At 48.5% G+C, this 71,558-nt stretch overlaps 3 protein-coding genes across 3 annotated transcripts; 2 read left to right on the forward strand and 1 right to left on the reverse strand.

The window, feature by feature from the left end:
* The first annotated feature begins 17,837 nt into the window (after positions 1-17,837).
* On the forward strand, positions 17,838-19,853 carry LOC119317277 (plasmodesmata-located protein 8-like). The gene is made up of 3 exons (XM_037591704.1): positions 17,838-18,647; positions 19,406-19,507; positions 19,596-19,853. The coding sequence occupies exons 1-3, from the start codon at positions 17,906-17,908 to the stop codon at positions 19,598-19,600; spliced, it is 849 nt and encodes a 282-aa protein (XP_037447601.1). The 5' UTR covers positions 17,838-17,905; the 3' UTR covers positions 19,601-19,853.
* Positions 19,854-19,890: 37 nt separating this feature from the next.
* Positions 19,891-25,091, reverse strand: LOC119317276 (vacuolar-processing enzyme beta-isozyme 1-like). The gene is made up of 9 exons (XM_037591703.1): positions 24,665-25,091; positions 23,624-23,788; positions 21,939-22,095; positions 21,774-21,859; positions 21,501-21,700; positions 21,157-21,205; positions 20,875-21,081; positions 20,343-20,549; positions 19,891-20,256 (listed from the first exon to the last, which is right to left on the reverse strand). Exons 1-9 carry the CDS (start codon positions 24,887-24,889, stop codon positions 20,074-20,076), a joined length of 1,479 nt encoding a protein of 492 aa, XP_037447600.1. The 5' UTR covers positions 24,890-25,091; the 3' UTR covers positions 19,891-20,073.
* Positions 25,092-25,380: 289 nt separating this feature from the next.
* LOC119317274 (hsp70-Hsp90 organizing protein) lies at positions 25,381-31,409 on the forward strand. The gene is made up of 7 exons (XM_037591702.1): positions 25,381-26,414; positions 29,406-29,694; positions 29,834-29,919; positions 30,356-30,579; positions 30,674-30,740; positions 30,827-30,886; positions 30,970-31,409. Exons 1-7 carry the CDS (start codon positions 25,509-25,511, stop codon positions 31,081-31,083), a joined length of 1,746 nt encoding a protein of 581 aa, XP_037447599.1. The 5' UTR covers positions 25,381-25,508; the 3' UTR covers positions 31,084-31,409.
* Positions 31,410-71,558: the final 40,149 nt, after the last annotated feature.

Genomic DNA, 71,558 nt, shown 5'->3' on the forward strand with positions numbered 1-71,558 from the left:
ACTGCAAAGGGACTGGTCACTGGAAGCGGAATTGCCCCAAGTATTTGGCGGATAAGAAGGATGGCAAAGTAAACAAAGGTATATTTGATATACGTAGCAACCCCTTGGTATTTGATACTGGTTCAGTTTCTAAGAGTAGTAACTCGAAACGGGAGTTGCAGAATGAATAGAGACTAGTTAAGGGCGAAGTGACGATGTGTGTTGGAAGTGGTTCCAAGATTGATATAATCATCATCGCACACTCCCTATACTTTCGGGATTAGTGTTGAACCTAAATAAGTGTTATTTGGTGTTTGCGTTGAGCATGAATATGATTTGATCATATTTATTGCAATACGGTTATTCATTTAAGTAAGGGAATAAATTGTTGTTCTGTTTCCATGAATAAAACCTTATATGGTTACACACCCAATGAAAATGGTTCGTTGGATCTCGATCGTAGTGATACACATATTCATAATATTGAAACCAAAAGATGCAAAGTTAATAATGATAGTGCAACTTATTTGTGGCACTGCCGTTTAGGTTATATTGGTGTAAAGCGCATGAAGAAACTCCATGCTGATGGACTTTTGGAATCACTTGATTATGAATCATTTGATGCTTGCGAACCATGCCTCATGGGCAAGATGACTAAGACTCCGTTCTCCGGAACAATGGAGCGAGCAACTGACTTATTGGAAATACATACTGATGTATACGGTCCGATGAGTGTTAAGGCTCACGGCAAGTATCGTTATTTTCTGACCTTCATAGATGATTTGAGTAGATATGGGTATATCTGCTTAATGAAACACAAGTCTGAAACATTTGAAAAGTTCAAAGAATTTCAGAGTGAAGTGGAGAATCATCGTAACAAGAAAATAAAAGTTTCTACGATATGATCGCAGAGGTAAAATATTTTAGTTAAGAGTTTGGCCTTCAGTTAAAACAATGTGAAATAGTTTCACTACTCACGCCACCTGGAACACCATAGTGTAATGGTGTGTCCGACCGTCATAACCGTACTTTATTAGACATGGTGCGATCTATGATGTCTCTTACCGATCTACCACTATCGTTTTGGGGTTATGCATTAGAGACAACTGCATTCACGTTAAATAGGGCACCATCTAAATCTGTTGAGACGACACCGTATGAACTATGGTTTGGCAAGAAACCTAAGCTGTCATTTCTTAAAGTTTGAGGTTGCAATGCTTATGCGAAAAAGTTTCAACCTGATAAGCTCAAACCCAAATCGGAGAAGTGCGTCTTCATAGGATACCCAAAAGAAAATGTTGGGTACACCTTCTATCACAGATCCGAAGGCAAGATGTTTGTTGCTGAGAATGGATCCTTTCTAGAGAAGGAGTTTCTCTCGAAAGAAGTGAGTGGGAGGAAAGTAGAACTTGATGAGGTAACTGTACCTGCTCCCTTATTGGAAAGTAGTTCATCACAGAAATATGTTCCTGTGACTACTACACCAATTAGTGAGGAAGCTAATGATGATGATCATGTAACTTCAGATCAAGTTGCTACCGAACCTCGTAGGTAAACCAGAGTGAGATCCGCACCAGAGTGGTACAGTAATCCTGTTCTGGAGGTCATGTTATTGACCATGACGAGCCTACGAACTATGAGGAAGCGATGATGAGCCCAGATTCCACGAAATGGCTTGAGGCCATGAAATCTGAGATGAGATCCATGTATGAGAACAAAGTATGGACTTTGATTGACATGCCCATTGATCGGCGAGCCATTGAGATTAAATGGATCTTCAAGAGGAAGACGGACGCTGATAGTAGTGTTACTATCTACAAAGCTAGAATTGTCAAAAAAGGTTTTCAACAAGTTCAAGGTGTTGACTACGATGAGAGTTTCTCACTCGTATCTATGCTTAAGTCTGTCCGAATCATGTTAGCAATTGCCGCATTTTATGAAATCTGGCAAATGGATAAACAAAACTGCATTCCTTAATGGATTTATTAAAGAAGAGTTGTATATTATGCAACCAGAAGGTTTTATCAATCCTAAAGGTACTAACAAAATATGCAAGCTCCAGCGATCCATCTTTGGACTGGTGCAAGCATCTCGGAGTTGGAATATACGCTTTGATAAGTTGATCAAAGCATATAGTTTTATACAGACTTGCGGTGAAGCCTGTATTTACAAGAAAGTTAGTGGGAGCACTACAACATTTCTGATAAGTATATGTGAATGACATATTGTTGATCGGAGATAATGTAGAATTATTCTGCAAAGCATAAAGGAATATTTGAAAGGAGTTTTTCAAAGAAAGACCTCGGTGAAGCTGCTTACATATTGAGCATCAAGATCTATAGAGATAGATCAAGATGCTTGATAAGTTTTTCAATGAGTACATACCTTGACAAGATTTTGAAGTAGTTCAAAATGGAACAGTCAAAGAAGAAGTTCTTGCCTGTGTTACAAGGTGTGAAGTTGAGTAAGACTCAAAACCCGACCACGGCAGAAGATAGAGAGAGAATGAAAGTCATTCCCTATGCCTTAGCCATAGGTTCTATAAAGTATGCCATGCTGTGTACCAGACCTATTGTATACCGTGCCCTGAGTTTGGCAAGGGAGTACAATAGTGATCTAGGAGTAGATCACTGGACATTGGTCAAAATTATCCTTAGTGGAATAAGGATATGTTTCTCGATTATGGAGGTGACAAAAGGTTCGTTGTAAAGGGTTACGTCGATGCAAGTTTTTACACTGATCTAGATGACTCTAAATCTCAATCTGGATACAAATTGAAAGTGGGAGCAATTAGCTGGAGTAGCTCCATGCAGAGCATTGTTGACATAGAAATTTGCAAAATGCTTACGGATCTGAATGTGGCAGACCCGTTGACTAAACTTCTCTCACAAGCAAAACATGATCACACCTTAGTACTCTTTGGGTGTTAATCACATAGCGGTGTGAACTAGATTATTGACTCTAGTAAACCCTTTGGGTGTTGGTCACATGACAATGTGAACTATGAGTGTTAATCACATGGTGATGTAAACTATTGGTGTTAAATCACATGGCAATGTGAACTAGATTATTGACTCTAGTGCAAGTGGGAGACTGAAGGAAATATGCCCTAGAGGCAATAATAAAGTTATTATTTATTTCCTTATATCATGATAAATGTTTATTATTCATGCTAGAATTGTATTAACCGGAAACATAATACATGTGTGAATACATAGACAAACAGAGTGTCACTAGTATGCCTCTACTTGACTAGCTCGTTGATCAAAGATGGTTATGTTTCCTAACCATAGACATGAGTTGTCATTTGATTAACGGTATCACATCATTAGGAGAATGATGTGATTGACTTGACCCATTCCGTTAGCTTAGCACTTGATCGTTTAGTTTGTTGCTATTGCTTTCTTCATGACTTATACATGTTCCTATGACTATGAGATTATGCAACTCCCGTTTACCAGAGGAACACTTTGTGTGCTACCAAACTTCACAACGTAACTGGGTGATTATAAAGGTGCTCTACAGGTGTCTCCGAAGGTACTTGTTGGGTTGGCGTATTTCAAGATTAGGATTTGTCACTCCGATTGTCGGAGAGGTATCTCTGGGCCCACTCGGTAATGCACATCACTATAAGCCTTGCAAGCATTGCAACTAATGAGTTAGTTGCGGGATGATGTGTTACAGAACAAGTAAAGAGACTTGCCGGTAACGAGATTGAACTAGGTATTGAGATACCGACGATCGAATCTCGGGCAAGTAACATACCCATGACAAAGGGAACAACGTATGTTGTTATGCGGTTTGACCAATAAAGATCTTCGTAGAATATGTAGGAGCCAATATGAGCATCCAGGTTCCGCTATTGGTTATTGACCGGAGACGTGTCTCGGTCATGGTCTACATAGTTCTCAAACCCGTCGGGTCCGCACGCTTAAAGTTCGATGTCGGTTATATTATGGGTTTATGTGTTTTGATGTAAAGAAGGAGTTCAGAGTCCCGGATGAGATCGTGGACATGACGAGGAGTCTCGAAATGGTCGAGACATAAAGATCGATATATTGGACGACTATATTCGGACATCAGAAAGGTTCCGAGTGATTCGGGTATTTTCGGGAGTACCGGGGAGTTACGGGAATTCATATTGGGCCTTAATGGGCCATACGGGAAAGGAGAGAAAGGCCTCAAAGGGTGGCCGCACCCCTCCCCATGGGCTGGTCCGAATTGGACTAGGGAGGGGGGCGCCCCCTTCCTTCCTTCTCCTTTTCCCTTCCCTTTCCTTCCCTCCTACTCCTACTACTTGGAAGGGCTCCTAGTTCTACTAGGAAAGGGGGAATCCTAGTCCCGGTGGGAGTAGGACTCCCCTAGGGCGCGCCATAGAGAGGGCCGGCCCTCCCCCTCCTCCACTCCTTTATATACGGGGGCAGGGGCACCCCAAAGACACAACAATTGATCTCTTGATCTCTTAGCCGTGTGCGGTGCCCCCCCTCCACCATAATCCACCTCGATCATATCGTACGATGCTTAGGCGAAGCCCTGCGTCGGTAGAACATCATCATCGTCACCACGCCGTCGTGCTGACGAAACTCTCCCTCAACACTCGGCTGGATCGGAGTTCGAGGAACGTCATCAAGTTGAACGTGTGCAGAACTCGGAGGTGCCGTGCGTTCGTACTTGATCGGTCGGATCGTGAAGACGTACGACTACATCAACCGCGTTGTGCTAACACTTCCGCTTTCGGTCTACGAGGGTACGTGGACAACACTCTCCCCTCTTGTTGCTATGCATCACCATGATCTTGCGTGTGCGTAGGAATTTTTTTGAAATTACTACGTTCCCCAACAGGTATTTGGGTCAATGAACCCAATGCCATAGCGTCTAGTTTTTTTCATTTCATACATCTTCATCCTACATAATACCATAAAAAAGAATATAGTGAGGATAGTTACAGGTAATGATCGATCAATGAGCACTACAGCTAGCTTGAGACTTAAATTACAGAAAGAAATCACTTACAGACAATAGCAACTGACGATAGATTTGTCGAGTGCATCTTGATTGAATAGCTGAAATAGTTCTGAATACTCAACAGAGATAGCTAGCCCATGAAAGTAATGCTCCTCCTTGACTTTCACCATGAGGGACTCTCGATTGGAACTCTTGGTAATTTTCATGTACCAATCATGCAATTCATACATTCTCCTTGGGAGTTTCTTGACCTCCTCAGGCTCGACCAAAGGTTCGCCGTGGATATCTTTCCGTTTTATGTCCTCCTCTCTAAGCGGAGACATGGGTTCAATCTCAAGGAGTTGTCCAACAGTGATACCAAGCATTTTAGCCTGGCTTCTATACTCATCGGTTATTACCAGCTGATTGCCCAGCTGGGGAACGGTTTGCCCACATGGGGCGCCGGTACTCTCATGTGTTGGCACAACAAGCGGGGGGATCGATTGCGCCGCCTGTTCTCCCAGTTGGGGAACGATTTTCCCGCATTTTCTGCCAGCTGCTTGGCTCGAGCTCGAGCTCGACTACTTCTGTAGTCATGCTCAACGTGCCTTCCTGATTTGGCGCTCATAGTCCGAGTCAACAAGCTTGGGAGCTGGTGGTTAGCCATACGAATAAAGTGGTCAAACTTTTTCTCTGGCACTTTCTCCCTTGGCGGCGGTGCCGGTTTCAGTCCAAAATGGACGTCCACTTGGGCCTTCACTATGGCTATGTTTTGCTCCTCGGTCATGTCGTAATGCCTCAGAGGAAGAGGAGTGAGGCTTGGACCATATTGAAATCGCTTGCCTCCGCCTGTACCTCCTGTACTACCTCGACTCGTACCGCTACGCACCATAGCTGCGGCGGCTCTCTTCCGCGATTGCCGAGGCTCTAGAGACGGATGACGTGGCCGAGTTGGAGTAGGAGGAGTGGCATGATGTTGTGCTGGACTTGAAGCATGAGGAGTGGCCTGACGCGGTGTCAAACTTGAAGCAGGAGGAGTGCCCTGACGTTGTGCCAGACTTGAAGCAGGAGGAGTGGCCTGATGCTGTGCCGGACTTGGAGGAGGAGGAGTGGCCTGATGCGTTGGTGGACTTGGAGGAGCGGGAGTCTGCTGACGCGGTGGCGGACTTCGAGGAGGAGTCGGCTGATGCGGTGTCGGTGGCCTTGGAAAGATGATGCAGTCCTTTCTCCATAGGATGATACGATGTTTGGCCTCTCCCAGTGTGTGCTCCTCATCACATCCAGGAATGTCAAGCTCTAGCCCCAAATATTGGTCCACCACTTCATCAACCTAGACACGAGCATAGCCAGCTGGAATCGGGTTGCAATGGAAGGTTTCTTCGGGGGAACTTGTATAAGCAATGGCGTCCGCCACCTTCATGGGTATGTTCTTCATTTTGAAGTGTAGCTCATGGTTAGTGTTCTCCATGATGTCATCCACAGGGTATCTATCGAGCAGTGCGTCGTCCGGGGCGGAACCCACACTGCTTCTCGGCATGGATGGGACGGTGCTATCCAGTGCTGGATTATCCGCTAGCTCCTGCCGCTGCTGAGACCCCTTTCCTGGCTAAGTGAGTCGATCTGCTGCTGCTGCCGCTGGAATTTGAGTGCCAAGTCCGCGTGCGCTGATTCTAGGCCTTAAAGGCTTCTGCTTCCTGCTTCCTCTGCTCTTCCTCCAACTTCCTCTGCTCCTCCTCCAGCTTCCTCTTCTTCTCCTCCTCCATCTTCCTTCTCGCACGACTTCTGTAGTCGGCGTTCCAGTCCGAAAAGCCCTCATACCACGGAACAACGCCCTTGCCTCATGTTCTTCCCGGGTGTTCAGGATTTCCCAGGGCTTGCGTAAGCTCGTCGTTCTCTCTGCTGGGCGTGAACACCCCTTTCGAGCATCTTCTATTGCATCAAGTAACTTATCTTTGGCTCCTTTAAGACATGCCTTCTTCGAAACCTGGCCTGTATTCGGGTCCAACGCCCCCCCCCATGCGCATAGAACTAAGTTCTGCACCTGGGGGCCCAGCTCAATGTAACTGGAGTGACCTATGCAGCCTGCATCTCTTGCTCATACTTATCCCACTTAGGCATTGCCACCGCGTAGACACCTGGCCACAACCTATGGAACTACTTTTTTTGCGGCATTGGTCTTGTTTTTTCTCGACCGTTCCTTAGATAATTATGATTCCTTGAATTTCACGAAAGCGGGCCAGTGTTATCTTTGCTTCTCCAGTGTTCCCTTGAATTCTGTAGTCTTCTTTCCTCCTTCGACGTACTTGGTCCATATTTTTTTCTTGTGGGTGTTGATTGCAATTGCCATCTTCCTAAGAGCAGCATCCTTGACTTTCTGCACATCTACATCAGTGAAATGATCTAGTAGGGTGAAATGTTCCATGAGAGATTCCCAAAGCATTGATTTTGCTCTGTCGTCGACCCAAGTAAGATCTGGATGTTTCTTTGTTGGCTCTTTCCATTCTTGAATGGAGATCGGGAGTTGGTCCCTCATAAGAACTCCGCACTGACGAATGAACTTGTTCGCAAAGTTCTTAGGCGCGCTAGGTTCGGCATTAGCTTTGATGGCATTGATGTTGTACTTTATGCCATCCTCAGCTTTTTGCCCGGGCCTCGCATTGTCCTGCTGCCTGTAGAAGATTTGCTCGATCCGGAGGGCTGAAAGAAGAAAGATCGATTCGTTAATATATCTTCAAATCATTAAAAACATGTGATGATCACAAGGTGCCTGCATATATAAATATACCTCGCCGGTCTCTGTTATTTCCAGATCATCATTTTCAGCGTCATCATAATCATTTTCGGCGTCATCATCATCATGGTTCATGACTTCATCAATTCGGTCATCGCAACCGAATATCATATCATCACCCTCCCCGGTATTGTTCAGATATTGGGAGCTGTCATCATCTTCATTCTGATCATCTGGCCCGCGAGGGGAGTGTATGATCTCGAACAAGACCTCTTCTTCCTCTCTGCCGATATTGTCCGCCATAGCTTTTATTTAACTAATCAAGAAGAAATATAAAACAACTTAGTATTCAAATTACAATGCATGCATGCAATCAATAAGTAAAAAGTGAATCATAGTACATAATCTCGAATACATCGTCTTGAATAATATATATAATCTCGAATACATTGTCTTGAATAATATATATCAAATACATCACTAGCTAGCTAGCTAATAAAGATTGAATACTACAGAAGAATCTAGGCCACTCACGGTTCCTGAGGCGCGGGCGGTGGACACCCAAAGAGAAGGAACCATCACAGGATCATAGCTCCGGTCATCTCCCCAAAGAACATGCCAGGTATTAGAGAACCTGGCGTCCATAGCAGCCATGTAGCGACGGACGTGCTTGTCCTCCTCCCTAACACGGCGATGCACCACCTCCGACGGGGCCAGCTGAGGGAGTCCTGGACTAAGGGGTCCTCGGATGTCCGGCCTGTTAGCCATGGGCCGGACTGATGGGCTGTGAAGATACGAAGACCGAAGACTGTACCCGTGTCCGGATAGGACTCTCCTTGGCGTGGAAGACAAGCTTGGCGACCAGATATGTAGATTCCTTTCTTTGTAGCCGACCTTGTGTAACCTGATACGTCCATTTTGCATCATGCTTTTATATTGATATTTATTGCATTATGGGATGTTATTACACATTATGTCACAATACTTATGCCCATTCTCTCTTGTTTTACAAGGTTTACATAAAGAGGGAGAATGCCGGCAGCTGGGATTCTGGGCTGGAAAAGGAGCAAATATTAGAGACCTATTCTGCACAGCTCCAAAAGTCCTGAAACTCCACGGAAGACGTTTTCAGAATATATAAAAAATACTGAGTGCAAGAAGTTCACAAGGGGGGCCACACCCTGCCCACAAGGGTGGGGGCGCGCCCTACCCCCCTGGGCGCGCCCCCTACCTCGTGGGCCCCTTGGTGGCCCTCCAATGTCCATCTTCTGCTATATGAAGTCTTTCAATGAGGAAAAAATCATAAGCCATCTCCTCGGACGAAATTCCGCCGCCACGAGGCGGAACCTTGGCGGAACCAATCTAGGGCTCTGGCGGAGCTGTTCTGCCGGGGAAACTTCCCTCCGGGAGGGGGAAATCATCGCCATCGTCATCACCAACGCTCCTCACATCGGGAGAGGGCAATCTCCATCAACATCTTCAACAGCAACATCTTGTATCCAATTCTTGTCTCCAAGTCCGGGATTGGTACCTGTGGGTTGCTAGTAGTGTTAATTACTCCTTGTAGTTGATGCTAGTTGGTTTATTTGGTGGAAGATCATATGTTCAGATCCTATATGCATATTAATACCCCTCTGATTATGAACATGATTATGCTTTGTGAGTAGTTACGTTTGTTCCCGAGGACATGGGAGAAGTCTTGCTATTAGTAGTCATGTGAATTTGGTATTCGTTTGATATTTTGATGAGATATATGTTGTCTCTCCTCTAGTGGTGTTATGTGAACGTCAACTACATAACACTTCACCATTATTTGGGCCTAGAGGAAGGCATTGGGAAGTAATAAGTAGATGATGGGTTGCTAGAGTGACAGAAGCTTAAACCCTAGTTTATGCGTTGCTTCGTAAGGGGCTGATTTGGATCCATATGTTTCATGCTATGGTTAGGTTTACCTTAATACTTTTGTTGTAGTTGCTGATGCTTGTAATAGAGGTTAATCATAAGTGGGATGCTTGTCCAGGTAAGGACAGTACCCAAGCACCGGTCCACCCACATATTAGATTATCAAAATACCAAACGCGAATCATATGAACGTGATGAAAACTAGCTTGATGATATTCCCATGTGTCCTCGGGAGCGCTTTTCTCTATATATGAGTTTGTCCAGGCTTGTCCTTTGCTACAAAAAGGATTGGGCCACCTTGCTGCACTTTATTTACTTTTGTTACTTGTTGCTCGTTATAAATTATCCTATCACAAAACTATCTGTTACCACTTATTTCAGTACTTGCAGAGAATACCTTGCTGGAAACCGCTTATCATTTCCTTCTGCTCCTCATTGGGTTCGACACTCTTACTTATCAAAAGGACTACGTTAGATCCCCTATACTTGTGGGTCATCATAACCCTAGATCCTCCCGGTGCTTATATAAACTGGAGGACTTAGTCTGGAGGAAGAGATTCATTATCATAGCCACACAAGCTAGACCTCTAGGGTTTAGCCATTACTATCTCGAGGTAAATCAACTCTTGTAATAGGCGTATTCATCAATATCAATCAAGCAGGACGTAGGGTATTACCTCCATAGAGAGGGCCCGAACTTGGGTAAACATCGTGTCCCTTATCTCCTGTTACCATCGACCTTAGACGCACAGTTCGGGACCCCCTACCCGAGATCCGCCGGTTTTGACACCGACACCGGCTCCCTCTGCACCGTACGTGGCCCACGCGAACGCTACCAAAGGAGCTCAGGGTCGACAATGGGACGCGGGGCCGGGTTCCTCACCAAGTGGCGAGCCCTTGAAGGTAGCACCTCCCAGTGCTAGCCCGGGGGAGCCCAATCCCGGACATGGGTCCTCTGAACCAGGATGTCGTCGCGAACGGGTCGACGGCGAGGATGCGGGCCGGGCATCGTTGACGTCGATAACAAATTCTTATGAAAAAAATTCCTATATATGCAATGTCATTTCATTAGGAAATTTTGAGCAACTTTTTCCTATGCAACTTCTCCTAGTCCTTTGTCTAACAAATATATATATGGTCAACTTTTTCCTATGCAACTTTTTTATATGCAATTTTTTTCCATACTAGGATATGCAACAGAAACACTAAGTAAGCATCTACCACTAAAAACAGAGAAAGCAACTTCTATACACCCATTAAAAAATATAAAAACAACATTATATACAAAAAATCCATACTAATTAAACACTAATTATATCCATCTAACATGCATTCATACATATATACTAGTGAAAAAATAATAATCTAAAACATCTAAACTAATTAAACATACAAAAATACATATATACTAATTAACTTAAGAAAATGTGTGTGTGTGTGTGTGTGTCCATCATGCATGTGTGTGTGTGTGTGTGGGCTCGGGGAGGGGCGGCCATGGTGGCCGGGGGCGAGGGAGAGGGGGGAGAGGGGGGAGAGCTCACAGCGGGGCGACAGCGACGGCGAGGCGAGACGACGGGGGCGGCGACGCGGGGACGGGCCGGGGGTGGCGATGGATACGGGGGCAGCGATGGGGACGGGGGCGCCGACGACAACGGCGCGCGACGGGGACGGCGACGGCGTCGATCGAGCGGGGCAGGCGATGCGTCGTCGATGAAGAAACATAGGAAGAAACAAAGGGAGAATGAAATCTTTTCAAGTGTTGTTTATATAGGAGGGACCTTTAGTACCGGTTGTAGCCACCAACCGGTACTAAAGGTCAAATTTGGCCAGGCCAAGCGGCGGGAACGACACCCCTTTAGTATCGGGTCGTGGCTTCAACCGGTACTAAAGACCCCCCCCTTTAGTACCGGTTGGAGCCACCACCCGGTACTAAAGGTGGTGCGCTGCCAGGTGAGGGGCGTAGAAGTTTAGTCCCACCTCGCTAGCCGAGGGGCGCCCGCACCTGCTTATAAGCCTCGCCACCGCTGCTGTCTCGAGCTCCTCTCTAAAGTAGGCCTTCTGGGCCTACCTCTGCTGTGATGCCCTGGTGGGCCTACTGGGCTAGCGGGCCTGCATCCTGGCCCAACTAGAGGTTGGGTTTCTAGTCGTATGCAGGCCGCTGTGGCCCAGTAGGTGGGCTTTTTTAATTTAGTTTTTTCTTTTTCTTTTTCTTTTCTGCTTTATTTATTTTCTTTAATTTATTTCTGAGTTGTTTTTTGCTGTATTTAGAGTTTCTTTGTGAATATCTTTGCTTTAGGTACAAAAAATTACAAACTATCTGTTAGTGCCGGTAGTTTTCAAATTTAAATAGTTTAAATTTGAATTTTTTGAAATTTGTGTGGATCACTAGTTTGTGAATAACTTAACCTTAGAAATAGATTTTCAGTGATTCTTTTTTCTTATGTTTAATATTAGTGTGTTTTATCATTATATTCAATTTGGTAATACTTAGATTATTTAAAAAATAAAATGCCTTTGTAACAGATGAGTTTTTGTCCGAAACCCTGATACTTCAAAAAAGATTGTCCATTTTGTATACGAAGTGCATCCAATTTTTGCCGTAACCCTCTCTACTTTTTTGCACATGCTATGTGGGTGAAATTATGATACCATGCCAGCTTTCAACCTTTTCAGAGTTCATTTGAAGTGTTTTTCAATTTGAGGATCATTTAGCTGAAAAAATCAGTAAATGCATGAAAGAATTTGTTTGCACATAAAATTTCTTCGCGTTTCAAATGCCAAAACACATAAGTACCCTAACTATTACAAAGATTCCCTCCGGTTTGTTCGAATCGGGACTTTCCATATATATAAGTCTAGAAACTCACTAGAGAAGAAAGTGATGACAGTGAGAAGCTGATCACATCCCAGAGTGGGATCTTTGGGCCATGTGAAACTTTTTCTTCGCGTGTGTCCCTTTGCGCCGTAACCATGGACAATCTTCATTATCTAACTGGATGCTCGGGTCAATATTCATGGTAAATGGAGCAATTTCATGAAACTTTTCATAATCTTCTGGCATGTCTGTTTTGTCATCCACTCGCACATGTTTCTTTTTCTAGAAAGAACTATGTGGCGCTTTGGCTCATCGTATGATGCATTCGCTACTTTATCTTTTCTTTTTCTCGGTTTGGTGGACATGTCCTTCACATAGAAAATCTGTGCCACATCATTGGCTAAGACGAATGGTTCGTCTTCATACGCAAGATTGTTGAGATCCACTATTGTCATTCCGTACTGCAGGTCTTCCGTTACCTCGCCTCGTGTCATATTCACCCATTTCCACCGAAACAAAGGGACCTTCAAACCACGTCCATAGTCAAGTTCCCATATGTCCTCTATGTAACCATAATATGTTTCCTTTCCCGTCTTGGTTGCTGCATCAAAGCGGACACCACTATTTTGGTTGGTGCTCTTCTTATCTTGGGCGATCGTGTAAAATGTATTCTCATTTATCTCGTACCCTTTGAACGTCATTACATTCAAAGATGGTAACTGGGACAACAAGTACATGTCATATTCAATAGCGCGTCATGCATGGCACGTGTCTGCAACCAGCCGGCGAAAGTCCCCGTTTGTTCACGTGTAATCCAGTCATCAGACTGCTCCGGGTGTTTGGAGCGTAGAAAATTCTTGTGTTCGTCCATATACGAAGCCACCAAGGCGGAATTCTGTAGAACTATGTAGTGTGCTTGAGTGAGAGAATGCCCGTCCATACATATTATTTGATCCCCTCCTAGCGTGCCTTTTCCATCCAGTCTGCCCTTATGCCCCGATTTAGGAACATCAATCGGCTTAAGGTCAGGAATAAAGTCAATACAAAACTCAATGACCTCCTCATTTTCATGGCCCTTGGAGATGCTTCCTTCTGGCCTAGCACGGTTATGAACATATTTCTCTAAGACTTCGATGAACCTCTCAAAGGGGAACATATTGTGTAGAAATACATGACCAAGAACGTTAATCTCTTTGCATAGGTGAACTAGGACGTGCGTCATGATATTGAAGAAGGATGATGGAAACACCAACTCTAAACTGACAAAACAATGCACCAAATCATTCTCTAACCTTGGTATAATTTCTGGATCGATTACCTTATGAGAGATTGCATTGAGGAATGCACATAGCTTCACAATGGCTAATCGAACGTTTTCCGGTAGAAGCCCCCTCAATACAACCGGAAGTAGTTGCGTCATAATCATATGGCAGTCATGAGACTTAAGGTTCTGGAACTTTTTCTCTGTCATATTTATTATTCTCTTTATATTCGACGAGAAGCCAGACGGTACCTTCATACTGAGCAGGCATTCAAAAAAGATTTCCTTCTCTTCGTTGGTAAGAGCGTAGCTGGCATGACCTTGATGTATGCCGTCTTTTCCGTGCATACATTGCTGGTCCTCCCGTGCCTCCTGTGTATCTTTTGTCTTCCCATACACACCTAAGAAGCCAAGCAGGGTCACACAAAGATTCTTCGTCAAGTGAATCACGTCGATTGCGGAGCGGACCTTTAGGTCTTTCCAATACGGCAGGTCCCAAAATATAGATTTCTTCTTCCACATGGGTGCGCGTCCGTCAGCGTCATTCGGAACAGGTTATCTGCCAAGACCCTTTCCAAAGACTACCTTCAAATCCTTGACCATATCATGTATATCACCACCAGTACGGTGGCGAGGCTTCGTCCGGTGATCCGCCTCACCTTTGAAATGCTTGCCTTTCTTTCTTACGGGATGCCTGCTCGGAAGAAATCAACGATGTCCCAGGTACACATTCTTCCTACAATTATCCAAATATATACTATCGGTATCATCCAAGCAGTGCGTGCATGCGCGGTATCCCTTATTTGTCTGTCCTGAAAGGTTAATGAGAGCAGGCCAATGTTGATGGTCACGAACAGCAACACCTTTATGTCAAATTCTTCCCCATGTGCTCATCCCACACACGTACACTTGTTTCATTCCATAGCTGTAAGGGTTCTTTAACTAATGGCCTGAGGTACACATCAATGTCGTTGCCGGGTTGCTTAAGGCCTTGGATGAGCACTGGCATCATAATGAACTTTCGCTTCATGCACAACCAAGGAGGAAGGTTATACATACATAGAGTCATAGGCCAGGTGCTATGGTTGCTACTCTGCTCCGCAAAAGGATTAATGCCATCTGCGCTTAGACCAAACCATACGTTCCTTGCGTCACCTGCAAACTCCTTCCTGTACTTTCTCTCGATTTTTCTTCACTGCGACCCGTCAGCGGGTACTCTCAACTTTCCGTATTTCTTACGGTATTCTCTGTGCCACGCATAGCCTTGGCTGCTCTTTGTTTAGGAACAACCATTTCAACCGTGGTATTATAGGAGCATACAACATCACCTTGGCAGGAATCTTCTTCCTGGGGCGCTCGCCCTCGACATCATTAGGGTCATCGCGACTGATCTTATAGCGCAATGCATCGCATACTGGGCACGCGTTCAAATCCGCGTACTCACCGCGGTAAAGGATGTAGTCATTAGGGCATGCATGTATCTTCTACACCTCTAACCCTAGAGGGCAGACAACCTTCTTTGCTTCATACGTACTCTCGGGCAATTCGTTGTTCTTTGGAAGCATCTTCTTTAACTTTACCAGTAACTTTCCAAATGCCTTGTTAGATACATCATTATCTGCCTTCCATTACAGTAATTTCAGTGTGGTGCCCAGCTTTTTATTGTCAGTTTCGCAATTCGGGCACAACAATTTCTTGTGATTCCTCTAACATGCGCTGCAACTTCTTCTTCTCCTTTGCACTTGCACAGTTCTCTCTGCATCAGCAATGGCCCAACCTAGATCATCAGTTGGCTCATCTGATGCCTCTTGTTCAGCTTCTTCCGGCATTGCCGGCTCAACTTCTCCCCCATTGTTGTATCATCGTATTCAAGGAACCCATGGCCAAGATAGCTATCGTCGTCCTCTTCTTCTTCATTTTCTTCCATCATAACCCCTCTTTCTCTGTGCTTGGTCCAAACAATATAGTGGGGCATGAAACCGGACTCAAACAGGTGTATGTGAATGGTTCTTGCGTTAGAATAATTGTGATCATTCTTACAGCCAGCACATGGACAAGGCATAAAACCATCCACCCGCTTGTTTGCCTGAGCCGTAATCAGAAAAGTATGCACACCCTCAACGAACTGGAGAGAGCATCGGTCATCGTACATCCATTCCCGGCTCATCTTCATTACACAACACCGAATAGACCAAATTAATACAAGTTCATACATAAAGTTCATACAATACTTATTCTCATAAAGCAAACATATAAATAGCTCTCTAGCCAAAGAATTTAAATGCAACAACAAATGCGATCAAGATCGCAACTAAGGTAACAATTGATCCAACAACACAATGATACCAAGCCTCACTATGAATGGCATATTTCCTAATCTTTCTAATCTTCAAGTGCATTTTCTCCATCTTGATCTTGTGATCATCGACAACATCAGCAACATGCAACTCCAATTCCATCTTCTTCCCCTAAATTCTTTTTAATTTTTCTTTCAAATACTCGTTTTCTCTTTCAACTAAATTTAACCTCTCGACAATAGGGTCGGTTGGAATTTCCGGTTCACATACCTCCTAGATAAAAATATCTATATCAATTTGATGGGCATAATTTGTCATAAACACGAAATGCAACAAAATAGTTATAAAAGAAAATATACCACATCCGAATCATAACCCGGACGAGGACCGACGGGGACGGATATCAAAACCATGGCATACGGGTAAGATAATTATACAAGTAACTATATATCTAAATCACACAAACATGATTCTTTTTATATAAAAAAGATAAGAACAAGAGGGCTTACCCCACAAGGTGGTGCCGGCCACAAGATGGTGCGGACGATCGACGGTGGTTAGGACGAAGACGGGAAGGCACTAAGTAAACCACACCTACATATGCAAACTAAGAGTTATTTTAAGCTCAAATTGCATATAAATCAAATAAACTACCACATATAATTCCTCCCAAATTACTAAAACCCACAAATTAATGACTATATAAAGCATTGCAAAAGCTAATCTAGCAACGAGAGATGAAAGGACAAAGTTGCTTACCTTTGTGATCACTTGAATGGATGGGGGCCTTCAAATCTTGACAAAATTTGGGCAAAATGTGAGATGAGCTCAAGGTAGAGGGGGAAGAACAGAGAGGAAGGAAAAATGGGAAAAACAAAGAGAGCTCGCTCGCGGTGGACGAAGGGTTTATATAGGACGACCTTTAGCACCAGTTCGTGCCACGAACCGATACTAAAGATGTTGAAGGAGCCCCAGACTGACAACATACTGTCAGCACTCTCTTTAGTACCGGCTCGTGGCACGAACCGATGCTAAAGATTCGCCACGAACCGGTACTAATGGTAGTGGCCCAGCTAGCCGTTGAAACCAGCACTAATGATCATATTAGTGCCGGCTCAATTACAAACCGGGACTAATGAGCTGAACATTTGACCCTTTTTCTACTAGTGGTGATGCCCTTTGGTTGGCCAGGCGGATGTACAGACTCCCACAAAGCTCCCCACGTTTGTTTCCAATTTGCGAAAGAAATCGTGTTCCGACCGTTCCGTGGACCGATACAAGACCGTTTTGAATAGCTTCCTCGATTCGGATAGCGCAGTCTGAATGGTTGCGGGAGGTTTGCAGGTCCCGCATTGGAGATGCCCTTAGTCCCTCGTTTCATAATTTTCTTCATGTTTTGAAGTAAAACCACGACAAAAATAATTATGAAACGAAAGGAGTAAGTGTTAAGAAAAGAAATGGCAGGAAAGTACTCCCTCCGTTTCAAAAAGATGACTCTACTTTGTACTAATTTTAGTATAAAGTTAATATAAAGTTGGGTCATCTATTTTGGGACGGAGGGAGTAGTACTCCGTTCGAAAATAATTGTGAGAGAAATGGAGTCTCTGATACGAGCGGCACCACACCGACCGTTTCAGCCGGACATATTGTTATAGTTTTGCTAAAGCATATCTAGATGTGTCATAAGTATTGCACATCTAAGTCATATGTCATTGATCTTATAATAAGATTCGTGTGAATATTTTATTTCCCTTTTTTCTTTTTCTTTTTATCCTTAATTTACTCACTTAGATGTGCAATAACTAAAGCACATCTAAATACGCCCTAAAGACACCCATATTGTCATACCTCGAACGTATATGCATCTCTTGCCAACAATCACAAGGCCATCCACGGCACGCGCGCCCAGCTGCAAATCCAAAGCTAGCTCGTGCGCGTGTGCATGCCCTGTTACTGTCCAGGCCACTTCCTCACCAATGCCTCAGCTCGGCACCCTCGTCGCCATCACGCTACTCCTCCACCTCCACGCCGCGCCGACGGGCCTCGCGCAGGCCGCGACGGGCGCGTTCATCTACGCCGGGTGCTCGCCGTCCAAGTACGAGCGCGACACCGCCTTCGAGAGCAACCTCGGCTCCCTCCTCGCCTCCATCGCCTCCACCGCCTCCTCCGGCGCCGCCTACAACAGCTTCACCGCCGGCGGCGGCGTCGGCCAGGCGGAGGCGACCCGCACGGCCGCGTACGGCCTGTACCAGTGCCGCGGCGACCTCGGCCGCGGCGAGTGCGTGGCGTGCGTGCGGGAGGCGGTGGCGCGCCTGGGCGCCGTGTGCGCCAACTCGTACGCCGCGTCGCTGCAGGTGGACGGCTGCTACGTGCGGTACGACGCCAGCGACTTCGTCGGCCGGGCCGACAACACCGTCGCGTACCGCAAGTGCAGCTCCGGCAGCAGCGAGGACGCCGGGTTCCTCAAGAGCCGCGACGCCGTGCTCAGGGAGCTGCAGGCGCGGGCCGCGACGGGGTACAAGCTGACCGGCTCCGGCACGGTGCAGGGCGTGGCGCAGTGCCTCGGCGACATCGCGGCGCCGGACTGCGCCGCGTGCCTGGCGCAGGCGGTGGTGCAGCTCAAGGGCACGTGCGGCTCCGCGCTGGCCGCCGACGTCTACCTGGAGCAGTGCTACGTCAAGTACTGGCAAAACGGACACGACTTCCGCTCTTCACAGGGTACGTATTATTTTCTTAGGAATACGTCTGCGTGGTACAATGCCAACTATGTTAAGCATCGCCGTAGGAGTAAAACCATCTTCTTCTTCTCTTTTCTTTTTGCGGGGGAGGAGTAAAACCATCTTCAGCTTCAACAGATCACAACAAGTCCTCACTTTCCTTGACAAGTTATTTTTAGCCAAAAAAACGATTTTCTTCAGAAGTCCTAACGTTTAACATTGTTTTATCAATGAAGTTTGAGACAAACACATGAATTCAAATCTGTGAGATTAGACAACGGTGAAAAATGTATAGAGAACTTGCATACCGTGGCCCCACCGGATGCGCGAATTAGACGTCAATTGCAACTGGAGACCACTATATAGAACTATTATTAGTGATGATCAGTCAAAAGGTGATATGGAGGGCATGGGGCAATGGCAACGAGCATATATTCCGAACTGGTAAACTTCCAATCAAAAGTTGATAAAGAGGAGGACAAGCGGAATATATTCCAAACTAGCGTTTTGTTAGATGTGAGAGGTAATGGTGGGGTTCGAAACACGATTAGATGTGATTACTGGTATAAACATGGTTGTGGGGGGTGACTTTCATATCATGGCGCTTTACACACACCGACGTGTTCCGTACAAATTTACTGATCATATGATAGAAGCTACGCCTACTGATTATATTCCTTGTGAACAAAGGAGACACTTTTCTGCGAGTGCTGCACTTGTTTCGAATGGACTTATTAATCTGCTTGGCTTTGGTGACAGACTATTCGGGAGACGAATTTGGGAGGACCGTGGCTATAATAATTGGCATCTTGGCCGGGCTAGCACTCCTGGTGGTGTTCATCTCTTTCCTCAGCAAAGCATGTAAGTCCTCTAGATTATGTCAGCCCAAACTTCAGTTTATTTATTTAATTTTACCAAACTTTTAAACCATTTTTCCAATGCAATGCAGGCTAGAAGCCCACACGGCCCAGGTTACCTCCAGCTACAGCATTAGAGACTAGAGGACAGGACGACATGGCATCAGGAGTCCAAGGAAAAACCCAGCAAAAGGACTCCTACTGGCTGGACACTCGCACTTGCATAGGTCGACTGATCTTCAAGTTGTCTCAGAAGTATCGCCTCGGTTTTTCCTACAGTATTTTACTTTGAGGGGGAAAACTGCTCTTGAATAATTAAGACAAGAAAGAAAGGCCTGCTTGTGAACGCATTACTTGATTGTTCATCATACCACACACCATGCAGGATTAATACTAGTACGTACAATATACATCACACAGCTAAAGCAACGGACATGGCCACATTCTTATATAGTCGGCCTCAAGGTTATTTAGATGATACACTACTAATAATAGCCCCATACAATACTACATATTCACATAAGCCGACGACAAGTAACATACTAGCATGCACCTCAGCCGGTTGGTTGATCAAGCGCTGTACCCTTGGATCAAGCTGCTCCATCTCGCGGAGTTCTGAACGCCGCAAGCCCCGATGCTTGCTTCCTTCATCGTTGTGCCAGAAATCCCATTGTTGCATATATTTGCGAAAGCTCGCATGTGCTTCATACCGTACTGAGTGAGCGATCCGCAATGAGACTCAAAGATCCGCACCTGAAGAAGGCGCTCAAGATTCAAAACATTAGAAGGACTGAGCTGAAACTATGCAGGTGTACACAACACAAGAGTCTCCTACTCACCATCCTCTTCAGGCAATCCCAGTCGTCCACTAGAGGCTTCCCAGAAGGTCTGACAGCTTGAAGCACCGAAGGTCCATTCTCGTAGCCAAATAGAAGCTTCCCAATAAAATCGATGCTGCTGTCAAGATGCTTCCTGTGGGTGACTGTCTCACTGATCTCCCTCAGAACGTTCGTCTTCTCTTTCGACTTTTCATGTAGCAGCTCATACTGAAACCAAACCAAGAACCTTCAGCTAACATAGGCATAAGGCAGAGGCCAATACTAAACACAAATACTAATCAGTCGCAGACACAGTGCTGTAGGTTCCGATGAAAGTAACTCGGTAGCAAGTACAACTAAAATGGAGAATTTCCTGTGAACAAGAAATAGCAACTGATATATCAAGGGAAAATGCAACAAAAAGCTCTAAATCAATAGACAGTAGACTGCTCAGTTCAGGTAAATCATCCTTCTGAAACAGAAGTCTATTACTGCAATTAGTGTTGAAGAGGTTAGCAAACCAACTGAAAGACTACATAACACTAAAACATACCCTCCTCCACAAGAAAAGAAGATCTGCGTCTCTTTGGTTGATTGCAGCCTTTGGGGCTTGCAAAAATAGCTTGTTTGTAATGTTGGTGTTTGCAGGATTGAAACCTTGATAAAGGTAAAGCTTCTCATCCTTGAAGGTCTTGTCGCCATACTCCATAACATGCGAACCGGCACTATATCTGTTCATGTCTGAGGTTCGCTTCTTTACCTGCACATGAAACTTTCAGTACCAGGATCTTTACAATTACAAATGAAAATGGTAAAAAGGCAAATAAATCCGCACCACTTCGTACTGCTTCTTGATTGTCTCCTCCTTCAGATTATTAGTCTCACTGTGAAATAGCATGCAGATAACCAAACACGTCATTAAGTGAATGCTTAATATACAAACAGATTCTTCAGCAAGCTTGTGTAATCCGGATTTGCAGGTTCTATGTCATGTACTTAGGAACTAAAGGAAGGAATGGACATGACTTGTTACAAAATCCTCCTTGAGGTACTACGCAGTGCAAAGTAATGCAACCAAATATAACTCATCAGCTGCTGGTCATTGTAACATATTCTGCTAAACACTGGTACTCTGTAAATTAATCCTATCATTGTGAATTTAGGTTACAAGTTACATACCTGTCTTCCATCCAAGAAATACTGTAGAGATCACCTAAGCAGGTAATATATTCAGAAGGAGGCGATGGTTCCATTCCTGGGCAGTATGTACCCCAGCTGCTTTCTTCTGCATTTGATGCTGTTGTGACATAAATATTGAGGTCTGCAGGCATCAAACCCTCAAAAATACTGCCACTTTCACAAGCTTCCACATATATAACCTGCCAATTATAGCACTGATTTCGGTCAAACAGGAAACGGTTAGCACAAACAAGTAACCATGGGCAGCCTTACCATTTTTGCATAGGTATTGGATGCATGTTTTTCTTGCAAGACCTTGATAAAATCAGCAGCATACAGATATGGCAGGTTGGGCATACCTGAAACTTGCAAAGGTCAATACACAAGATGAACAAAACTAACTAATACAACAAAGCAGCGGATACAACTTCCACACACCAAGGACTCCAGGACCCCCGTGATCTGAGTAGTAGATAAATATATGGTCATTTGGTTTGCTGTCTATGACCTTCTTACTCCCTCCAGTGACCGCAGTTTTATTGCCCAAGAGAACTGCATAGAAGTTCTTAGCAGTAACTGCCTCTCCAGTGTAGTCCTGAAATTATAATGATGCTATCTTCATCAAACTTGAGAGAAGGGCAATAGATATCTTCATCAAACTTGAGAGAAGGGCAATAGATATGTTCTGTACTTCTACTATACACAATTATTGAGCCATATGAAGCTCGAAAAGAACATACCGATATTGAACTACTTTTTTGTGTCTTGATGCAGTGATAGTTAAATTTATGTAGAGCAGTCGTACAAGTACACCGAAACACACACAGCCCCCACAACCAGGGGTATAGCCAGGCCCCAGGCTGCCCAGGCCGCGGCCTGGGGCGTGGCGGTCGAATCCTTAGTATACTGTAGCTACTGCAGCTCTAAGGGCTGGCCCAGGGCATAGGCTGAGGCGCTGAGGCTGGCTAAGCAACTGCCCAAAACACATGCCATTCACCTAAGCACCGCGCTCCACTGAAAGTGTGGCCTGAAGACCGTCTCCCTGGCTTAGACCACAATCCCATCACTGCACGGATAGTGCCAAACAACATTGCAGTGTCGAGTCTAACTCCGTCGAAGACGGCAGCATTCCGCTGTTTCCAAATCCAGCATAACTTGAGCATTATCAATGAAGATAAGTCTTTCGTTAGCGATAGTGGAGTGGAACCAGCTGATTATTGCCACCAGCACACAAGCAATAGAGAACTCCATAGCGCATAGTGATAATATAAGATAGCAGCAGGACGCAACTTGCTGCGCTTTTCCCCTTTGAAACTCTATTTACAAATCATAGGACTACACAAATGTTTGATTCAAAATGACCTATGTTAGGATGATCAGTTTGTAGGCAGGATGTCGCAGTAAAGTACTTCAGATTCGAATGAGCAAGGAGGTAGTGTTGAGTAGGTAATAATCAAGGCAACTCAAATCATATATCTTGGTAATAAAAATCATTAAATTACTTGGAAATAAAGGTAAATATTGAGTTGAAGTAAAATACGTGCTGTAAAAGGTACTAATTGACAAAGCCAAACAACTTAATTAGCGAAACCAATAGACTACAAGGGAACAACCTACATATTGAAGTATTTGCCTAACAACACGCCTGTTTATTCCCCAAGAATATATTAGTGATTCCCATCAGGATTCAGGAGACAAAAATAATGGTAAGACCGTCATCATGTAAGTAGCTATAAGCTACTCGCAATGTTGAGGCTGAGTTATATGGACGCACACAACAGCATACATTAGCCCACATGCAATGCTATTTTGGAGATTTCTACATTGCAATTTTAAATTTCTCCTAGATATAAGCCTATTAGAGAATCCAATATGGACTACATACGGAGCAAAACAAGTGAATCTACACTCTAAAATATGTCTATATACATCCGTATGTAGTTTGTATTGAAATCTCTAAAAGGGCTTATATTTAGAAACGGAGGGATTACTTAATTTAATAATTTTGAATATACTACGTGATTAAATTTAATATAATATCATACAAACTAGCTCATGGAAATGCGTTGGTTGATGACTAGTGATCCTAACGTTCAACTCCAAGTTAAGCTACCAAGTCATACCTTTGGAACGCCAGCATATACATCTTCGCCCTCTGGGTGGTTGATGATAACCCCTGGCCTCGGGTTGAGAGGGTTGTTGGCAATGTCATCATACATAAAAACCACGATGTTCTCCTCCTTTACGCCCCCTTTTCTCAATATCTGGTAGGCATGGCATATATCGGCCTGCAACAGCAACACACCACGAATAAATCAAGAGTTCAACAAATGGTCCAGGAAACATAGCTGCTTGCTGGTATCTCCTAGTTTCAAACCAAAGCAAGATGTAAGCACACATTATTGTATCCACAGGCAAAATGTTTCAATCACACTTTCAGGGCTGCACCAAAATTCCAGTGTGCACTAGTGATCTGATCAAAAGTGCAAGTATCCACATAATGAATATCTAGCTCTTATTTCTTTTGTCATCTAAATTCTGTCCAGCATCACCATTATTTTTCAGTGGCAAAATTTATCTCGTTTCTACCCAAACACTAAAAATCAGAAACCCTTTTCCCATTATGAATGAAGCTGCTACCAATACTGAATCTCTCCTGAAAACAGCTAGCAGTAGTATACAAGATCAAGAGAAGAAACAGAACAAAACATCACTGTCTGGAGCACAGACAGCTGCAGTTGGGGATAGCAGGATACTATTTGGAGATTCTTGTGATTCTTAAGTAGTAGTTATCTAGGAAAACCTTGGAGTTGTCAAGTTCTGCACCTGCCGCCGAGTACCAACAACTGTGTTGATTTCACAACTTGGGGAAAAAATAGAGTTAAGCTTTGAGCTTCCGGATCACCGATCAACCCATGACCCCCAAAATTGAGATTGAACGTGCAAAACTCCAAATCTGCGAACTCCAACATCTGAACACGGATAATATCGGCAATATTCAGAACTGCACACTGATTGCCGCAAAAGAACTTCCACAAACCGCCAATCCTTCAGCTGTCACGCTCATCTCGTTTCCAGCCAAATTGAACTACGTACGCAACAACAACGCTCGCAAACGCACGCATCACCACGCCGATGATCTCCGACTGCGGTCAGCTGCTCACCTGGTGCCTGTAGTTTCCGTAGCCGGAGGATCCGGCGACGAGCACCGCCCACCTCGTCCCGACGCCGTCCTCCTCCTCGGAACTCTCGTCGCCCGTGGCGGGCTCCTCCTCCCCCGGCATCCGGATCACCGGGTCCCACTTCCCCTTCGAGGCGTCGGCCCCCGCCCGCGCCCTGGCCGCCGCACACAGCAGCAGGAGCAACGCGAAGCACCACCGCGGCGCCATCCGTCTGCGCAGGCGAGGTCGCAGTAGCACTACTGCCTAAGAGCACCGCGCGGGGGAGCCGGAACGTACGGGCGAGAAGAGCGGCGCAGGGTGCGGGGTAAAGTAGGCGCCAGCGCCGCCATGCAGGGAGGTCGAGCAGCCTGGAGAGCGGACGCGTGTGGCGCGAGGTGCCAGGTGGTGGTGCGGCTCGTCGGCTTTCGGCGGCGGCGTCGTCTCCCTACTACTCCCCCCTGGTCAACAAGCCCAAGCGAAACAATGGACCAGAGCCCAACTTAATCTCAAAACATGGGCCGGGCCGGCCCAATAAGCAAGGCTTCGTGATGGACCGATGAGAAGAGAAGGGGGCAGACGGAGTCGTTACATGCTATACGCTTTCTAAATGAGCAAAACGTAAACAGGGAGTGCGTGACGGGAGTCCACGACGCATCGGCTCGTCGGGTCGCTGGAGTGGCCGTGGGAAGGTTCCGGAACCCTTGAGCGAGCTCGCTCGGCCCGGCCTGCTGCTCCGCCTTAATCCCCATCTAACCCCAGGATTTGTCCTCCTCCACCCAGCCGCCAAACCTTCTCGAAGCTTCCCCACCCCGACCCCGCCCCGATCCGATCGGACCGCCCGCCCGCCATGGCCGACGAGGCGAAGGCCAAAGGTAATGCGGCCTTCTCGGCAGGCCGCTTCGAGGAGGCGGCGGGGCACTTCTCCGACGCCATCGCGCTCGCCCCCGCCAACCACGTTCTCTACTCCAACCGCTCGGCGGCGCTCGCCTCGATCCACCGCTACTCCGACGCGCTCGCCGACGCCGAGAAGACCGTCGAGCTCAAGCCCGACTGGGCCAAGGGCTACTCGCGCCTCGGCGCCGCCCACCTCGGCCTCGGCGACGCCGCCAGCGCCGCCGCCGCCTACGAGAAGGGCCTCGCCCTCGATCCCAGCAACGAGGGCCTCAAGGCCGGCCTCGCTGACGCCAAGAAGGCTGCCGGCGCCCCGCCGCGCCGCGCGCCGTCTGGCGGCGCCGACGCCATCGGCCAGATGTTCCAGGGCCCCGAGCTCTGGACCAAGATCGCCTCCGACGCCGCTACGCGCGCCTATCTCGACCAGCCCGACTTCATGCAGATGCTGCGGGAGGTGCAGCGGAATCCCAGCAGCCTCAACACGTACCTGTCCGACCCGCGCATGATGCAGGTGCTCAGCCTCATGCTTAACATCAAGATCCAGACGCCCCAGGACTCCGATTTTTCGCAGTCTTCCTCGCCGTCGCAGCCGCCACCGCAGCAGCAGAAGCAACAGCCTGAGACAAAGGCGAGGGAGATGGAGCCTGAGCCACAACCGGAGCCGATGGAGGTGTCTGATGAGGAGAAGGAGCGGAAGGAGAGGAAAGCTGCTGCTCTGAAGGAGAAGGAGGCAGGGAATGCATCCTACAAGAAGAAGGACTTTGAGACGGCGATCCAGCATTACACAAAGGCCTTGGAACTTGATGACGAGGACATCTCCTACCTCACTAACCGAGCAGCGGTGTACATCGAAATGGGCAAGGTGAGGTTTATTATTGTACAGATTCCATGCCTTAAAGTGAAGGATCTGATCTTCAGTTCACCCCTACTGTTTGTATATGATTGGTTGCTGCACTGTAAGCATTGGTAGTACTAGTAGTTTTGACTATCGGGCAATTAGGTCATGCTACGTGCTGCATATATATAGTGACTAGCAGTTGAGAGGATTAGCGGTTTGGTTGATGTGCTAAACTGATGAACATCAAGGTAAGATGGTCTGGGTTCTAGGTACAAGAGGTCTTGGGGACTAATAGGACAACTGAAAGAGGCCTAAAACTAACCATAAGTTATTGATACTGTTAGTGTTAGGAAAATAATGTGAATTGAATTTTGTCTGCTTGGTCTCTCCTGGGTTGCGAATAATTGACGGTCTGCAGTTCTTTTTGACCGACGCTTTGCTAATTACTTCTATTGCAATTGCAATTTACAACCTTAGATATCTCAGAAGTGCACCGCTTGATACTGTCTTGTTAACCAAGCGAAGCTGCCAAGTCTTACCACACTTTTCTTGCCACGCTTGATACTGTCTTGTTAAGCAAGCGAAGCTGCTAAGTTTTCCCACACTTTTCTTGCCACACTTCTAGCAAAGTCTGTGAAGAATATGAGGGCCTGTTTTGTTAAAATTATTCACCACAACCATGTTTAGGCAAAGTGTGGCTTGCAGAATGAGCACCACACTTGTGGCAACATGTAACGGAGAATCTGAGTCTACGACTTTTGGATCATGTGTATAATTAAGGGTGTAAAGCCGCAACTGTGGCGTGCCTAACCTAGAGCAACTATAGCAGATGCGCTATATTCCTGTCCCGCAGAATCGTTTTACGGTTCCCCCTAAAATTTTTTTGTGTGAACTGATTCGCCCCGGGGGAACAGATCCGCTATCTCTGCAAATTTAAAAACATAGATCATACATATTTCCCGCTACGAAGTTCATCACAACACACCGAAGTTCATGTATGGGTAAACTTAGATCTAATAGATAGGGAGGCGGTGCTCAGTTGTCGACGCCGAGGAAGAACGCCTCTGCCGACCTACGGCAAGCGTAGGCGTAGGCGTGCTCCTCCTTTGCCGCGGGAGCCTATTAGCGGCCCCTTCTTCTCTGGCCTTGACAATGTGCTTCACGGCGAGAGCTCCGCATCCGCCTTGCAGCATGACACGGTGTGCGGCTAGAGCTCTTTGTGGAGGCGATGGAAGTTGACCCAAGGGGACCGCTCGTCTTTGTGGGAGAGCCAGCCGCACTTGCTTGGACCGCCAGGTTTTGACGGGTGGCTAGCTGGAGCGTCTTTGCGTGAGATAGTGTGCAGCGGCGACCCGCCAAGGCCACGGCCACAACACCTGCATGCGGATCCTCCCATCGCTCGCCAAGAAAAAAGATCTATGTCGGGTGGATTTGCTCGCTTTAGATAGTAAGGGAGGCGGTGGATTGCGGCGGAGGAAATGCGAGGCCTGAACCCTAAAACGCTGGTGTCAACTAGATATAGAGGCGGAAGGATTGTTTCGCGGGCCACTTGTATAATTTTTACGGGCCAGGCTAGATATAACGGATCTATTTGGGCCGCAAAAAACGCAAATACGCTATGTCGGCCGGAATTATACGGGTCGATGAGGTTATAGCGCATCTGCTAGAGTTGCTCTTACTCTAGGAACCAAATAGATCCGGTGGATAGAGCGTTTTTGCGTGTTTTTTGGCCTGAACAGGTCCGCTATATTTAGCCCTGCCCGTAAAAATTATACGAGTGGCCTGCAAAATTGCACTTCGGCCGCTATATCTACCAGACGACATGCATTTTAGGGCTCCCGTCTTGCATTTCCTCCTTCGCTAGCCGCTGCCTACCTCTCTCTCTCGGGAGAGCGATTCCACCCGGACCCGGTACAAAGCTTTTTTCCAGCGAGTGATAGGGGGATCCGCAGGCGTGGTGGTTGTGGCGGGTCGCCGCCGTGCAAGATCTTCCACGACGACGTGGAGGCCGGCAGCTCCTTCCTTCCCCTGTCGAGGCTTGGCAGTTGCAGCAAGCCACTTGGGCCCACTTGAACCGCCTCCACGAGGAGCTCTACCCACACACTGATGCGGAGAAGGGGCCGCTGACAGGCTCGCCGCAGTGAAGGAGGAGCACGCCCATGCTTGCCGCCAGTCGGCGGAGGCGTTCTCTTCTTCCTCGGTGTCAACCACCGAGCCACCGCCGCTCCTGCAGCTAGATCTCGTTTTATCTATGTATATGATGAATTCCTGTGTGATGAACTTTGTAGCGGGAACTATGTTTTTAAATTTGCAGTAAGCTTTTGTGGGATCTGTTCTGCCGGGGCGCATCACTTCCCGCAAAATTGCTTTAGGGGGAATGGTAAAACGATTTTGCAGCAGGAATACAGCGCATCTGCTAGAGTAGCTCTTACAGGTAGCCCTGTACTAATTTACAGACTGCTATATTGGCTTAGGAGATCACCGACCCCTGCGTTGGAGCTGTGCATGTAATACAAATTAACATTATACAGGTGCCATACTAATAGAAATGTTCTGTTTCCATTTTGATTTGAATATAATGACACACCCTTGCGCTTTGAATTTGGGTAGATAAGGAGGTGTGGCATGCCACAATTATGGCAGCAAACCATACAGTTGCCACATCTTTTGCAGTTTATGGCTATTGTGTATCCATAAAGGTTTCAGAGTGAACACCAAATATAGATATGACCCTAGAGGGAAAAGCTGCATTTTCTTAATATCAATCCGTGAAGGTTTTCTACAATATACTTATGGAAAAGATTCTTAGAAGCGCCTGTGTGCTCTTGGATGTGTGTTGCCTTAACATGCCACTTTTGTTTACTTCGAGTAAGAAGAGTGTAGTGTTATGATTACAGATTTGCGACCGTCCATAGAGCTGATTACTGTCCCTCTCCTTATTTTCTGCAACTAAATATATCCTGGTAATATATGTTATTTCTTGTTTATTGTAGTCTTATCATTTCCTTTCTGCAGTACGATGAGTGCATTGAGGACTGTGATAAGGCTGTGGAGAGGGGAAGAGAACTTCGTGCTGATTTCAAGATGGTTGCAAGGGCACTAACAAGAAAAGGAACTGCTCTGGCCAAACTTGCTAAGAACTCGAAGGACTATGATATTGCCATTGAGACTTTCCAGAAGGCTCTAACTGAGCATCGGAATCCAGACACTCTTAAAAGGTTAAATGAGGCTGAGAAGGCAAAGAAAGACTTAGAGCAACAAGAGTATTATGACCCAAAGTTAGCTGATGAGGAGAGGGAGAAAGGTAAGAGTGGCATTGCGTTGTCATCATTAGTCTTCCACACTCCTTTTATCTTCTTCTGGTAGCATCTGTTTGTTGCAGATTTATCTTCAGTGTTGCTTTTTATGCTCGTGGCAGTCTTGCTTATCTGATGGTTTTGTAGGTAATGAGATGTTCAAGCAGCAGAAGTATCCAGAAGCAATAAAGCATTACAATGAGGCTATCAGGAGGAACCCGAAGGATGCTAGGGTAAACTTTTTTAGTCCCTGTTGGTTATTTTTCTTTGAAGTAGCTTAAGTATATATGTGACGGAAAAGTTTGTTTCATTGTTCCAATATATGGAACCTCTGGGACAATGTGATGATAGAAAAATCTTGGTGGTTGCAAGTTTTGCAACTCTACAACATATGGAACTCAGCAGATTGTAGACCACTGAAATATGTATGTTTGCTTTAAAGTGTCCTGTTTTTCGGAACACTTGGCACTTTGATCATATGCCTTTAACAATTTTGAAATTGCACCTGAACTCCATCCTTCAATCAACTCTCAACTGCTGCCCCCTTTTCCTTTTGTTGTCATGTATGTCTGTTTATTGCATTTGTTGACTGCAGTTGTGTATTGTCTATCATTTTACATATGTTTGTTACAGCTTTAACTGTTTTATGGTTTACCACTTCACCTACAGGTGTACAGTAATAGGGCTGCATGTTACACCAAGTTGGGAGCCATGCCTGAAGGTCTTAAAGACGCAGAGAAGTGTATTGAGCTAGACCCAACCTTCACCAAAGGGTATACAAGAAAAGGTGCAGTTCAGTTTTTCATGAAGGAATACGAAAAGGCAATGGAAACTTACCAGGCTGGGTTGAAACTTGACCCAAATAACCAGGAACTGCTTGATGGTATAAGGAGGTAATGAAGTTAGGCCATACAACCATTTAGTCTACTCACATAATCTCTTGAAAATATGCATAAACAAACTTTTAACTGCTGTTGGCTTTTGCAGGTGTGTTGAGCAGATCAACAAGGCTAACAGGGGTGACATAAGTCAGGAGGATTTGCAGGAGAAACAGGTAAGCCTCTTGATGCACTTCAGGGATTCTTTATGTTGGCTGTTCCACAAACTCAATATCACTAACCCTTTTTGTTATTTTTGTAGAGTAAAGCTATGCAGGACCCAGAAATCCAGAACATCCTTACCGATCCCATCATGCGACAGGTATCATCGAATCTCAGTTCGTTGTGAGAGTAATGCCATTCGGTCTATTTGTTCATACAAACGATGCTGGAAATGTTTTGCAGGTGTTGATGGATTTCCAGGAGAACCCTAGGGCTGCTCAGGATCATCTGAAGGACCCTGGAGTAGCACAGAAGATCCAAAAGCTCATAAACGCTGGAATAGTCCAAACGAGATGATCAAGCAAAGCTAGAACGAAGCCAGGGGCGTTTGTATTGAGATTGTGCTCGGTTGTGTCACCATTGTACACTGCTTCTCTGCCCAGCGTGAACGAACTTCTATTGTATGCCATGGGGCTTTTCTGTTGGATTCGTGAGTACAGCCTGCCACAACGTTATTCCTGTTTACGGCTATATTATGTTATTACAGTTTTATGTGGGCAATGCCCCATATTATTAGTTGTAGCCGTTTTTGCCTTCACAGTGGACAGACAACAGTAGAATGTTATTGTATTTTATTTCTTGCTCTAGGGAAATGCTGTCAATGGAGAAAATTCATTGCCGCCTCTGGTCTGGATGATATTTTATTTTGATGCGGAGCTAAGAAGGAAACAAATGTGGATTTCTTTCCTGAAAAGGCTTCGTAACTGGCGCCAAGCACTAATTATTCCGACTGATTCCTTCTCTATTATACAATCACGAGGTTGAACTCTGCTCAAGAAGGAAGTCTGAAGCATTGGCTTTGAAACAATCAAATAAGGCCCTGTTCGATAATCGGAGCGGGGAAAATTGCAACTCCACCATTTTGAATTGTAGCTCCGCCAACTCTGCTCAGGAGTTGTGGAGCGGAGCAATACTTGCCGTAGCCAACAGTAGCTGTATTGCATAGCCTTCTCAACTCAGTCTGGCTATGCAAATGCAGTCTTAAATGCACCATTTGCCTGATGTTTGGTTGTCTGTAGTTAGTGGACAAATCCAAAAGATGGTGTTTGGTTGTAGGCAACATCTGGAGTGTGGTAACTTTTTTGGCTAGTTGGTGAGGTTACTAGCACACTTCGGCACAACCATGTAGCACACATCATAAGAAGAGCAGAGTATAAATAGAGGATCAACTACTTCAGAGTATATTTCAGATAAGCAGTACCACACTTCATAACAGTTTTACGCATAAACCATAAACATAAAACAGTTCAAAGCAGACTCGATAGTACTTAGGGAGGCCCCGGCCCTACTCCTTGGTGGCGAAGGCTTCGTCGTGCTTTCCGCACTTGTTGACGACCTCAATGTCATTGTTGTCGAAGATGATGACCTTGAGGGTGTCGGGAGGAGCTTGAACGTCACCATGTAGCCGATCTTGATCTGATTAACGGCTGCGTAGGTGGCCCAACCCTGATCCAGGGTCACCCTGCCGTTCATCAGCTTCACCGTCACCTTTCAGGAGCAGCCGGTGTTGTTACTGAGCTTGAATTCCGTTGGCACCGCGACGAAGTGCTTGGTGAAGTCCAAGGGCACGGGGATGCACTCAAGCTTCGGTGCAAGGATGACCTTGCAGAAGTGAGTTGGGCCATCCTCTTGATGGTAGTGGCCGTAGTTGCGGCGCTTGTTGCTGGGGGGCTCCTCCATGCCCTCGTTGTCGCCACCCTCAGGCGTCTTCGGGTCCTCCTCGGCGGTGGGCGGCAGCACAACCTCGTCGGGTATTGGGTGAAGGGGCTGCTTGCCCTTGTTGTCAACGGCCGGGAGCACCCCCGTGCCCATCTCATTGCTCTCCTCGATCTGCACATAATTCATGGAGTCAGACACAACATCGAGTTCATGGCTTATTGAAGAGCATGTAGGTAAAACGGCATGATTGTCGCTCTTCTCCTCCTCTCCATTGCCCCTATATTTACTCACCCCGCCCACCACTACTTACCCACCCTCTCTCTTCTCTCACTGTCAACCTTCCTCCTCCCCATCGCCATGAGCTCTAGCTCCAGCCCCAACAACAACCCCTTCCCTTGGGGTATTTGTTAGGGAACGCAGTATTTCAAAACAATTCCTACGATCATGCAAGATCTATCTAGGAGATGTATTGCAACGAGAGGGGAGAGTGTGTCTACGTACCCTTGTAGACCGAAAGCAGAAGCGTTTTGTAACGTGGTTGATGTAGTCAAACATGTTCACGATCCAACTGATCCAAGCACCGAACGTACGGCACCTCCGTGTTCAGCACACATTCAGCTCGATGACGTCCATCGATCTCTTGATCCAGTTGAGGACGAGGGAGAGTTCCATCAGCACGACGGCGTGGCGACGATGATGATGAAGTTACCGGCGCAGGGCTTCGCCTAAGCACTACAACGATATGATCGAGGTGTGTAACTGTGGAGGGGGGCACCACACACGGCAAAGACAATTGATCTTGTGTGTTCTAGGGTGCCCCCTGCCCTCGTATATAAAGGGGGAGGGGAGGCTGGCCCTCCTAGGGCATGCCAGGAGAGGGGAAGCCTACTAGGACTCCAAGTCTAGTAGGTTTCCACCCAAGGAAGAGGGGGAAGGGAAGGAAAGGGGGCGTCGCTCCCTTCCCCTAGTCCAATTCGGACCCAGGGGGCGTGGCCAGCCCCTCCCGGCCCTTCCTCTCTTCCCACGAAGGCCCTTCGAGGCCCATTAGTTCCCCCGGGGGGTTCTGATAACCCTCCGGCACTCCGATAATTATCTGGTATCTCTCGGAACTCATCCGGTGTCCGAATAACATCGTCCAATACATCAATCTTATGTATCGACCATTTCGAGACTCCTCGTCATGTCTGTTATCTCATTCGGTACTCTGAACAAAATTCGGTCATCAAATCACATAACTCATAATACAAATCGTCATCGAACGTTAAGCGTGCGGACCCTACGGGTTCGAGAACTATGTAGACATGACCGAGACACATCTCCGATCAATAACCAATAGCGGAACCTGGATGCTCATATTGGCTCCTACATATTCTACGAAGATCTTTGTCGGTCAAACCGCACAACAACATACGTTGTTCCCTTTGTCATCGGTATGCTACTTGCCCGAGATTCGATCGTTGGTATCATCATACCTAGTTCAATCTCGTCACCTGCAAGTCTCTTTACTCGTTCTGTAATGCATCAGCCCGTGGCTAACTCATTAGACACATTGCTTGCAAGGCTCATAGCGATGTGCATTACCGAGAGGGCCCAGAGATATCCGATACACGGAGTGACAAATTCTAATCTTGATCTATGCCAACTCAACAAACACCATTAGGGACACCTGTAGAGCATCTTTATAATCACCCAGTTACGTTGTGACGTTTGATAGCACACAAGGTGTTCCTCCGGTATTCGGGAGTTGCATAATCTCATAGTCTGAGGAACATGTATAAGTCATGAAGAAAGCAATAGCAGAAAAACTAAACGATCATTATGCTAAGCTAACGGATGGGTCTTGTCCATCACATCATTCTCTAATGATGTGATCCCGTTCATCAAATGACAACACATGTCTATGGCTAGGAAACTTAACCATCTTTGATTAACGAGCTAGTCAAGTAGAGGTATACTATGGACACTCTGTTTGTCTATGTATCCACACATGTACTAAGTTTCCGGTTAATACAATTCTAGCATGAATAATAAACATTTATCATGATATAAGGAAATATAAATAACAACTTTATTATTGCCTCTAGGGCATATTTCCTTCAGTCTCCCACTTGCACTAGAGTCAATAACCTAGATTACATAGTAATGATTCTAACACCCATGGAGTCTTGGTGCTGATCATGTTTTGCTCGTGAGAGAGGCTTAGTCAACGGGTCTGCAACATTCAGATACGTATGTATCTTGCAAATCTCTATGTCTCCCTCCTTGACTTGATCGCGGATGGAATTGAAGCGTCTCTTGATGTGCTTGGTTCTCTTGTGAAATCTGGATTCCTTTGCCAAGGCAATTGCACCGGTATTGTCACAAAAGATTTTCATTGGACCCGATGCATTAGGTATTACACCTAGATCGGATATGAACTCCTTCATCCAGACTCCTTCATTTGCTGCTTCCGAAGCAGCTATATATGTACTCCGCTTCACACGTAGATCCCGCCACGGTGCTCTGCTTAGAACTGCACCAACTGACAGCTCCACCATTCAATAAAAATACGTATCCAGATTGTGACTTAGAGTCATCCGGATCAGTGTCGAAGCTTGCATCGACGTAACCGTTTATGATGAGCTCTTTGTCACCTCCATATACGAGAAACCTATCCTTAGTCCTTTTCAGGTATTTCAGGATGTTCTTAACCGCTGTCCAGTGATCCACTCCTGGATTACTTTGGTACCTTCCTGCTAAACTAATAGCAAGGCACACATTAGGTCGGGTACACAGCATTGCATACATGATAGAACCTATGGCTGAGGCATAGGGAATGACTTTCATGTTTTCTCTATCTTCTGCAGTGGTCGGGCATTGAGTCTGAGTCAACTTCACACCTTGTAACACGGGCAAGAACCCTTTCTTTGACTGATCCATTTTGAACTTCTTCAAAACTTTATCAAGGTATGTGCTTTGTGAAAGTCCAATTAAGCATCTTGATCTATCTCTATAGATCGTGATGCCCAATATATATGCAGCTTCACCGAGGTCTTTCATTGAAAAATTCTTATTTAAGTATCCTTTTATGCTATTCAGAAATTCAGTATCATTTCCGATCAATAATATGTCATCCACATATAATATCAGAAATGCTATAGAGCTCCCACTCACTTTCTTGTAAATACATGCTTCTCCAAAAGTCTGTATAAAACCATATGCTTTGATCACACTATCAAATCGTATAATCCAACTCCGAGAGGCTTGCACCAGTCCATAAATGGATCACTGGAGCTTGCACACTTTGTTAGCACCTTTAGGATCGACAAAACCTTCTGGATGCATCATATACAACTCTACTTTAAGATATCCATTAAGGAATGCAGTTTTGACATCCATTTGCCAAATTTCACAATCATAAAATGTGACAATTTCTAACATGATTCAGACAGACTTAAGCATCACTACATGTGAGAAGGTCTCATCGTAGTCAACTCCTTAAACTTGTCAAAAACCTTTCGCAACAAGTCGAGCTTTGTAGACAGTAACATTACCGTCAGCGTCAGTCTTCTTCTTGAAGATCCATTTATTCTCTATTGCTTGTTGATCATCGAGCAAGTAAACCAAAATCCATACTTTGTTCTCATACATGGATCCCATCTCAGATTTCATGGCCTCAAGCCATTTCGCGGAATCTGGGCTCATCATCGCTTCCTCATAGTTCGTAGGTTCGTCATGGTCAAGTAACATGACCTCCAGAACAAGATTACCGTACCACTCTGGTGCGGATCTTGCTCTGGTTGACCTACGAGGTTCGGTAGTAACTTGATCAGAAGTTTCATGATCATCATCATTAGCTTCCTCACTAATTGGTGTAGGAATCACTGGAACTGATTTCTGTGATGAACTACTTTCCAATTCGGGAGAAGGTACAAATACCTCATCAAGTTCTACTTTCCTCCCACTCACTTCTTTCGAGAGAAACTCTTTCTTTAGAAATGATCCATTCTTAGCAACGAATATCTTGCCTTCGGATCTATGATAGAAGGTGTACCCAACAGTTTCCTTTGGGTATCCTATGCAAACACATTTCTTCGATTTGGGTTCGAGCTTATCAGGTTGAAGCTTTTTCACATAAGCATCGCAGCCCCAAACTTTAAGAAATGACAACTTGGGTTTCTTGCCAAACCATAGTTCATATGGTGTTGTCTCAACGGATCTAGATGGTGCCCTATTTAACGTGAATTCAGCCGTCTCTAAAGCATAACCCCAAAACGATAGCGGTAAATCAGTAAGACACATCATAGATCGCATCATATCTAATAAAGTGCGATTACGACGTTCGGACACACCATTACACCGTGGTGTTCCAGGTGGCGTGAGTTGCGAAACTATTCTGCATTGTTTCAAATGAAGACCAAATTCATAACTCAAATATTCACCTCCATGATCAGATCGTAGAAACTTTATTTTCTTGTTACGATGATTTTCCACTTCACTCTGAAATTCTTTGAACTTTTCAAATGTTTCAGACTTATGTTTCATTAAGTAGATATACCCATATCTAGTCAAATCATCTATGAAGGTCAGAAAATAATGATACATATCGCGAGCATCAACACTCATCGGACTGCATACATTAGTATGTATTATTTCCAATAAGTCTATTGCTCGCTCCATTGTTCCAGAGAACGGAGTCTTAGTCATCTTGCCCATGAGGCATGGTTCGCAAGCATCAAGTGATTCATAATCAAGTGATTCCAAAATCCCATCAGCATGGAGTTTCCTCATGCGCTTTACACCAATATGACATAAACAGCAGCGCCACAAACAAGTTGCACTATCATTATTAAACTTATATCTTTTGGCTTAAATACTATGAATATGTGTATCACTACTATCGAGATTCAATAAAAATAGACCACTCATCAAGGGTGCATGACCATAAAAGATATTACTCATATAAATAGAACAACCATTATTCTCTGATTTAAATGAATAACCGTCTCACATCAAACAAGATCCAGATAAAATGTTCATGCTTAACGCTGGCATCAAATAACAATTATTCAGGTCTAATACTAATCCCGAAGGTAGATGTAGAGGTAGCGTGCCGACGGCGATCACATCGACTTTGGAACCATTTCCCACGCGCATCGTCACCTCGTCCTTAGTCAATCTACATTTAATCCGTAGCCCGTATTTCGAGTTGCAAATATGAGCAACACAACCAGTATCAAATATCCAGGAGCTACTACGAGCATTAGTAAGGTACACATCAATAACATGTATATCAAATATACCTTTCACTTTGCCATCCTTCTTATCCGCCAAATACTTGGGACAGTTCCGCTTCCAGTGACTAGTCCCTTTGTAGTTGAAGCACTCAGTCTCAGGCTTAGGTCCAGACTTGGGCTTCTTCACTTGAGCAGAAACTTGCTTGCCGTTCTTCTTGAAGTTCCCTTTCTTCCATTTGCCCTTCTTCTTGAAACTAGTGGTCTTGTTGACCATCAACACTTGATGCTCCTTCTTGATTTCTACCTCCGCATCCTTTAGCATTGTGAAGAGCTCGGGAATTGTCTTATCCATCCCTTGCATATTATAGTTCATCATGAAGCTTTTGTAGCTTGGTGGCAGTGATTGAAGAACTCTGTCAATGACACTATCATCAGGAAGATTAACTCCCAGTTGAGTCAAGTGGTTGTGGTACCCAGACATTATGAGTATATGTTTACTGATAGAACTATTCTCCTCCATCTTGCAGCTATATAACTTATTGGAGACTTCATATCTCTCAATTCGGGCATTTTCTTGAAATACTAACTTCAACTCCTGGAACATATCATATGCTCCATGATGTTCAAAACGTCGTTAAAGTCCCGATTCTAAGCCGTAAAGTATGGCACACTAAACTATCGAGTAGTCATCAGCTTTGCTCTACCAGATGTTCATAACATCTGGTGTTGCTCCTGCAGCGGGCTTTGCACCTAGCGGTGCTTCCAGGACGTAATTCTTATGTGCAACAATGAGGATAATCCTCAAGTTACGGACCCGGTCCGTGTAGTTGCTACCATCATCTTTCAACTTAGTTTTCTCTAGGAACGCATTAAAATTCAAAGGAACAGTAGCATGGGCCATTTATCTACAACAACATAGACATGCAAAATAATATTAGGTACTAAGTTCATGATAAATTAAAGTTCAATCAATCACATTACTTAAGAACTCCCACTTAGATAGACATCTCTCTAGTCATCTAAATGATCACGTGATCCATATCAACTAAACCATGTCCAATCATCACGTGAGATGGAGAAGTTTTCAATGGTGAACATCACTATGTTGATCATATCTACTATATGATTCACACTCGACCTTTCGGTCTCAGTGTTCCGAGGCCATATCTGCATATGCTAGGATCGTCAAGTGATAACCCACAAGTATAGGGGATCACAACAGTTTTCGAGGGTAGAGTATTCAACCCAAATTTGTTGATTCGACACAAGGGGAGCCAAAGAATATTCTCAAGTATTAGCAGCTGAGTTGTCAATTCAACCACACTTGGAAACTTAATATCTGCAGCAAAGTATTTAGTAGCAAAGTAATATGATAGTAGTGGTAACGATAGCAAAAGGTAACAGTAGTAAAAGCAATGTTTTTGGTATTTTGTAGTGATGATAGCAATAGCAACGGGAAAGTAAATAAGCGAAGAACAATATATGGAAAGCTCGTAGGCAATGGATCAGTGATGGAGAATTATGCCGGATGCGGTTCCAAACATAACCTAGGGCGACACAGAACTAGATCCAGTTCATAGATATAATGTAGGCATGTATTCCAAACATAGTCATACGTGCTTATGGAAAAGAACTTGCATGACATCTTTTGTCCTACCCTCCCGTGGCAGCGGGGTCCTTACAGAAACTAAGGGATATTAAGGCCTCCTTTTAATAGAGAACCGGAACAAAGCATTAACACATAGTGAATATATGAACTCCTCAAACTACGGTCATCACCGGTAAGTATCTCGATTATTGTCACTTCGGGGTTAACGGATCATAACACATAATAGGTGACTATAGACTTGCAAGATAGGATCAAGAACACTCATATATTGATGAAAACATAATAGGTTCAGATCTGAAATCATGGCACTCGGGCCCTAGTGACAAGCATTAAGCATAGCAAAGTCGTAGCAATATCAATCTCAGAACATAGTGGACACTAGGGATCAAACCCTAACAAAACTAACTCGATTACATGATAGATCCCATCCAACCCATCACCGTCCAGCAAGCCTACGATGGAATTACTCATGCACGGCGGTGAGCATCATGAAATTGGTGATGGAGGATGGTTGATGATGACGATGGCGACGGATTCCCCTCTCCGGAGCCCCAAACGGACTCCAGATCAGCCCTCCCGAGAGGTTTTAGGGTTTTGGGGTGGCTCCGTATCGTAAAACGCGATGATTTCTTCTCTCTGATTTTTTTCTCATCAAAACTCAATATATGGAGGTGGAGTTGGAGTCGGAGAGGCAACAGGGGGCCCATGAGGTAGGGGGCGCGCCCTAGAGGGGCAGGCGCGCCCCCACCCTCGTGGCAAGGTGGTGGGCCCCCTGGCCTTCATCTTTGGCAGGTATTTATCTTATTTTCTGGAAAGTGGCTCCGTGAAGTTTCAGGTCATTCCGAGAACGTTTGCTCCTGCACATAAATAACACCATGGTAATTCTGCTGAAAACAGCGTCAGTCCGGGTTAGTTCCATTCAAATCATGCAAGTTAGAGTCCAAAACAAGGGCAAAAGTGTTTGGAAAAGTAGATACGTTGGAGACGTATCATCAAGTTTAACCTGAGTATTTTGCTTGTGCAAAACTGGCTTGCACCCGTTGTATGTGAACATAGAACTTATCACACCCGATCATCACGTGGTGTCTTGGCACGACGAACTATAGCAACGATGCATACTCAGGGAGAACACTTATACCTTGAAATTTAGTGAGATATCATCTTATAATTCTACTGCCGTACTAAGAAAAATAAGATGCATAAAGGATAAACATCACATGCAATCAAAATAAGTGATATGATATGGCCATTATCATCTTGTGCCTTTGATCTCCATCTCCAAAGCACCATTATGATCACCATCATCACCGGATTGACACCTTGATCTCCATCGAAGCATCATTGTCGTCTCGCCAACTATTGCTTCTACGACTATCGCTACCGCTTAGTGATAAAGTAAAGCAATTACATGGCGATTGCATTTCATACAATAAAGCGACAACCATATGGCTCCTGCCAGTTGCCGATAACTATTAAAAAACATGATCATCTCATGCAACAATTTATATCATCCCGTCTTGACCATATCACATCACAGTATGCCCTGCAAAAATAAGTTACACGTCCTCTACTTTGTTGTTGCAAGTTTTACGTGGCTGCTACGTGCTTCTAGCAAGAACCTTTCTTACCTATGCATGAAAACCACAACGATTTTTTGTCAAGTGTGTTGTTTTAACCTTCAACAAGGACCGGGCGTAGTCAAACTCGATTCAACTAAAGCTGGAGAAATAGACACCCACTAGCCACCTGTGTGCGAAGCACGTCGGTAGAACCAGTCTCATGAACGCGGTCATGTAATGTCGTTCCAGGTCGCTTCATCCAACAATACTGCCAAATCAAAGTAAGACATTGCTGGTAAGCAGTATGACTATTATCGCCCACAACTCTTTGTGTTCTACTCATGCATATAACATCTACGCATAGACCTGGCTCGGATGCCACTGTTGGGGAATGCAGTATTTCAAAAAAATTCCTACGATCACGCAAGATCTATCTAGGAGATGTATAGCAACGAGAGGGGAGAGTGTGTCTATGTACCCTCATAGACCAAAAGCGGAAGCGTTTAGTAACGCAGTTGATGTAGTCGAACGTCCTCGCGATCCAACCGATCCAAGCACCGGACGTACGACACCTCCGTGTTCAGCACACGTTCACCTTGATGATGTCCCTCGATCTCTTGATCTAGTTGAGGACGAGGGAGGGTTCCATCAGCACGACGGTGAGGCGACGGTGATGACAATTGATCTTGTGAGTTCTAGGGTGCCCCCTGCCCCCGTATATAAAGGAGCGAGGGGTGGCCGGCCGGCCCTCCTAGGGTGCACCAGGCGAGGGGAATCCTACTAGGACTCCAAGTCCTAGTACGTTTCCACCTAAGGAAGAGGGGGAAGAAGGAAGGAAGAGGGGGAAGGGAAGGAAAAGGGGGCGCCGCCCCCTTCCCCTAGTCCAATTTGGACCCAAGGGGGGGGGCAGCCCCTCCTGGCCCTTCCTCTCTTCCCACTAAGGCCCATCGAGGCCCATTAGTTCCCCCGGGGGTTCCGATAACCCTCGGCACTCCGGTAATTATCCGGTACCTCTCGGAACTCATTCGATGTCCGAATAACATTGACCAATATATCAATCTTTATGTCTCGACCATTTCGAGACTCCTCATCATGTCCGTGATCTCATCCAAGACTCCAAACAAACTTCAGTCATCAAATCACATAACTCATAATACAATTCATCATCGAACTTTAAGCGTGCAGACCCTACGGGTTCGAGAACTATGTAGACATGACTGAGACACATCTCCGGTCAATAACCAATAGTGGAACCTGGATGCTCATATTGGCTCCTACATATTCTCCGAAGATCTTTATCGGTCAAACCGCACAACAACATACGTTGTTCCCTTTGTCATCAGTATGTTACTTGCCCGAGATTCGATTGTCGGTATCATCATACCTAGTTCAATCTCATAATCGGCAAGTCTCTTTACTCATTCCGTAATGCATCATCCCGTGGCTAACTCATTAGACACATTACTTGCAAGGCTCATAGTGATGTGCATTACTGAGAGGGCCCAGAGATACCTCCCCGATACACGGAGTGACAAATTCTAATCTCGATCTATGCCAACTCAACAAAGACCATCGGAGACACCTGTAGAGCATCTTTATAATCACCCAGTTACATTGTGACGTTTGATAGCACACAAGGTGTTCCTCGGTATTCGGGAGTTGCATAATCTCATAGTCCGAGAACATATATAAGTCATGAAGAAAGCAATATTAGAAAAACTAAATGATCATTATGCTAAGCTAACGGATGGGTCTTGTCCATCACATCATTCTCTAATGATGTGATCCTGTTCATCAAATGACAACACATGTCTATGGCTAGGAAACTTAACCATCTTTGATTCACGAGCTAGTCAAGTAGAGGCATACTAGGGACACTCTGTTTGTCTATATATCCACACATGCACTAATTTTACGGTTAATACAATTCTAGCATGAATAATAAACATTTATCATGATATAAGGAAATATAAATAACAACTTTATTATTGCCTCTAGGGCATATTTCCTTCGGTATTGGCTGGTGAGCCTTCTTCCTCGGGTGGTCGACTGGTGATTGCACCAAGTTCGAGAACACCATGGAGGTGTGCTCGAACTTCGTCTCCATGCCTGACATGCAGAAGGAATCTAATGCAGTGCTCATGAGGTCCACTGCACAAGAGCTGAAGACCCTGATTCCTGACCCAGCGAAGGGCACGATGGCAGTTGACATCATTCACTGAGCCAGGAATCAGGCCATCTCCAACGACACTAAATAGAGGAAGAAGTGGTGCAAGTACAAGAACTACTGGGCTCGTAATGACCGTTGTGCCACAGTGTACTGGGAGATGGCAATCGCGCCGCCGGTGGTCATCGATGGGTAGCCTAAGGAGGAGGAAGAACCGGTGCAGATGCCAGCGAGGGCGTCGGAGCCAGGCCGTCGTACCTGGCAGATCGACCTTGACTCCGCCGAGGACTAAGACGACAACCTGCCAGCCCGCACGGCAATGAAGAGGAAGAAGGCCAGCGGCTCGACCCGCTGCTCTGCACGCCGGTGACGACCGCCGCGGTGAGCCGGTGTCTGTTGTGTACCCCCAATCCCCCAATCCCCCTTCTGCATCCGCATCTACCTCTATTCCGATCTTGCATGAACTAGTTTGAAGTACTATGAACTCGTATGAACTAGTATGAACTACCTCTACATGCTTATCTACCCCTATTTCCCATTCCCCTTCACCGTGGATCGAATCTATCGCCAGATCAAACAGGAAAAAGTTCTACATGTCGAACAGAGAGAAATGCTTACCGCCATTGCCACGGGCCAAGTGATGATCCGCTCGCCAGTGATGGAGTCTGGTGGTCTTCTTGATCTGCTTCGATCCGCCACTGCCGGTGAGAGTTGGGAGAGTGGGGGCGAGTGGGGAGAGGGAGCGGTGAGGCTAATAACTAACGGCGCTTTGGGAAGCAACGCGACTTCTCGAGCGTGGCCGTGCGCGTGCAGCTGCCGCCACCCACGTGCACCGCTCGGGCCTGGCCCTTGAGAAACTGCTGATTCATGCGTTCCCAGGGAGCCAGGCCCAGGAGTGCTTTAAGGTTCGTGCCATGCGGGCCGAACAGTGAAAGCAGACAACCAATCGGCCCGTTTTCGTCCTGCACGAGCCAGGCCGGGCCTCATGCAGGCTACCAAACATGCCCTAAGTGAATTGTAGCTCCGCCAAATCTGCTCAGGAGTTGTGGGGCAGAGCAATACTGAACAACGCCTAAGTGAATGGTGAAAATCAGCGCATGAACTTCAGTTTTTATACTAAAAGTTAGGTGGACATCATGCCAAAAGGAGTTGGATTGAAGCTACAAACCAACCTTGGCTGGATGGTTAGGTGAACAGTGATATCTCAGTGCACTAGGGTTTAAATCTTGGTGCTCGCATTTATCCTGAATTTATTTCAGGATTTCCGGCGACACATGTTCAGTGGGAGGATATGTTCCCGTCGACTACGAGCACCTACGGCGACTTCGTAAAATCTCAAGATGATATGCCGGCTCAGTCTCTCGGGGGTGTTCATAAGGGTGGGGTGTGCGTGTTCATAGGGTTGAGTGTATGCACGTATTTACGAGCGCTTGCGTCTATACTATGTTAAAAAAGAGTTGGATTGAAGCTGGTATGTTTTGTAGACACGGGAGTTTCACATGACACAAATGAACATGGTGCCCAAAGCCGAGGAACAAGGATGCTCGGCCTGAAAACCAATCACGAAATAGACCAACGTGACATCCAACGTCGCCAAAGCCAACCCCCCGGGACGCCGCGAACAAGCAATATAGCTCCTTCATGAAGGAGATTAGCGCCTGAAGAATCGGACCTAGGGTTTCCCCTGAGCTCAAAAAGGGACGCAGATGAAGGCCATGGCAGCGTCTTGAAGAAGGGGAACGACACCCGCGAGTATTTTCGCTGCCAGCATAGGCAAGCCGAGCCAGGATTTCTCCTTGGATGGGTGTAAGTAATCTCATAGTTGCCTGATCCGGATACGGAGATGAGGGGGGCATGTCGATGGTAGGAATCGTCATGTCGAGAAGGGGGTTGGCGGGGCTCTCGCATAAGAGTGAGGCATGAAGGTGTACAGTAGATCGAGGAGGCGACGAGGCAGAGAGGACTAGCACAGGGAAACGACAGCGGCTGACAACTCCGACAAGCTAGTCCCTGGAGAGAATGCAGACCCCAACAGCCGAGGCGATAGCCGTCGGGACGTGGCAAGCCATAGACACTGGAGAATGCAGCCCCAAGGCCGCCGAGGTCGGAGCAGCGCAGGCAAAAGCCCATTGCGAGGCGCCCCACACCCACCGCACCACCAGGCCATCGTGCCGCCGAAGGCAGACGCCGCTGGGGAACAACCACCGTTGCCTCGACACGCTGCCACACCGGAGCTGCCACCGCAGCTCGAAGGAAGGCGTGACAGGAGACGAGGAGACACACATACACAAGGCGGGCTCGCAAGCTCGGATAACCTATTAAGTTTTGATCCAAATTTATATCTGGGCTAACTTCTGACTGAGTGGAGCGGAGGCCCGTCGCCGTCCTTTTTAAGGTTGACAGTACTTGTTTTTAGGCTTTTGTGGGACACAAGGGATGGGTTTAAAACTTTTTCTCAGTCAGCAGGAAGTTGTTTAAGTCAGGCCCAGGGTTTCGTTTGCGCTTTTAGTTTGCGCTAACAGGCACATCGATGTTCGAGTTCTTTACACAAAATGTTACATATTGTTCTAAAATTTATGGGTTGCAGGCACAACTTTTCCTTATGTCCAATCATTTTTAAACATTATAGTTTTGTGTGACAAATGCGTAAAAAACTGAGGTTCCTCAATATTTAATCCCCTACTTTTGACAGCAAGGGATAGAAACCGAGGTGATACCATGATAAAAAAATATGAGATGATATAGGAAGTATACAAGTTTAAGCAATAAGATAGGACAGCACAGATTTGTCATACGGTAAACGTAAATCAAAGATCAATCGATGAACGAGTTTGTCGCCTTATCGATTTCTTTTCAGTGAAACATCACCATGAATGCATGCCAATCTCAATCGTTCATGTCAATCGGTCGGGCAAATTATCAAAACATCAAGAGTAGCCATCTTTCATGTCTCGTCAGCCTTGCGGTCTTGCACTACTATCTGATTAGCACACCCGAAATGATTCCTTCATTTAGTGTTTCTTTGAAAAGGTGTTCTCCTTCATGCATGCGCAACGTGAACGTACACGTTGAGTGACAAGCAAATCAGAAAATAACTAGCACTACCAAAAAAATTCTCAACTGGAATATATCTGGCACTACCTAAAAATATCACAACTAGAAAACTAGGCTTCTAATTTCTCCTACACTGGCATTAGTTAAACATTTGAGCCGAAACCTTACTCCGTAAACTCGAGAATATTACAATGAAAGGAAGGAAATGGAAAAACGGATGGAATAGACACGCGAACTTGACAAAGCACTAATAAACCGATATTATATGTGGTCAATCACCATAGATAAACTCAAGCACTGCACAAGGGTGCCCTCGGCACTATCGAAAGGCCTCACCGTGCCGGGATCAAGTAGATGATTGCAGCAGCAACACCCACTTACTCGACAAGTATCCCCCCAGCACCATTGAAAGGCATCACCATGCCGAGAACAAGTGGATTGCAACAACAACACCCGCTTACTCAACAACTATCAATGTGGAGTGTCAACGGCTTTTCACTGTTCGCCGAATGTTATATATCACTGCATTAATAAATCATCGCACCCAAGCCGCTCACCGGCTAACTCATGTTTCGAGGCTTGGCATCAACACCATCAATGGGCATTGCAAACTTGAGCGTAGAAAAAACACGAACCTTGCTAGCTTGCTAGCATACTAAGTGGTCATTACCACAAAGACAACAACCAACCGGGACTACACCAAACACACATAACTCAACTACGGATTGGCAACCAACATTGTGGAACAAACTCTAGCATGCACGACTAATAGGCAGATGTAATCAGAGGTGGCGCCATGCGAGACACTACTGCAGTATGCTGCTAACACGACACTACGATCAGAGACCCTTTGACGAAACTGTGTGTGATGCATTAATCACAAACGGCGATGTAAAAAACCCGTCAAAAAAGGTGCAAAATGTTTGCGATGGATGGTACATCAAACACGATTCCGATTTTAGTTGCGTGTGCGATGAGGGGCATATAGTTGATCTGTACGAACTGTTTGCGATGAGACAGAACAATAGAAACGGGCAGCCAGATCAAGGTGTGTGCGATATACGACATACAATTCACTCTGATGAACTGTTTGCGATGATTGAGGTGAACACAAACGATTCAGCGTAACAAGATGTGTGTGATACCCGGCAAATAGGTCGGTAATCAGAATTGTGTGCGATCATTATAGACAGCCCATACGGTCTTTTTTTGTGAATTGTGTGCTCGTCAGGTCACACAGTTCAACAAACCAACCTGTGGGCGATAATGTAGAAGATCTTTGTCGAATACATATTACTAACCGTCTGCGATGAGATTGACGGGATAAACAGAGATATATACAGTCTGCTTAATTTAGTCCTTCTTCTTCTTGTTGTTGTTGTTGGATGGCCCCACGACATCGTCTTGGTGAGGACACTTCTTGCCGCTGATCGTTGGCTTTTCACCGCCACCGCCGTCATCATCATCATTGCTGTCGCCATCCTCCTCCTCCTTGTTCGACCATTCCCCCTCATCATCATCGTCGTCCTCTTCTTCGTCCTTCGACGACTCCTCGTTCGTCTGGTTGTCGTCTGACGACTCCAGAGGCGGCGTCCCTTCCATGAACCGGATATAATCGAGGTCTGGGCTCGATGCCAGACTCATGGAACACGAGCAGGATGATTCTGACGTTGACCTATCATCGGGCGCCAGACTACTGGCCGAACTGTCGTCTGTTGGGGAACGTAGTATTTCAAAAAATTCCTACGATCATGCAAGATCTATCTAGGAGAAGCGTAGAAATGAGCGGGGAGAGTGTGTCCACGTACCCTCGTAGACCGAAAGCGGAAGCGTTTAGTAACGCGGTTGATGTAGTCGAACGTATTCGCGATCCAACCGATCCAAGTACCGAATGCACGGGACCTCCGCGATCTGCACACGTTCAGCTCGGTGACATCCCCTGAACTCTTGATCCAGTTGAGGCCGAGGGAGAGTTTTGTCAGCATGATGGCGTGGTGACGATGATGATGATGTTACCGGTGCAGGGCTTCGCCTAAGCACTACGATGATATGACCGAGATGTTAACTATGGAGGGGGGCGCCGCACACGGCTAGGAACAATTGATGTGTGTTCTAGGGGTGCCCTCCCCATGTATATAAAGGAGGGGGAGGGAGGGAGGCACCCTAGGGCGCGCCCAAGTAGGAGGAATCCTACTTGGGCCCCTAATCCAATTCGCCCCCCCCTTACCATATTTGGACAAGGGGAAAGGAAGGAGGGGGGAGGGGAAGGAAGTAGGAGTCCTACTTCATACTTTCCTTTTCCTCCTCTCCTTTTCCTTTCTCCCCACATGGCTGGCCCTATAGGGGGTGCACCAGCCCCTTGTGGGCTGGTGTGTTCCCTTACTTGGCCCATTAAGCCCATATCTTTGCCGGGGATTGCCTGGAACCCCTTCTGGTGACCCAGTATCACCTGGAACACTTTCGGTGTCCGAATATAGCCTTCCAATATATGAATCATTACCTCTCGACCATTTCGAGACTCCTCGTCATGTCCGTGATCTCATCCGGGACTCTGAACAAACTTCGGTACATCAAATCACATAACTCATAATACAAATCGTCATCGAACATTAAGCTGCGGACCCTACGGGTTTGAGAACTATGTAGACATGACCGAGACACATCTCCGGTCAATAACCAATAGCGGAACCTGGATGCTCATATCGGCTCCTATATATTCTACGAAGATCATTACCAGTCAAACCGCATAACAACATACGTTGTTCCCTTTGTCATCGGTATGTTACTTGCCCGAGATTCGATCGTCGGTATCATCATACCTAGTTCAATGTCGTTACCGGCAAGTCTCTTTACTCGTTCCATAATGCATCATCCCACAACTAACTCATTAGTCACATTGCTTGGAAGGCTAATAGTGATGAGCATTAACGAGAGGGCCCAGAGATACCTCTCTGATACACGGAGTGACAAATCCTAATCTTGATCTATGCAAACTCAACAAACACCACCGGAGACACATGTAGAGCATCTTTATAATCACCCAGTTATGTTGTGACATTTGATAGCATACAAGGTGTTCCTCTGGTATTCGGGAGTTGCATAATCTCATAGTCAGAGGAACATGTATAAGTCATGAAGAAAGAAATAGCAATAAAACTAAACGATCATTTATGCTAAGCTAACATATGGGTCATGTCCATCACATCATTCTCTAATGATGTGATCATGTTCATCAAATGACAACACATGTCTATGGTTAGGAAAATTAACCATCTTTGGTTAACGAGCTAGTCAAGTAGAGGCATACTAGGGACACTCTGTTTGTCTATGTATTCACACATGTACTAGGTTTCCAGTTAAAAAAATTCTAGCATGAATAATAAACATTTATCATGATATAAGGAAATATAAATAACAACTTTATTATTGCCTCTAGGGCATATTTCCTTCAGTCTCCCACTTGCACTAGAGTCAATAACCTAGTTCACATCGCCATGTGATTTAACACCTATAGTTCACATCGTCATGTGATTTAATACTCTATAGTTCACATCGCTATGTGACCAATACCCAAAGGGTTTACTAGAGTCAATAATCTAGTTCACATCACCATGTGATTAATACCCAAAGAGTACCAAGGTGTGATCATGTTTTGCTTGTGAGAGAAGTATAGTCAACGGGTCTGCCACATTCAGATCCTTATGTGTTTTGCAAATTTATATGTCTACAATGCTCTACATGGAGCTAATCTAGCTAATTGCTCCCACTTTCAATATGTATCTAGATCGAGACTTAGAGTCATCCAGATCGGTGTCAAAGCTTGCATCGACGTAACTCTTTACAACAAACTCTTTGTCACCTCCATAACTGAGAAACATTTCTTTATTCCACTGATGATAATTTTGATCGATGTCCAGTGATCCACTCCTGGATCACTATTGTACCCTCTTGCCAAACTCATGGTGAGGTACATAATAGGTGTGGTACACAGGATAGCATACTTTATAGAACCTATGACCGAGGCATAGGGAATGACTTTTCATTCTCTTTATATTTTCTGCCGTGGTCAGGTTTTGAGTCTTTACTCAACTTCATACCTTGCAACATAGGCAAAACTCCTTCTTTGACTGTTCCATTTTGAACTACTTCAAAAACTTGTCAAGGTATGTACTCATTGAAAAAATTTATCAAGCGTCAAGATCTATCTCTATAGATCTTGATGCTCAATATGTAAGCATCTTCACCGATGTCTTTCTTTGAAAAACTCCTTTCAAATATCCTTTTATGCTATCCAGAAATTCAATATCATTTCCGATCAACAATATGGCATCCACATATAATATCAGAAATGCTACAGAGCCCCACTCACTTTCTTGTAAATACAGGCTTCTCCAAAAGTTTGTATAAAACTATATGCTTTGATCAACTCATCAAAGCGTATATTCCAACTCCGAGATGCTTGCACCAGTCCATAGATGGATCGTTGGATCTTGCACACTTTGTTAGCACCTTTAGGATTGACAAAACCTTCTGGTTGCATCATATACAACTCTTTTTTTGATAAATCCATTAAGGAATGTAGTTTTGATATCCATTTGCCAGATTTCATAAAATGCGGCAACTGCTAACATGATTCGGACAGACTTCTAAGCATCGATATGAGTGGGAAAATCTCATCATAGTCAACACCTTGAACTTGTCAAAAACCTTTTGCGAAAATTCGAGCTTTGTAGATAGTAACACTACTATCAGTGTTCGTCTTCCTCTTGAAGATCCATTTATTCTAAATGGCTCACCGATCATCGGGCAAGTCAATCAAAGTCCATACTTTGTTCTCATACATGGATCCCATCTCAGATTTCATGGCCTTAAGCCATTTCGCGGATCTGGGCTCATCATCGCTTCCTCATAGTTTGTAGGTTCGTCATGGTCTAGTAACATGACTTCCAGAACAGGATTACCGTACCACTCTAGTGCGGAACGTACTCTGATTGACCTACGAGGTTCGGTAGTAACTTGATCTGAAGTTTCATGATCATCATCATTAACTTCCTCACTAATTGGTGTAGGCATCACTAGAACTGGTTTCAGTGATGAGCGACTTTCAAATTCAAGAGAAGGTACAATTACCTCATCAAGTTCTACTTTCCTCCCACTCACTTCTTTCGAGAGAAACTCCTTCTCTAGAAAGGATCCACTCTTAGCAACAAAGATCTTGCCTTCAGATCTGTGATAGAAGGTGTACCCATTAGTTTATTTTGGGTATCCTATGAAGACGCACTACTCTGATTTGGGTTTCAGCTTATCAGACTGAAACTTTTTCACATAAGCATCGCAACCCCAAACTTTAAGAAACGATAGCTTAGGTTTCTTGCTAAACCACAGTACATACAGTGTCATCTCAACGGATTTTTAGACGGTGCCCTATTTAACGTGAATGCAGCTGTTTCTAATGCATAACCCCAAAACGATAGTGGTAAATCGGTAAGAGACATCATAGATCGCACCATATCTAATAAAGTATGGTTACGACATTCAGACACACCATTACTCCGTGGTGTTCCAGGTGGCATGAGTTGTGAAACTTATTCCACATTGTTAATGAAGGCCAAACTCGTAACTCAAATATTTGCCTCCGCGATCAGATCGTAGAAAATTTATTTTCTTGTTACGATGATTCTTAACTTCACTTTGAATTTCTTTGAACTTTTCAAATGTTTCAGACTCGTGTTTCATTAGTAGATATACCCACATCTGCTCAAATCATCTGTGAAGATAAGAAAATAACGATACCCGTCTTGAGCCTCAACACTGATCGGATTGCATACATCAGTATGTATTATTTCCAATAAGTCAGTTGCTTGCTTCACTATTCTGGAGAACAGAGTCTTAGTCATCTTGCCCATGAGGCATGGTTCGCAAGCATCAAATGATTCATAATCAAGTGATTCCAAAATCCCATCAGCATGGAGTTTCTTCATGCGCTTTACACCAATATGACCTAAACGGCAGTGCCACATATAAGTTGCACTATCATTATTAACTTTGCATCTCTTGGCTTCAATATTATGAATATGTGTATCACTACGATCGAGATTCAACAAATCATTTATATTGAGTGTATGAACATAGAAGGTTTTATTCATGTAAATAGAACAACAATTATTCTTTGACTTAAATGAATAACCGTATTGCAATAAACATGATCCAATCATATTTATACTCAACGCAAACACCAAATAACATTTATTTTAGGTTCAACACTAATCCCGAAGGTAAAGGGAGTGTGTGATGGTGATCTTATCAACCTTGGAATCACTTCCAACACACATCGTCACCTTGCCCTCAACTAGTTTCTGTTCATTTTGTAATTCCTGTTTCAAGTTACTAATCATAGCAACTGAACCAGTATCATATACACAGGGGCTATTATGAACACTAGTAAAGTACACATCAATAATCTGTATATCAAATATACCTTTGTTCACTTTGCCATCCTTCTTATCTGCAAAGTATTTGGGGTAGCTCCGCTTCCAGTGGTGTCGGGGGTTGGGTGCGACATATGCCAAAGGATGGCTTATCATGGTGGGGGCGAGTAGAACGTTGCCGGTGCCTGGAAACGGGATAAGGCGAAGACATGCACGCCGACGAATCTTACCCAGCTTCAGGGCTCTCCGGGGAGATAATACCCCTACTACTACTCTATGGGGTCTCCGCATGATCACTATGGCAAAGTGTTTACACGGTTGCTCCTTGAGCTGTTTCCTGGAGGTAGGAGAAGGCAAGGCTAGCTCTCTTCTTCCTATATGATCTGGTCTAGTGCTAATGGATTCCAACCCTTTGCATGGATGCCCTGGGGGTTTATATAGGCCTACCCCCCAGGGGTACAATGGTAATCCGGCTGGGCGCGGGCCCAGCCGTCAGTCTCTCTGGCCGCCGTCTTATCCGCCGACTCCTGGGGCCCGCTGACTGGTGGGCCCCGCCGACTGGCTCGGTATGGAGCCGACAGGCCGCGTTCGCCGCGGGCGGGTCTTGCCGGCTGCAGATTACTGTTGCCATGCCTCTAATGACGCAGGCTCGGTCATGAGGTCATGGTGACAGCTCCGCCGTCTGGTGGGTGATCACTATGGCCACTACTTGTTGTGTCTGATTAATGGCGCGTGGGGCCCGTGGGAGGGTCTGGCCGACTTCTGGTGGCCGACTCCCATCCGGGCCGACTTGTGGTGCTTTTGCCGTCTTTCGTACGCCTGCCGACTGGTGGGACCCATCATCCCTGGGTCGTACCAGCAGACCATCATGGGCACAGGGCTCCGCCCCCTGGGGCTGATGTCAGGGCCGTCATGGCAATAGTGTCACGCCGCGCGGAGATCTCTGCGGGTACGGCGTACTGTAGCCACGCCTGCCCTTGGAAAAGGGGTGGGAGTGGACCTTACTGTGGCCACTCCCCGTCCCGTCCCTCTTTATGAGGGCATGGGGTTGTTGGCGTCGCGGGCCGACTCCCCAAGGCCGGCTTCTCTGGAAGTCGCCAGTCAGGAGTCGGCTCATCCTGAAGTCGTCCCTAGGACTCGGCCGCGAGTGGGCAGCCGGCCGCCTCACCGCCGACTCTCAGAAGGCGGCTCTTCGTCCTGGGGTCTCGAGGGGCGTAGTCTGCCTTCATGTCTTGAAAGGTTCTGGGCCTGGGTTAGCCTACCCGTGGCCCATTACTCCGATAGTAGTCCCCGAAGCTGGTGAGGCTTCGAGGGCGACATGTCGTGGAGCCTCAACAGTTTCTTCTCTCCGACTGTTAGATCTGGGCTTCGCTAGCCGTCTTCTGTCAAGCTGACTAGTTGGAGTCGGACTTGCTCAAGGCCGACTTGCCCCTAAAAAAGTTTGAACGTTGCGGCGGAGTTCAGGAGGCATGCCTGATAAGCTTCCGGGTTGCCTCCCGTGGTTGACCCATCGCGAGGCGCCATGTGGCAGAGCTAGTCTGATCACCCATGCGCGCGACATGACAGGTCTATAGGCGGGGCCCTCCACTACCGCGCCTAAGCATGCGAACGGATCCGTTGCGGCCGCACGGACGGTTGGGGTTCCCGCGCGGTTATTGCACGTGGTAACTTCGTGTGGTAAATCGTGGGGGTCGTGGGGTCCCGGGCGCAGTTAATCCCACAACCGCCCCCTCGACTTCTCAGCCCACGAGCCTAGAAGTAGGCGGGGGAAGGGGGGCAGCGAAGCATGCGCGCCCATTCTCCCCACTTCCTTTCGCTCCTTCCTGCTTCTTCTTCCTCTTGCCGCTGCTGCTTCGAACCATGCCGCGCCCGCAGCGATGAGCTCCTCCTCCGCCGCCGCGCCTCCTGTTGTTCGCTCCGGAGTGTGGAATGGCTCCGAGGTTGACGACGACGACATCGAGATCCTCCGCCAGACACGGCGGCTGCCTGGCAGGGACTTAGTGCGGGTCCACCTCGCGCCGGAGGGAGAGATATCGCCGGCGCCGGAGGAGGGCGAGCAGGTCATACTCCGCTCGCACCTCATGTGCGGCCTGGGACTGCCGGCGAGCGGCTTCTTCCGCTCCTTCTTGGAGTTCCACGGGCTCTAGCCGCACCACCTTACTCCGAACACAGTGGTGCTGCTGGCTGCCTTCGCCACCCTGTGCGAAGGCTTCCTCGGCGTTCTCCCCACCATCGAGCTTCGGGGTGAGTTCTTCCAGTCCAAGCTCGGCACACACGTCGCCGGCATGCCGGCCCAGTGCGGTGCATTCATCGCAATGCGGAGATCAGTGGCCGACAATCCGTTTCCCACCATCGCACTGATTAAGTCGGTGAAGATGTGGTAGCGGTCATATTTTTATGTGAAGAACGTCGCCCCAGAAGGCGACTGGGTCAACCTGCCGGCTGGAAGGCTCCCCAGCTGGTCACACCGAGCCAGGACGCTGTCTCCCGCTGGTGCCGCCGCCGTCGCGCAACTCCGAGTGCTGACGCAGTCGGAGGGCCTGACTGGGGCCGACTTGCTGGCCGCCTTCGTGGCCTGCCGAGTCCTTCCACTCCAAGGCCGACCTCACCTGATCTGCCAGATGAGCGGTCATTGGGACCCGACTCGGATGTGCTCCAAGGACATGCCTCATGCGGAGATGGCGAACACGGTGAACTACATCACGAACTGCGGTCTCTCGGTGGACTGGCGGTTCGGTAAGGAGCCGTATTCGCGCGCCAACCCCCCGCCTGTTGTAAGTCGTCTTCCTTTTTCTTCTGTTTCTCTTGTTGCCGAGTCCGACTTGTCAAGCCTGACTATTTTTGGTTTTGAATCAGAACCCTCTCGTCCCTCCTTCGGCTGGCACCGCGGGGCCGGCTCGTCAGTTTGTCCCCGATCGGGCGGAGAGCGACGTCGACGACCCTGACTTGGGGGCGGCGGCCATGGAAGCCGATGCCGAAGGAGGAGGAGGAGAAGCAGGCGGCTCTAGGCCTTCGGCCACTTTCGCCGACTGGCCTGACGACGAGGCCGAGGGAGAAGTCATCCCGCGTCGCCAGCCAAAAGCCGGCCAGCCAAGCGCGAGTTCCTCCGCCGGCTTGGACGCTCAAGGCGGTGCGAAGAAGCGCCGGGCCGGGCCGAGTACGCTCGGTGGCCGGTCGAAGAAGTTCAAGGGAGTGGCCGCCGCGACCAAGCAGGAAGAGGCGGCCGCGAAGCCAACCGCTTCCGCAAGGAAGTGAAGAAGCCGCCGCTGGTCTCTGCGTAAGCGCCTCCATCCCTTATCTTTATTTTCACTTTGTTGATCTTGTCTGAGTTTTTCATATGCTTTTCTCGCCTCAGGGCTTCCCTCACTCTTGAGAGGGTTGCCGCCGCCTCCGTTATGGGGTCGGTGGAGACGTCTGCCACCACTCGGCGGATTGACCCCGCCGCCGACCTTCGGGAGGCGATGGAGCAGAACGCGTGGGAGAAGCGCGAGGAGGACGAGGCCGCCCGCCGAGAGAAAGCGGAGGCCGAGAAGGCGGAGGCCTCCACCCTGAAGAAGTTGGAGGCGGCCGAGGCCGCCGCTGCGGCAAAGCGGCCAGCCAAGGAAGTCGCGCCCCGGCAGTCGGCGGTGTTCGTCACCCCTCTGAACTCCGTGCCCCCCCCCCCCGAAGTTCATGGGGTAGTCAGGGGAAGCCGGTGGCGAGTTCCCGATCGTGGAGAGGGGCGGCGGCGACGCCCCCATGCCGGACGCGGTCATGCTGCCACAGCCGCCCCCCGCCGCCGTCTAGAAGCGCGCAAGGTAAACAGCCGGCGGATCCGCCCTTGCCGCCGACTGAAGATGAGGCCGTGGCAAGGCTACTCCTTCAAGTCGGCTCGCCAACGCGCCGCCGTCTTGAGATGGCAACTTCGGCGCCACGCCCCTTGGAGACCGACACCGCCAGCTCGACGATTCCAGACGCCGAAGCGATGAGCGCCGCGCCCATTGGGTGGGTACGAGGAGGTGGCACGGGCCCGCTGAACCAGGCGCTTCTGGATGTCCAGACGAAGCTGCGAGCAGAGAGCGACGCCATCCAAAACTGCACCTGGTGTCGCGGGCAGCCATCCGGGTATGCTTTCTCCTTTGTCCCTGTTTTCTTGTTCCTCTCTGTGGGGGCGCGCCAGCGCACCCACTGGGTGTAGTCCCCGAGTTTTGGGCCGGCTGCTGAGCAGGCGGCCCGGAACTCCAATTGGTAAGTTCCGGGTACTAACCTTTGTTCTGAAATACTTGTTGTAGGACTATCACAACCTCCGTGTCACCGCCTTCAACCGCAACGTTGAAGAGCTGGGAAAGCGGACTGCCGACTTTTCAGAGAGCCGGAGTGAGTCCTTTTTCTTCTTTACGGGGGCGCGCTGGCGCACCCGCGGGCTGTAGTCCCCGAGATTCGGGCCGACTGCTGAGCAGTCGGGCCGGATCTCCCCAGTGACCTTCTTCGTTGATGACTTAACGCCTTCTTTCTTCTTTCTCTTCAGAGGCCAACGCCACTCTTCAACAGCAGCTGAGCGAAGCCAACTCCGTGTTGCGTGCCAAGGGGGAGGGGTGCAGCAAGCTCGCCGCAGAGTGCGATTTGCTGGCCGCACAATTGGCAGAGCAGAAGGAGCTTCTTACGAAGACGCAGAAGGAGGCGGAAGAGGCGGAAGCCGCCCTCCTGGCCGAGTTCGCGAGAGAGCGCTCCTCCTGGACCGACAAGGAGGCAATGCTGGTCTCCGGCTTCCACGAGATCGAGGACCTCGTCGATGGTGAGCATCTTTGCTTTCCTTCTTCGAGCCGCCGACTATATGTCGAGCCGACTCCTGGTTTTTTTGACTTGTTCTTCATTCTTTCCGTCTTGGCAGACTTCTTTCCCGGCCACTCGCAGGCCGCGATTCAAGCTATCGAGGCCGACCGCGAGGAGCGGAGGGCGGGTGGCGCGGAGATCGCCGCTGATGCCCCTCGGACTCTTGACGAGCATATTCTGAGCATTGGGGCTCGCCTGCGGCCGGCCCACCAGATGTTGCGCCGGCTTCAATGTGTCAGCGCCCAAGCGATCGCTACCCTGTGGCCAGACGTGCAGGCTCCGCGCACCCCCAGTCGGACTGCCGACTGGCTGAAGGTCGCGGCTGGCCGTCTTGAGGCCTGGAAGGGTTCCTCGGCCCGGGCCGGAGTGCGCCAAGCCTTGGAATTCGTCAAGGTGTGGTATCCGGAGCTGGACCTAGACCGGCTGGCCACACTCTAGTCAGAGGCCCAGTCGGAGCTGGCAGTCGTGGAAGACGCCCTTGTCAAGCGTGCGGCGGCGATCGCCGAGTACACCGACACCAGCATCTTTGTCCCCGAGCGGGCTGAAGATGGCGAGGAGGTGCCGCCGGAGTGGTTTGGGCTGAACCCCGACTACGGCGAGAACTCGGCAGAGGTGATCGACTCCAGCGTCGATTAGGAAGATGAGGCGGAGGACGGGAGCGAGACGGAGGCACCGGAAGACGGAGCGGACGGCCAGCCTCAGCTTGACCGTGCCTCTAGCAACGAGCCGTGCCCGCCCGAGCCGACTGCTGCCGGAGGTGATCAAGCCGAGACCGCCCAGCCGGCCGCCCCAATATCCAACACCGCCGTCTCCTCCGATCCTCCAAACCCGTCTGCCGCCCCCTAGGCTGCCACCTTGTCTTTGTTTTATCTGTTCTAATAGTTTTCGAAGAACTTGTTAATTCGCACAATTCCACCTGCAGGGTGTATTTTGAAATTCTGCTCGAAGATTCGACCAAGGGCCTTTGTTAGTAAATATTCATCCGACTTCTATCTTTCTTGCTCATTGTTCTTTTGGCTTTTTCCTTTGCCGTCTTCCCTCAGTTGTCGGCTTTGTCAGTCAGACAGCCGCTCTGCGGACTGCTGCTGGATCAAATTCTTGGTCACTTTGGGAAGGCAAGTACTTAGCCGTTTTTAGAGTTGTTTAACAAGTCGGATAGAAGGCGGCAAGCCAACTATTCAAGAGTCGGTTTGCGAAAAAAGGCTGGAAGCCGGCCTTAAGCTAGGTTTGTGCTTTGAGTCCTTAGCCATTTTTCATGTGGACGCCCATTCTTCCTTACTCCTGCCCACCAGACAGTCGCTCTGCGAGCTGCGGCTTCTGGCAAGAGACGGTTTAGACGCCACACACTACTTGTCCGGCTGCAGGAAGCATTTCATAGCGCAGGTCGGCAAGTCCCCGGGCCGACTAGTCGAACCCGGTGCCAAGCGGCATAACAAAGAGTAACATACTCGAAGGCATATTTCTTATCATATAGATAAAAGAGGGCAGTCCCCGAGCTCTTCTCAGGGGGCCCGAAGTCTTGGTACTTTTAATACAAAAGGTAGCGTGATACATACTACGTTTAACTGTAAAATTTTCGGAGGAGATTTGCATTCGATGGCCGCTCTGTCTCTTTGCCGGAGTCGTCCCTCGTGCGTGCTCGGGGCTTCTGAGCGTCGATCAGGTAGTAGGAGTCGTTGCCCAACACTTTGCTGATGATGAAGGGGCCTTCCCAAGGTGCCAACAGCTTGTGCTGGCCGGCTGTTCGCTGGATTAATCGGAGCACGAGGTCGCCCTCCTGGAAAGATCTCGGCCTGACCTTCCTGTTGTAGTATCTGTGCAGGCTCTGCTGGTAGATGCTGGACCGGCTGAGTGCCAACAGCCAGCCCTCTTCCAGCAGGTCGACGCCGTCTTGTCATGCTTCTTCTGCTTCTTCCTCGGTGTACATGGTGACTCGCAGGGAATCATACTCTATGTCCGTTGGGATGACGGCTTCAGCACCATAGACGAGGAAGAAAGGCGTGAAGCCGGTTGACTTGTTTGGAGTCGTGTGCAGACTCCATAGGATGGCTGGCAACTCGTCGAGCCAGCAGCCAGCCGAGCGCTCCAGAGGCTCGATCAGTCGGGGCTTCATGCCGGATAGGATGAGGCCGTTTGCTTGCTCCACCTGGCCGTTTGACTGTGGATGGGCGGCGGATGCTAGGTCCAGCCGGATGCCCTGTGTCGCACAGAAACGGGCCAAGGCGCCTTTGGCAAAATTCATGCCGTTGTCGGTGATGATGCTGTGTGGTATGCCGTACCGAATTGTGATGTCGGAGATGAAAGTCATGGCAGTCGAACCGTTCAGTTTCTTGATTGGCTTCGCTTCTATCCACTTGGTGAACTTGTCCACCGCGACAAGTAAGTGAGTTAAGCCAGCTCGTGCCGTCTTGAATGGTCCCACCATGTCTAGACCCCAAACTGTGAAAGGCCAGGCAATGGGGATGGTCTTGAGTGTAGAAGCCGGCTGATGCGGGTTGGAGCGGAACTTCTGGCACCCTTTGCATTTTTGGACCAATTCCTTGGCCTCTTCTAAGGCCGTTGGCCAAAAGAAACCATGTCGGAAAGCTTTGGCGACGAGTGCTCTTGAAGCCGCATGGTGGCCACACTCGCCTTGATGGATGTCTTTGAGAATTGCTTGGCCTTGCTTTGGCTCTACGCAGCGCTGGTAGACACCAGTGACGCTGTGCCTGACCAGCTCTCTGTTGACTATGGTGTAGGCTGCCACTCGGTGTTGTACTTGCCGAGCTAAGGTCTCATCAGCCGGCAGCTCTTTGCTCACCAGGAATTTGAGGACGGGCTAGGCCCATGAGGGTGCTGCTATTTCTTCGACCGCCAGAACTGCGACTTGGACGAGGGCGGCTGGGCTGGGAGGCGGCAGGCTGGAGTCAGCAACTGCTTGCTGGATTAACAAAGTCCCCGGGTCGCCTGGCACAGCTCTTGGGCCGAGTTCTGGAGTCTTCGGGCCGGCCGCCGTAGTCCTCGGGCCGGGTTCTGCAGTCCCTGGGCCGGCCTCGACTGTGGCGGCTTTGGAGCCGTCTGCCAAAATCCCCGTACCGTCTGCCCGGGCTCTGGAGTCGGATCCGACTTCTTCAGGAGGAGCCGGCACAAAGATGGAGTCTGATTCTGGTGAAGACTTGACAGACGGCCTGAGGAGGTGTTGAAGGGCGACGCCGGATGGTATTGCTTGTCGGGTAGAGCCGATTCGTGCCAAGGCGTCTGCTTGGTCGCTGTCGTTTCTTGGCACATGGAGGAACTCGCACCCCTCGAAATACCCACTAAGTTGCTGCACGAGGAAACAATAACTCGCCATGTTTGCATCTTTGGTGTCCCAGTCGCCAGACGACTGCTGTACCACTAAGTCCGAGTCGCCATAACACAGGATCCGGCGAATGCCAAGTTCTTTGGCAAGCCGGAGCCCGTGAATGAGCGCCTCGTACTCGGCGACGTTGTTGGAGGCGGCAAAATGGATTTGCAGTTTGTATTTGAGCTTGTCGCCTTTAGGAGAAGTGAGGACAACGCCGGCTCCCAAGCCGGTGCGCATCTTGGAGCCGTCAAAATGCATCCGCCAATGGGTGGAGTCGGGCGCTGGAGGTAGGTACTGGGTCTCGGCCTAGTCGACGAGAAAGTCGGCCAGTGCTTGTGACTTGATGGCGGTGCGGGGCTGGTAGTGGATGGTGTAGGGAGCCAGCTCTATGGCCCATTTGGCCACTCGGCCAGAAGCATCTCGGCTTCCGATGATCTCGGCAAGTGGGGCCGTGCAGACCACAGTGATTGGATGCTCTTGAAAGTAAGGCTTCAATTTCTTGGCGGCAAAGTGCACGCCATAGCACATCTTCTGGTAGTGGGGGTAGTTCTGCTTGGAGGCCGACAGTACTTCGCTCAGGTAACATACCGGTCTCTGGACGGGTAGTGCCTTGCCTTCCTCCTTGCGTTCCACTACAATGACTGTGCTGACTACCCGGCTGGTGGCGGCGATGTACAGGAGCATAGGTTCCTTAGGAGTCAGAGCCGCCAGAACGGGTGGAGTAGTCAGCATCTTCTTCAACTGGAGAAAAGCTTCGTCCGCCTTGTGGTTCCACTCAAAAAAAGTGGTCTTCTTCATGAGCTGGTATAAGGGGAGAGCTTTCTCGCCCAGCCGACTGATGAATCGGCTGATGGACGTCAAGCATCCGGTGAACTTTTGCACGTCCATCAATCGGCTGGGTACCTCCATCCTCTCAATGGCCTTGATCTTTACAGGGTTGCACTCTATGCCGTGTTCAAAGACCAGGAAGCCAAGGAGTTGGCCGGCTGGTACTCCGAATACGCACTTCTCAGGGTTGAGCTTGATCTGGAATCAGTGTAGGTTCTCAAAGGTCTCCTTGAGGTCTTCCAGCAGTGTTCCACGCTTTTCCGTCTTCACCACCACATCGTCCATGTAGACGTGGGCGTTTCTGCCGAGTTGCTTGAGGAGGCACTTCTGTATGCAATGACGAAAGGTGGCGCCGGCATTCCTCAAGCCGAACGTCATGGTGAGGTAGCAGAAGGCTCCACACAGCATGATGAAGGCGGTCTTCAGTCAGTCAGCCGGGTTCAGCTTGATCTGGTGATATCCTGAATATGCATCCAAAAATCTCAACAACTCGCATCCGGCTGTGGAGTCTATCACCTGATCAATTCTTGGTAGAGCAAACGGGTCCTTGGGGCAAGCCTTGTTGAGGCTTGTGTAGTCAATACACATTCGTCACTGCTTGTTCTTCTTCAGTACCAGGACCGGGTTGGCTAGCCACTCTGGAAAGAATACTTCCATAATGAAGCCGGCTGCTAGGAGTCGGGCTATCTCTTCTCCGACAACTCTTCTCTTTTCTTCTGATAGGCGGCGCAAGGGCTGCGTGACCGGCTTTGCATCAGATCGTACATGTAACTTGTGCTCAGCGAATTCCGTCGGCACACCTAGCATGTCTTTGGGGGACCATGCGAAGATGTCCTAATTCTCACGGAGGAAATCGACGAGCTCGCCTTCCTATTTGCTATCGAGGTTTGCGCCTACGACAACGTACCTCTCTGGGTGCTCCGGATCCAAGGGTATCTTCTTTGTCTCCTTGGCCGGCTTGAATGAACCCTTAGCCTCCGACTCCTTTGGGTTAGGTGACACCTCTATCTGCTTGCCGGCCATCGCCACAACCCGGTCAAGGAGACGCTTCTCGGCCTGATCACCAAGGACTCGGCCAGCCGACTACTCTTAGCTGCACAGGCAGACGACTTCCGGTAGTCGCCGGCTACGGTCAGAATCCCCCTGGAACTGGGCATCTTCATTTTGAGGTAGGCGTAGTGGGGGACCGCCATGAACTTGGCCAGGGCGGGTCGGCCAAGTAATGCATGGTATGGGCTCTCGAGGTCCACCACCTCAAACCAAACTGACTCTCGGCGGAAGTGATCTTTGTCTCCAAAGAGGACGTCCATCAGGATCTTGCCGATTTGTGAGCAGGAAAGCCCAGGAACAATGTCGTGGAACACAGTCCGGCTGTTCTGAAGCTGTCTTTGCTTGATTCCTAACTTCTCCATGGTGTCCTTGTACAGGATGTTGATGCTGCTGCCTCAGTCTATCAGAACTCACGAGAAACGAGCAGCTCGTCTATCCGTGGCAAAGGTGGCATCCAATACCAAGGCATAAGAGCCCGGACTCGGCATCACCTCTGGGTGATCAGCCCTGCTCCAGCTGATAGGCTTCTCGGACCAATGCATGAACTCTGGTGTCTCTGATGCTACTGCATTCACCTCTTGTCGCTGCAGCCGCCTGCTGCATCGATCATTAGCCATGCTGGTAAATATCACGTAGGCTCCGTGCTCTTCGGGGTACTCGTCTTGTACTGCGCCGACTGGCCTGACAGCCGGCTACTGGGGCGGAGGCGGAGGCTACTGCCCAGCAGGCGGGGGAGGTAGGAGGTCATCTCCTTTGGCGATCCTGGTGAGCTAGTGGCACTTCCGGGTGGTGTGATTCGACGGCTTCACGCCGCTATGGAACTTGCAAGGACCATCCATAGTCTGCTCGTATGAGAAAGCCGACAACCAGTTGGGCTTGCCACCTTTCTGTCGCTTGGGTGGAGGCTGCCCATCCGTCTGCTGGTCTTCAACTGTCGCAACCTGCCGGCTGCGGGGCCTTGCGTTTGTGGTTGTTCTGCTGTTGCCGCCGACTGGCGTCTCCTGCCGGAGTTCTAGGAGCCTGAGGGGCCACTTTGCCAGTCGCGCTAACTTGAATCTCCGCCTTCATGGAGGAGTCAGCCGTGGCATACTTGTCTGCTATGATCAGCAGCTCGTCGAGGGTTTCTGGCTCGTCGCAGAGGAGCTTGTGCTTGAGGAGGGTGCCTTCTCTGCACCCGGCGGTGAAGTACTTGATAGCCTGCACCTCGTGCACGCCCTCGCAGGAGTTCCAAAGCTCGGCCCAACGCGTGAGGTAGTCACGAGTCGACTCATTGGGGCCTTGCATGCACAAGGAAAGCTGACGAGGCTTGGGAGGACGCTTGTATGTGCTTGTGAAGTTGCGGACGAATGCATCGGTGAAGTCGACCCAGCTGTTGATGCTACGGGGCTTCAGGCTATTCAGCCATGTCCGGGCCGTGCCCTGGAGCATGAGCGAAACATATTTTACGGCGACACACTTGTTGCCGTTCGCTATGTTGACAGCCGTGGAGTAGTCAACCAGCCAGTCCTCCGGCTTCACGGAGCCGGTGTACTTGGGCATGTCTCTTGGGAGCGTGAACCCTTTGGGAAAGGGCTCGTCTCGAATGCGGGGCCTGAAACAAGGCGGACCCAACTCGTCTTCTTCTTCCAGCGCCAGGGATCGGTGAAGTCGGTCGATCCGGTGGTGGGCATCGTTTTCTCCGACTCCCTCTTGGCGGCCAAGGCGGTCGCCGAGAGTGGATGGTCAACAGGCGGCGGGGAGACTCGCCTTTCCTTGCGAGGAGGAGGAGGCGGACAGTCGTCCCATCGTTCCACTGCTCTCGGGCGGCCGTCTCGGTCGCGCTCTATGGTAATGTGAGTCCGACTGTGGCTGACAGCCGGATCCTTGTCTTTCCTTCCTCGGGCGCCACCAGTCGGTGTCCAAGACGTCGCGCCTTGATCTCGGCGAAGGTCGTCGTTTTGCCGCTGCGGCGCCTCCGTGCGGCAGCCGGCCTCGTTCTGCGCAACAGCCGCGTCGAGGAGCCGCTGGACTCGCTCCATCATCAGGCGGCGCTCTTCGCCCTCGAAGTTGTCCAGCTCGTCCGCCGCCGCCTGGGCGGCTCGAATGTTCTCCGCAGGCGTGGCGTACATAGGGCTATTTGCCCCGAACAGGTTGGCGATGGCCACGCCGCGCTGCTGGACCGCGCCAAGGCGGCTGGGCCCAGCTAGGGCTGGCGAGCCACCCACAGCGCGATCCATCTCACGCTGGTAGGCTTATGACAAGCGTCTCATGCTAGCCAGCTTCTTCGCGCCTTCGACGAGCTGAAGGCGGCGCGCCTCCAACGTCTCCGCGTCAGCGTCTTCCGGAATGGGCGCAGTCAGGTCTTGTAGTGTCGCGCCAAGTGGGTCATGCGCTCCTCCGCCGGGAGGCTCATCATGACCGATGACGAGCACCTCGATGACGGTGCTTCTGTCGCTCTCCGCGCAAGGGAGAGGCTCGTCATAGACCACCACATTGGTGGGGAACGCGTCGAGCGACATGGTGTCGGAGTCGAGCAGCATCGGGTCGGTGGTGCCTACAGACTCCAAGTCCACGGCTGGCTCGTCGGCGACGTGGAGTTGGTTGAGGAGGCCCGCGAGGAGGCTCTCGGGGCCGCCCGTGCCTGCGTTGGATGCAGGTTCGTCGGAGAGGCAAACCTCGCCGACAAGATCGGCGAGGCAGCTGGCTGCGTAGGCGATCTCAATGCCGTGCAGCGTGTCAGTGCAAACTCCGTCTGGCGTGTCGGGCTGGCTGCGCTCGCCAGGGAGAAAAAGGGTTCCTGTCCAAAGCAGGTCTCCGGACGACAGTGCACCAGGCCCCACGGTGGGCACCAAATGTCGGGGGTTGGGTGCGACATATGCCAAAGGATGGCTTATCATGGTGGGGGCGAGTAGAACGTCGCCGGTGCCTGGAAACGGGATAAGGCGAAGACATGCACGCCGGCGAATCTTACCCAGCTTCAGGGCTCTCCGGGGAGATAATACCCCTACTGCTGCTCTACGGGGTCTTCGCATGATCACTATGGCAAAGTGTTTGCACGGTTGCTCCTTGAGCTGTTTCCTGGAGGTAGGAGAAGGCAATGCTAGCTCTCTCCTTCCTATATGATCTGGTCTAGTGCTAATGGATTCCAACCCTTTGCATGGATGCCCTGGGGGGGGGGGGTTTATATAGGCCTACCCCCCAGGGGTACAATGGTAATCCGGCTGGGCGCGGGCCCAGCCGTTAGTCTCTCTGGCCGCCGTCTTATCCGCCGATTCCTGGGGCCCGCCGACTGGTGGGCCCTGCCGACTGGCTCGGTACGGAGCCGACATGCCGCGTCCGCCACGGGCGGGTCTTGCCAGCTACAGATTACTATTGCCGTGCCTCTAAAGATGCAGGCTCGGTCATGAGGTCGTGGCGACAGCTCCGCCGTCTGGCGGGCGATCACTGTGGCCACTACTTGTCGTGTCTGATTAATGGCGCGTGGGGCCCGTGGGAGGGGCCGGCCGACTTCTGGTGGCCGACTCCCATCCGGGCCGACTGGTGGTGCTTTCGCTGTCTTTCATACGCCCGCTGACTAGTGGGACCCATCATCCATGGGTCGTACCAGTAGGCCGTCGTGGGCACAGGGCTCCGCCCCCTGGGGCTGATGTCAGGGCCGTCATGGCAATAGTGTCGCGCCGTGCGGAGATCTCCGCGGGTACGGCGTACTATAGCCACGCCTACCCTTGGAAAAGGGGTGGGAGTGGACCTTACTGTGGCCACTCCCCGCCCCGTCCCTCTTTATGAGGGCATGGGGTTTGTTGGCGTCGCGGGCCGACTCCCCAAGGCCGGCTTCTCTGGAAGTCGCCAGTCAGGATTCGGCTCATCCTGAAGTCGTCCCTAGGACTCGGCCGCGAGTGGGCAGCCGGCCGCCTCGCCGCCGACTCTCAGAAGGTGGCTCTTCGTCCTGGGGTCTCGAGGGGCGTAGTCTGCCTCAATGTCTTGAAAGGTTTTGGGCCTGGGTTAGCCTACACGTGGCCCATTACTCCGACAAGTGGCCATTCCCTTTGCAGTAGAAGCACTCAGTTTCTGGCTTAGGTCTAGCTTTGGGTTTCTTCATAGGAGTGGCAACTTGCTGGCCATTCTTTGAAGTTCCCTTTCTTTTCCTTTGCCCCTTTTTTCTTGAAACTAGTGGTCTTATTAACCATCAACACTTGATGCTCTTTCTTGTATTCTACCTTCGCCGATTTCAGCATCACAAAGACCTTGTGAATCGTTTTCATCATCCCTTGCATATTATAGTTCATCACGAAGTTCCAGTAACTTGGTGATAGTGACTAGAGAACTCTGTCAATCACTATCTTATCTGGAAGATTAACTCCCACTTGATTCAAGCGATTGTAGTACTCAGACATTCTGAGCACATGCTCATTGGTTGCGCTATTCTCCTCCATCTTGTAGGCAAAGTACTTGTCAGAAGTCTCATACCTCTCGACTCGGGCATGAGTCTAAAATACCAATTTCAGCTCTTGGAACATCTTATATGCTCTGTGGTGTTCAAAACGGTTTTTGAAGTCCCGGTTCTAAGCTGTAAAGCATGGTGCACTAAACTATCAAGTAGTCATCATACCGAGCTTGCCAAACGTTCATAACGTCTGCATCTGCTCCTGCAATCACTACAAAAAAAGACACATCCGTGACATTTTGGGCCGAATGAATTTTTTTTCTGTCATACATATGACACTTCTATGACGATAATTGTGACAAAACCTGGTATCATCATAGATGTGGTGGGCTCCTACTTCTATGACAAAAAATCATGGCAGAAAATGGGCTTTTCATCCTGGGCGGGCCGGAGACGCAGCTGCATGACATTCTTTGGGCCGTCCATGACGGAAAAAACCGTGGTAGAAGCGAGGGCGAGGAAAATTTCGGGGAGTTCCCGGTTACGGTGGGAGGTCGGGGGCCGAGCGATGCGCGTTTCTCTTGTACACGTACGCGCGTGTGTGCGAGGCGTTGGCTCTAACTGAACCCGAGCGAGGCGTTGGGCTCTAACTAAACCCGAGCGATTGCATTGCAGGCTACGCGTTACTGAACCCGAGCGATCGATCGATGGCTGTTAACTGAACCCGATCAAGCGATTCCTTCGCTACTGCTGCTAACTGAAGCCGATCGATGCTGCCTCTGGATGAACAGTGAGCGTTGCGGGGAGGGGGGGGTGGATGAACAGTTCCCGGTGGGGGTGGATGAATAGGACCCCGTGGTGTTGCCTCTGGATGAACAGGACCCCGATCGACCGAGCCGGTTGGGGCTGGATGAACAAGACCCCGTGGAGGGCTGGATGAACAGGACCACCCCGTGGAGGGCAGGATGAACAGTAGATGGTGGAGGGCAAGATGAACAGTAGCCTGTGGGGGTGGTTGAACAGGAGCCCGTGGAGAGGGCTGGTTGAACAGTAGCCGGTGTAGTAGCGCGCGGTGGAGGCTGGATGAACAGGAGCCCATGGATGAACAGTCGCAGGTGGAGGCTGGAGGAGGTCAACGGTGGATGAACAGTAGCTCGTGGAGGCTGGAGGGGGTCGACGGTGGAGATGAACAGTATCCCGTGGAGTCCCGCTTTGCGATACACCACACCCCTCCCGATGAACAGGACCCCCGTTTTGACCGTAGCTCTCCAACACAAGTCCGTTTCGTCCGTTTTGCGGTACGCCACACCCCTCCCGATCAATAGGACCCCCGTTTCGACCGTAGGAGGTCCGTTTCCTCCGTTTTGCGGTACGCCGGACCCCTCCCGATCAACAGGACCCCGTTCCGAATGTAGGAGGTCTGTTTCCTCCATTGTGCGGTACGCCAGGCCTCGTTTCCATCGCCTGTTCCGTCCAAGCCCTCCCGATGAACACGACACATTTCGTTGCCTCCCCATGAACACGACGACGACGTTGTTTCTTTGTTCTGACCCAGAAATGTACACGAGCCCTGGCCGTACGTATGCGCGAGTAGGCATTCGAGACCCCGCCCGTATGTACACATACGTGGCCGTATTTTCTTTCTTGCACCCTGGCCGTTGTACGCACGTGCACATGCTACGTGTGCACCTCTACTACGACACGTGTGCGCCTCTACTACGATACGTGCGCGCCTCTACATCGACCAATATGTACGTACACATTTGCGACCAGAATGACAACGCTACGTATGCTTCGACCAGGTAGGTCCCGACTGTCAGGCACTTCCTTGCCTGCGAAGATGTAGCTCGTGGGTCCCAGCAGTCAGGGGGCGAATCGTTTTTTTTTGCCCGGACACACTTCCTTGCATGCGAAGATGTAGCTGGTGGGTCCCAGCAGCCAGGGGGAAACGTTTTTTTTCGCGAAATACAGTGGCCCGTCCGGTGGGTCCCAGCTGTCAGGTGGAGGAATCATTATTTTCCGTGCAATAAGGAGGCACTTCCTTGCTGCGGCCGTGGACCCAGCTGTCAGCCTCTCCACGTATAGTCCATGTCCGATGGAAGTCGTTCCTTGACCACGTTGACCACGCCGCGCCGAGAGCACCAGCGCGGTGGACGACGGCGAGGGCTAGGAAGGGGACGACACAGAGGCAGGGAAGACTTGGCAGTTGTTTCCCACGCGGTGGGGAGTATGATTGTATGAGGGTTTACTGGTTCGTCTGCTGTCGCCGGAGAATAACAGCAGGTGTGGGTGAGTAGAGGGATGGCTAGGCCAGCAATGGGAGTACGGTCGGGCGGTGAGGCCTGCGCGGCAGCACAGCCGGCCACGAGGAGGAGGGAGCAGGCAGTCCCGCCGGCCCTTGTTTGAGCGGCTGGAGCAGAAAGAGCAGAGATTGAAGAAGCACGACGGCCGTTGGATGGACATCCAACAGTTTGTGCTTGTGCGTCAACCTTTTTTTAGGAAAGCCTCAAATCTGTGGAAAACAGCATACAACCCATCTGCCATTATTTCTAATAATTTACAGCCCATTTGCTAATTCTTAAGGTTTTTTTGGAGCCCATATTCTTTTTGTTAGCATTACAGCCCATATTATGGCAACGGTTAAAAAATTATACGAAATTTTGCATATTTCGGTGCGGTCGAACTATTTTTAATCCCAAAATTTTGACTCACATTCAAACTGATTTTAAAAATAAATGTATATCAATATAAAATCCAACAAATTCTCCACGCATAAAAATTAATGTAATTTAAAATCTTGAAATGAAAAAAAAAGATATTTGAAACTAATTGCCGGTTTGATGTGTTTTAAAAATGTACATCCCATTTCTCATTACTGATGGGCCATTTTCTCGGCCAGCCAAATGAAAGCTCTCCTTGTCTTGAAAGATTTGTAACCCAACAGGCCTGACAAAGCGACTTACTTGGCAAATCACAAAAAAACTGTGCTGTGGCCGGGGACCCAGCTGTCAGCCTCTCCACGTATAGTACTCTTCCGATGGAAGTCGTTCCTTGACCATGTTGACCACGCTGCGCGGAGAGCACCAGGGCGGTGGACAACGGCAAGGCCTAGGAAGGGGACAACGCGGCAGTGGAAGCCCGCGCGGAGAGGACTACGAGGGTTCACTGGTTCAGCTGCGGTGTGAGGCTGCCGTCGCCGCAGGGCCTGGCCAGCGGTGGGAATAGTAGGGGCGGTGAGGCCTCTGCGGCAGCACAGCCGGCCACAGGAGGCGGGAGCATGCGGCACGACCGGCGCTGCTTTGCGCGGCTGGAGCAAGAAGACCAGAGGTTGAAGAAGCACTACGGCCGTTGGATGGACATCGTACGGTCACTGGAGCTAGAATCGTTCATATTGACTAAGTTGACTAAGCCCTTCATTCCCGTCAACTTAGTAGGCCCACAAGTCAGCCTCCCAGCAAGGTGGGTCCCAGCTAGCCGGGGGAGTATTCATTTTTTGTGCGTAATAAGGAGGCACTTTCGGTGGGTCCGAGCTGACGGCGTGGGGGGGGTGTTTTTTTCTTGAAATACGGTGGCCCGTCCGATGGGTCCCAGTTGTCAGGGGGAAACAATTTTTTCGCAAAATACTGGTGGCCCGTCCGGTGGGTCCCTACTGTCAGGTGGAGGAATCATTATTTTCCGCGTAATAAGGAGGCACTTCCTTGCTGCCGCCGTGGACCCACCTGTCAGCCTCTCCATGTACAGTCCACGTCCGATGGAAGTCGTTCCTTCCACGTTGACCATGCCGCGCCGAGAGCACCAGGGCGGTGGACGACGGCGAGGCCTAGGAAGGCGACGACGCGGAGCCGGTGAAGACGCGGCAGTGGATGGCCACGCGGAGAGGAGTATGAGGGTTCACTCATCGGCTGCGGTGTGAGGCTGCCGTCGCCATAGGGCCTGGCCAGCGGTGGGAATAGTAGGGGCGGTGAGGCCTCCACGGCAGCACAGCCGGCCACAGGAGGCAGGAGCAGGCGGCACGACCGGCGCTACTTTGGGCGGCTGGAGCAAGAAGACTAGAGGTTGAAGAAGCACTATGGCTGTTGGATGGACATCGTACGCTCACTGCAGCTAGAATTGTTTATATTGACTAAGTTGACAAAGCCCTTGGTACGTCAACTTAGTAGGCCCACAGGTCAGCTTCCGAAACGGTGTACCCCAGATGTCAGGGGGAGGAATCGTTTTTTGGGCGGGTGAAGCTAGAATAACCGAGATTGAAGAAGAAGCACGGCATCCGTTGGATGGACATCCAACGGCCACTGCTGCTAGAACCGTGTGTTGACTATAAGTTGACAAAGCCTTGCATACGTGTCAACTCTATTTTTTAGGGGACGCGTCAACTTAGTAAGGCCAGAAGTGTGTGGCAGAGAACTTATAGCCCATTTGAGATTTGTAAGAATGTGTAGCCCATTTTTGAATTCTAATTGAATTTACTACAGCCCATTTACAGTTTGTTAAAAGTACAACCCATTTCAACCAACCGTTCAAAACAGAATTCAATAAAATTTCCCACATTTTGATGGGATCCGAAATATTTTTATCCCGAAATTTCTAGTCAGATTAAATACAATTTCAATATAAATTTATATTACATAAAAATCCAACGAAACATTGCGCTCGCAACAATTAATGAAATTAAAATTTTCAATATCCAAAAATAATATTTTAT

Source organism: Triticum dicoccoides, chromosome 6A (assembly GCF_002162155.2).
Source record: "Triticum dicoccoides isolate Atlit2015 ecotype Zavitan chromosome 6A, WEW_v2.0, whole genome shotgun sequence".
In the NCBI taxonomy this organism is placed as follows: domain Eukaryota; kingdom Viridiplantae; phylum Streptophyta; class Magnoliopsida; order Poales; family Poaceae; genus Triticum; species Triticum dicoccoides.

What these genes read in the sequence shown, in the direction of transcription:
- LOC119317276 (XM_037591703.1), bottom strand. Translation starts at nt 24,889, where the DNA reads ATGGCGCCGCGGTGGTGCTTCGCGTTGCTCCTGCTGCTGTGTGCGGCG. An exon ending in ACGGAAACTACAGGCACCAG is followed by an intron (nt 23,789 to 24,664) that starts GTGAGCAGCTGA and finishes TTGCTGTTGCAG; the next exon opens with GCCGATATATGCCATGCCTA. An exon ending in CGGGGGTCCTGGAGTCCTTG is followed by an intron (nt 21,860 to 21,938) that starts GTGTGTGGAAGT and finishes TGCAAGTTTCAG; the next exon opens with GTATGCCCAACCTGCCATAT.
- LOC119317277 (XM_037591704.1), top strand. Translation starts at nt 17,906, where the DNA reads ATGCCTCAGCTCGGCACCCTCGTCGCCATCACGCTACTCCTCCACCTC. An exon ending in CGACTTCCGCTCTTCACAGG is followed by an intron (nt 18,648 to 19,405) that starts GTACGTATTATT and finishes CTTTGGTGACAG; the next exon opens with ACTATTCGGGAGACGAATTT.
- LOC119317274 (XM_037591702.1), top strand. Translation starts at nt 25,509, where the DNA reads ATGGCCGACGAGGCGAAGGCCAAAGGTAATGCGGCCTTCTCGGCAGGC. An exon ending in TGTACATCGAAATGGGCAAG is followed by an intron (nt 26,415 to 29,405) that starts GTGAGGTTTATT and finishes TCCTTTCTGCAG; the next exon opens with TACGATGAGTGCATTGAGGA. An exon ending in GGAACCCGAAGGATGCTAGG is followed by an intron (nt 29,920 to 30,355) that starts GTAAACTTTTTT and finishes CTTCACCTACAG; the next exon opens with GTGTACAGTAATAGGGCTGC.